The 72,089-nt window shown below is 40.3% G+C and overlaps 1 protein-coding gene across 2 annotated transcripts; it reads left to right on the top strand.

The window, feature by feature from the left end:
• The first annotated feature begins 18,498 nt into the window (after positions 1-18,498).
• On the top strand, positions 18,499-48,601 carry ZNF326 (zinc finger protein 326). Of its 2 annotated transcripts, XM_082483774.1 has the most exons (13): positions 18,499-18,642; positions 19,146-19,220; positions 25,358-25,478; positions 27,537-27,942; positions 30,618-30,816; positions 33,067-33,101; positions 34,046-34,133; positions 36,483-36,597; positions 37,633-37,780; positions 38,099-38,198; positions 39,533-39,663; positions 40,721-40,816; positions 47,542-48,601. In XM_082483774.1, the coding sequence occupies exons 1-13, from the start codon at positions 18,627-18,629 to the stop codon at positions 47,704-47,706; spliced, it is 1,695 nt and encodes a 564-aa protein (XP_082339900.1). In that variant the 5' UTR covers positions 18,499-18,626; the 3' UTR covers positions 47,707-48,601. The 2 variants fall into 2 exon arrangements, with proteins under 2 accessions (XP_082339900.1, XP_082339901.1); XM_082483775.1 differs by lacking the exon at positions 19,146-19,220 and having other exon boundaries at positions 18,515-18,642; positions 47,542-48,600.
• Positions 48,602-72,089: the final 23,488 nt, after the last annotated feature.

Below are 72,089 nucleotides of genomic sequence, written 5' to 3'. Positions count from 1 at the left end.
CTTACTCTTGCAGAGCCTGGGTGGTCTGTTTGTTCAGAAAGACATTTTGCGAAGGCATTTAAATAAAATGTTTTTCAAGCAAGTTTTCTGTTAGAAAGTGCGAGGTGATCCTTAAGGTTGCCAGGACTGAAAGAATCGGGACAAATTCTGTAGTGTTTGTAACCTTGGCATTAACTCCTTGCCTCCCACTGTGAATTGATAAAATTGCTGCACAAACTACTGATTAGCTTCCAGGGTTCCCCGAACGATTGGCAATTTTAGCATTGCAGAAGAGTTCTCGGTTCAGGCTGTCCACTTGTGCTTGTACAGTGTGTTCAGCACTTAAACCAAAGGCATCAAACACTGATGTTGCAAAACCCTGCAGGGTTATACTGTGACCAATTTCCCAGGACAGCAAATCATTTCCCATGTTGCTGAAGGGAGGGAAAGCTGTGTTACTGAGTACAGTTGTTTCTGTAACAAAGATGAGGCCTTAGAATTAAGCTCAGAAACAGATTTTCCAAGCTGATTACAAACACGCACCCCTTCCACGATAAAAGTCATGAGAGATGTCATTTCTGGCAGAGAGATGCTGAAAATAGTTCCTGTAACTTGGCCAGGCATGGCTGCAGAAGTGGCAGCTCTTTAACGCTGCACATCAACACAATACAACTCAAGTGAGGATCTTTAAAACCACACGCACTGGAGTTGGGCCAGGCTGCATCTCTCTCCCTTCCCTGAAGAGAACAGCCCCTAAGCCCTTTTGCAATTACTACAGCCAGGACCTTTGTTCTGTCTTGCCTCCAACAGCACGTTGCCCCTTGATGCTGGAGGTAATGTAGGGTTACTGGTTTAATAATGACTTTTTGGGAAGAATGCCATCTTCTAAATTAACACCACGGTCCCTTGCAGGAAGTCTTCCAGCACAGAGCAGGTCTGTTCCCATAAAATGAACATGTTGTGCCCATAAACAACAAAATCTTGAATTGGGATTGGGTTGTGTAGACCATTAGGAATAAATGCATGAACATGTTGCTGTTCTGCTAACCAGTTCTGGGTAGTTTTGCTGCTTCAGGTGGTTTGTAAAAGTAGATTTCAAGATCTTTACCCCAACACCATCCTGCAGCGTCACTGGAGCCAACGCTGCTGGGCTGGGGGCAGGCTGGCTTGTCCCAGATGGTGCTGCTGGAGCTGCCCCAGCAAAGCTGGGGTGGGAGAAGGCCTGGGTATCATGGCCACTGCCAGCACCCTGCAGAGGCTCCCCTCTGCTGGAGCGGACAGATTAATCTCGCTCCTCCTGAGGTGTCGTGGATGGAAGATGCCACATGAGATTGTGTCCTTAGTTACAAAATAAAGGGAACACTGTTGAATGCAACCTATTGCTACGCGACGTGTCTGAAAGATGGCGATCATGATAACAGGAGGAAAAGCAGAATAAGGGAAAAAAAAAAGGAATAAATAGACCTGAGAGGAGGTAGAGCCCCCACCCCCAGCTTGAAATTTCAGTTTTAGGACAGTGTAAAATCTGTAGTGCAACTTACAGCTCCTCCTGCCTTGAGTCAAGCTCAAAACCTCAGGACTCTGCCTTTTTTTTTTTTTTTTCCTTCCCTTTGCTTCTGTCCTCCCTGTCTCTCAGACAGGGCCATGGGTGCCTGTACAGCTGCTACTTGCAGGCTCTCCTTCCCCTCCTGCTCCCGTGCAAGTATCCGCGATAAGCTCATCCCCGCAAAGCTGTTAAGGCTTATCCCAGCACAGCCGTAGCCAGGGCTGCCCTCTGCCCTGGCCGTGTGCTGGGCAGCCCTCTGCAGGGAAAGCCCGAGCCCTATCGAGGGCCAGAGTCTAATCTTGGAGCTGCAGCTTCCCCTCGTGAAGGGATTCTCCCTCCTCTGGCTGGCAGGCGATACCCGCGCGGGGCAGAGCCCTGCCAGCACAGGGAGGCTGAAGCTCCCTCCCGGCTCCAGGGCTGCCAGGTGGAAGTGGTGTGGAGTAGGTGGTGTTGGGGCTGGTAGGAGCCCCGTGGGGTCCTGTCCACCTCCAGCTCTCACAAAGTCCAGTGGAACCGTGCTCTTCCTGCCGCCCTCTGAGGAAAGGGCTTCCATACTGACTTCAAATTGTGATTTCTGTAGCAATACCCACAGCTCCTGCGGTTCTGTGTGTTGACAGCCTTCCCTATCTTTGTTGGAAATGAGGTTGTGTGTTTCTTACCCTGTTTGTAAAGGATGCACCTGATGGTTGTCACAGCCTCCTCTGCAGTGAGTGCTTCCTCATCATCCCTTCAATTTTTTCCTCTGCCCCAGGTTAAACCCCTTCCTTCAGCCTTTCTACGTGTGGTGGTTGGGTGTGTTTGTTTTGTAACTACTGTTGGTCTCTCCTCAATCCTCTCAGTTTATCGAGTTTGGTAAGATTAGTGGTGCCTGCAATGGCATGTGGGACCTCAGCTGAGACCTCCCAGCGTAGAGCCGCTGACCCCTGGGGACAGGCAGCCAGAACAAGACTCCTCAGGAGCAATGTCTTCACATTGGGTGCCTGGGTTGCCCAACCTGCTTATGCCTGAGCAGGTGGCCCTGCAGAAAGCCTTGCCACACTGACTTCCCGGCATTCTCCACAGGAAGGGCATTCGGGTGCACTTTTGCAAGGTGGCTTCGGTCTGCTGGCTGAGCAGGGGAGAGCGGCAGGGTGTTGCATAGCCTCAGAGTGCCTCTGCTCAGGGGCAGGTAACTGCTGCTCTCGTTTGCTGTTTGGCTTCTCTGAAGTCCATAGGATATATCTGAAGGTGGTGGTTGGTCTCCAAGCTCTCCGGGCTCGTACCTATCACGAGAGTTTTATTGCGGACTTCTTCCCATGCAGTAGCTGCAAGGGTGTCCTATGGATGTAAAATGCCGGGCAAGTGGAGACTCCGGCTACGTACCCAGGTCTGTAGGGCTGTAATGCATAACAGAGCTGGAAACCAGATGCCTCTCAGGACTTCAAGTATTAACCTATTAAAATTGGGAAACGTGCTTAACGAAAGGCAAAGGCCGGCTGGGTTGTAAATTGATCCCTATCAGTATCGATGTTTATGTGTATTTGAGACCTAAGGAAATGCCAGCATGCTCTGACCCAAGAGAATCAGATACGTTTCCAGGCTGTCTTTGTACCAAAATCTAGTTAAGTAAATTGGCTTTAAAATTGAGTGTGTTAAATGGCTGAGAGGCAGCACTGTCCCTGTGAGCCAGCACTAGTGTGGACGAACAATTCACACACTTAGTACTCGGGAAAGCTCCTCACACCTTCAAAGCTATTTTTGCGTATGTGATGGCCGAGTCGGTGTGTCCCTCTCACTGCACATTTCAGCCTGCAAACAGAGCATGGGTGTTTTCCGCAGGTACTGGTGGTCTGAAACCACAGTGATCCAGTACCATTGCTGCTAGACAGAGGTGAATTCCAGGACTCCACACAGGCATTGCGTAAGGATCCTTGGTGCATCTTCTCAGGGACCACTCTTCTTTCAGTTTAGAACCAGTAAAGCAGACAGGCTGCAGTTTGGAACTAGAACTGTACAGAAGAGGTCTTAATTAAATCATTTTTCTGAATTAATTAAAAGACTGCAAAATGATCATGTAGACAGCAGTGCCACATCATGGTTTGAAACCTGCCTTTCTCCCCCCCCCGCCAGGTGGTCAAGCTAAGTTTGGCCACCTCTTCCCCAGCGGAGCAGGTATGCTCCCAGCTGGGGTGTCTCTGCAGGAGTTACCCCACAGAAGAAGCACACCCACAGTGGAAGGTAAGTGCATCTTCAGAGGAAGGCATTCCAGGTTACCACCTCAGGTAGACAAGGTCCTTGTGCCTGTGGGGCTTTGTTTATCTTTGTGCTTGTGTTCATCAGCCTCAGCAACATGTTTAACTCTGAATATATTCGTTTAATTAAATGCTTTTAACATTCATTACGGGGCTGCTAATTGCTGACTCCCCCAGAGGAGCTCAGCAGCAGACGGCATGGGGTGTGAAGCACCGGTGAACAGCCTGGGTGAGACCACTCAGTGGGTCCCAAAATGAACGTTTTAGCCTTACAATCTGCTGCTCTCGCCTCACCAGACTGAGAAAGGGCTGGCTTGGAGGAGACCTCCGAGATCCAGCATTGCTGTACTTTTGTTAAGCTGCAATCAGCGCTCCTGAAAGCCTGAAGGGCTGCTGCTATTATTAGCAAAATGTTGGCAGTGTGATTAGCTCTGTGCAAGACTCAAGTTCAAAGAAGCTTAAAGGATGAACAGACAGATGCAGACTGGGCTTAGGCACTGCATATTGTAAAACCATGGCAGTCCTATGTGTGCACATCTCAGAAAGGTGCGTAGATGCTGGTTCTCCATTTGTTATCCTGCTGGCCACAGCACTTGCCATCTAACGGGCCTCGGTGTGAGCTGCTGCTCCACGGTCTATGAGAGTGGAGCGGGCCAGGGTGGCCAGGAGGGATTCCTGGTCCCGGGATGTGCAGCGGGGCTGGGCAGGTTTATGAGGACTTGGGGTAAAAACGCCCTGAGCCCCAAGGCCACGGGCCGTCAGCAGCCCCACTGCCTGCAGGGCTGGCTCTGCTCCTGGTAGCAGCTGTGAATTATACATCTTGAGAAAGAAAAATAACCCTAAAGACTCAGTTTAGTACAAACATATTTTGGTGTGGTGCTGTTTTGGAGGTTTGCAGCTGTGAACCTCCTCGCCACAGGATATTGGGGATGCTATGAGTTTTCATAGTCTCAAGGGGATGTGTTGTGGTTTGAGCTGTTAATTTCAGAGAGTTCAGTTAGTTAGAAGCAGCTTAGCTGAAAAGTAAAATTACTGAAAAGAAAATTGGTTGTTTTACCTCAAAGCAGGACAGGATGCAAAGGAAGTTCATGGAAGAGAACTCCAGGGAGGATTAGTGAATACATGGAAACCACCTCTGCCATGGCACTGCCCCGGCTTTTGCCCTGATTTTCCTATTATCTGTAGCACCTCCTTTGGCTGCTGTCAGAACGGGAGGCTCTCCGACGACATGCCCTGGTGGAGCGCAAACAGCAGCTGTCTGCTGCACAAGACTCCTTCCTCCCCACTGGATGCACCACAACTACAGCATCTGCTCATGCCCTGGAGCACGGCAGCGTGACTGCTAGCCACGGGCATAGCTTTGATTCTTCCATCATGGCAGCTTAATTACAGGCTGCTTGGGACAACTTTTTTTGTGATAGAAAACCTAGTTTCTCTGTCCTTCTTTGCCTTGCTTTTGTCCATCCTCAACAGCACATACCCCTTTTGCTTTTTCCAGACCAGCCTGTGGTGGTGTCTGGGCACAGAGGCACCATCTGCTTGAAGGGAAGAGCTTACACCAAGAAGCTCCTTGGTTGATAGACGCTTCCTTGGTTGTGTCACCCAGACAGTGGTATGTGCTCCAGCTGCTCGCCTTTGTCCTTCCTGGAGGGCTCCTTGCTGGCAGCAGCCCCTCTCCTTCCTGCCCCATGCAAGATGCTCTGTTGTTTGCTACTGCCTGAGCGGTCTGAGCTTGTACAGCCTTCAGAGGCTGGCCACAGCATGGGCTCCTGTACAGGAGACGGGGAAGGAGCTTCAGGCACTGCTGGCAGAGGATATTTGTGTCCCACATGTGCTTGCACAGGGGAATGAGGGACTACCAGGTACCCCCCATCCTCCCCAATTTGTGCCAAAGACAGGGGTATGCCCTGGTCTGGCACCGGGAGGAGAGGAAGGGATGAACAGTCCATGCTTGGCTTTTGCTGATTTTATGTCTCTCCAGACCACAAAAGGACCCAGATGGGACTCCTCTACCTCGCCTGCGTGCTGGGGGGAGTGCTGCATTTCGGAGCAGGGCAAGCCAGGCATTTTGGAGCTCTTTGGACCTGGCTTTTAAATGCCAAGGTGCTTCCAGCCTGAGCAGAGCAGGGTGGCTCTCGCTCTCTCCTGGAGCAGTCGCCACGTTTGGAGACGGAGCTCTTGGTTCCTTCTACGAGCTCTCACACAAAGGCAGTGGCTAAATGGCTGTCAAAGGCCAGGATAGTGGAAATCTCCTGCCTGGAACATTGCAGGGTTGAACTCAGGCACAGCTTGTGAGATTAAAGCGATGATTACAAGGAGTTTGGAACTGGTCCCAACACATCACAAAAAGCAAAGCAATCCCGCAGTTCAGCGTGCTGACTGTTCGCAGGGCTGTTCTGCCTCTCCACTGCTCAGCATCCGAAGCTCTGTCATGTAAAGGGCAGGGTTAAATGAGCTCCAGTGAAACCATCCTCCAAAAAACCTGGGATGCTTCTCAGAGCTTGACCACTTGCTGGGATAGAGGTGAACTCTTTCTGCCCTGCCCCCTCTTAATGGACTTTTTTCTGTTCCCAAAACATTTATTCTCAATTCCCTTGGCTTCACATCCAAAACAATTCTAAGCTTGTTTTTTCTAGATGCCTCTTTTGAAAATTGCACACTCGAGCCATTGTGCACGGCAGCTCCAATTACAACCTGCTAAAAGTTTGACAACAATCTCTGCAGTCTTTATTTTCTCTTCCCTGTGGCTTGGGTTTTGTTTGGTTTTTGAGTTTTTTTTTCTGGCAGAAATTTCTTTGTCACAGTCAGGCTGACAGTGGCCTACAACATCATTGTTGGATTAAAGGACATAGGGCATTTGGAGTGGTGTTTTATATGTTTCTGAGTCCCAATTATTTCTCTGTAAGAAACTACGGGCTGTCCCGGAGCTGCTGAAATGAATCACTCGGGTGAACGCTTTTTCTTCTTTTTTGCTGCCAATTTGAAACAGTAAAAAGTCTGGCTAAATTCTTCCTCCCTAATAAAATCTGGTGCAAAACTTGCGCTGGTTTAGAAGAATTGTTCTACCGCAGCACCCTATCAGTATGTGGGGACCATTTTCTTCCTGAAAGGGTTTTACTGTACATTTATGCTAACTTTATCAGAAAAAGGCACCCTCTAAAATTGAGGGCTGAGACCTCAGCCGTTTTGGAGATGCTGCCGTCCTTCATTAACTAATTTGCTGGTTTGTTGAAACCACGGACTTGCCGGGAACATTTTGGTGCCAGACTTTCTCAATGGGCTGATTGTGCAGGTGAGTGCTCAGTGCTGTAAGGGTTGCACAATCCAGCCCTTCAGCTGCTGTAAGAATATCCTTTTACAAGCTCTAAGATCAGGAGAAGTACCTGCGATATTTTTACGTTGGTGCAGTCCTCTTTAGCAATGAAGGACTGTGTGTCTGGGATGTTTACTGGGCAAACACAGCTTTAAACTCCCGCAAGTAAAACTGCCTTTATGGATTTTCACTGTCCGGGGCATGTCAAGCGCAAATACAGATACAGTATAGAATGTGGATCTTCAAATGCCGTTTGGGGATAAATGTCTGCAATGACGTAACAGGCAAAGAAACGTGCTTGTGGCTGAAAAGTTTCCAAGCTTTATGTTGTCCCTGTCTTTGCCGATCTGGTTCATCCAGGGAAACAGCAGCGAGCGCCTGGCCAGTCAGCCGTGCCCTGGTGCCCGGACCCAGAACTCGGCGGGGAGCGGGCGTAAAGCTGAGAAAGCAGGTTGCTCCTCGTATCCGCTCTGCATGTTTTGCGGAAGCCTCAAGAGGAGAGCCAGCCAGTGCTATTCGTTCTGGTGGTGCTGAGAAGCGGACACTAGCCTGCTGGGAAAAGATCCAAGACCATCAATTAATTTTCATTTCCCATGCAGCAGTTAGATGGTGAGAGTATCGATTTAATCCGAGAGCCAGAATTGACAAACCATATCCATGGTTGCTGATACATAGCTTTGCTTTTCTTGTGACTTGGAGCATCTGGGAAGTGGCTTTAAATGGACAGCTTGTGTGTCTTCTTTGAGGAGGGAAATGGTGAAGGCCAACGTAGAGACAGTTGCTCTGGCACAGCCCTCGCGAAGCTGGATGGATCAGGGGCAGGAGGGTCACTACCTTGATTGTTGCAGTCAGTTTACAAGTTTCCTTAATTTGCTGAAGGAATCAGGCCTGCCTGGGCTACAGGACTTCATAAGTAGCTTTAATTTTCTTTTTCCCTATCCTTAGTCAGAACCTCAAGTGAACGTAATCTGAGGAAACGTGAAGCTCTCATTCAAAACCCCACATCCTACAGCCGACGTCCAAAGCGACCCTGTCCCACATTTAACAGCAGTCTAGTTTCGGTGTTTTAAATAAACACGTAGGGATCTCTGACCTTTTCACTTGAGGTACACATATATGCCAAGGGAGGGTATGATCACAGTGCAGGGCGATGTTCCAGTGCTGCCTTTAATTTGGCTGGTCTGACTAGCAGTGGCACAGATGTCAGCAAGTGGTGTTGAGACTCTACTTCAAGCGTCTGTAAACCTACCTTCCCTAATGTTGCTGGCACAGCCCTGACTGTGCACACAGGACCCCCACCTTCACTCGCTAGTAGGTGGCTCTGATTCCCCACGCTTCTGGTGCCAAAAAATTTTGCAATATTTTGTGTAACTTGGATAGAAAGTGATACTTTGGGGTTTTTTTTTCTGTGATTGCTGGTTTTGGTCTCCTTCCTCTGGTATATATCTTGGAGAGTTTATACATTTTAATGAAATTATGCAAAGGAGAGGCGTTGCCCAGAGGAAAGGAGAAAGTGGGGAAAAAATTATATAAGCTTCCAGAAATAACATGGAAACCATTTTCTCTTTCTGTAGTACCGAAAGCCTGTTCTAGATGAGTAAATTAAAATTCTTTGCAGTCATACATGGAAAAGACAATATAAGCATATGAGTGTCTGCTAGGAACGCCCTGCCTGAGTGGGACCCCCACCTGTACAAGCACTGCCACCAGAGAGTTTCGCTGGCGTAGCCAGGGGTTTTCCAGGGGACAAGCACTGGGATGGCCCCTTGCAAATGCCAGCTGATGAATCACGCTTTTCTGAGGCGGTTGTGGAGCAATCTTTGGCTCCGTATCCGAATTCCACTGAGCAAGCACAACAGAGGAAAAATTCCGTATACATAACAGGAGGAGAAAGCTAGAGCCTGTCTAGCCCATGTCAGTTCCTGGGGCAGCCGACTCACACGTGGTCTCTGAACCACACGGAGCTTGAGCCGGCCGTTGGACGTGGGTGTGAGCTGGGCAGCCGGAGCGCCTGGGGCCAGTTTCAGGCTTTACCCGCAGTCTATCAATTTCCAAAGCCCGGTATTTTGCGTGCAGGAATGCAGTAGGAGGCAAGGCAGACTGATTGCTTCATGGAGCGCTAATGCTGGCGCTGGGAAGCTGGCCCTGGCTATCTGGGCCTAACGTTATGCTAGACCTATATGTCTGCGCTTGATTTTTGCCTATCATCGAAAACCACATATGCACGCATCCCTCACACTGGTTGCTCTCTGCTACCTTGCTTGTAGTTGCTGGAGCCATAACTGGGAAAGGAGAGAGAGAGAAAGTCATACCTCAGCCACAGGAAAGATTTGGGTCAGAGCCCATAACAAAGCCAGTTCACCAGTGCGTGTGGCTGGAGGTGACTGGGCTGGGTGGTAGATGTCAGCAGGAAGGAGGAATGTATGTATTTCCTTTTTGTTTGAATCCTGATTTGACATTTCTGTCCCAGAATGCTTAACGAGAAGGGAAAAATACAAATCTTCAGAGCTCCCTCCCATAGCTCCCTCCCATAGCTCTCTAAGATACTTCTGGGCTTTGTGTGGGGAGTAATCTAGGTGCTGAAGGGGGTGAATCCATTAACCTGGCAGCAGGTGAGGTTACATGTACCTTAGTAGCAAAAATAAGTGAGAAAAACTCCATTTGAAGCCCCCGTCTCCCCCGAGTCCTCACTTCTGCCCTTCCTCAGAAGGTCCTTCCAGGAGACCTGAGTCAGCTGTTTGTGTGGCTGCACATAAATTGTAGGAAAGGATGAGATTTTAAAAAGCCCTCAAAAAGGGGGAGGTGTGCGCCTGTGCAGAAAACTCATGTTGTGCATCTGTATTAAGATCCATAATCATGGTTAGATGAGGTTATCTTCACTTAAAGTGCTGTTGGATTGGGACCACAGCTGATGAGGCTGGCGGGAACCATGTGCCCAAGAGGTATGACCCTGGAGCACAGAGTTGAGTGAAATCCACTTTTCACTGGGATTTTTGAGAGGCAGTCAGCACTGGTTTCAAAGTGCTGTCAAGTATCATGGAGGAAATCTTGACAAACACCACAATCCTTGCACTGATAAATGTGCTTAAGCTGCAGAGAGCATCTCTACATTCGTGCCAGAACTTGAGACCCAGAGTAACAAGTGCAAATGAAGAGGAGGAGGAGGAAGAGGAAGAGGAGGAGGAGGAGGAGAAAGAGGAGGAGGAGGAGGAGGAGGAAGCAAAAGCTGATACTGAGCAGATGCTTTCTATCCTTTTCAGGATGAGCTGCTTTGGGCTCAGCAGAATCAGCTGTCTCCCGGTGAGGCAGAGCCACGCTGCAGAGCAAAACAGGCAGAGTTACCGGGGCAGAAGTCATTTTTCAGACCTGAGTGAAGCTTCCCAGGGCACAGCTGGGGGGATGCGAGACATCCCTTGGTGCAGAGCCACACATCTCCCTGCCACGCTGGGAGCTGCTGCCCTGGCTGCTGACACGGGTGGGAGGGTGGCGGTGGGGGGCACAGCACCCACCTTTTGCAGTGAGCAAATCAACCCACTGTCTCCAGACCAAGGCTCCAGAGCAGGTTAAAAGCACAGTTATTAAGCTAACAGAGTGTGTAATCATCAGATGTTTCACATTAACCAGAATGTTTGGATGTGAGGCTCCTCGGTGCAGATTAATTCAAAGCACAACAAATGGAAAGCACAGAGAAGCATTATTTTCAGCATTAATTTTTTCAGATTGTACTAAACATGCACTACACGCACAAACCTGATCCAGAAATGTGTAGCATATGCAGGTTTTATGAGCCTTGAACGGTAAAATATTTGCTGAAATTTCTGTCATCCTTGAAGTGCATGGGAAGTAGCGTGCATGCAGTGTGAGAAAGAGGCTGTAGCTATTTTCTTTTCATACATTTTAAAGGATTCTGCATATGTTCCTTGTTTTCATGAAACTGTGCAGCAATTCCCCTATAAAATGTCAGTAACCTGGAAATAAACTGTTACATGAAAGTTTGACTGTGTGCCATGGTGTACAAACTATATCATAAATCCAGCAAAATATGATGGCAATTTTCCTTTCCTGTTCTATAGGAAAATACCTTCTGCAGACCAGCTCCTTTGGTATTGTTCACCAACATACCTCAATTTAAGGAAAAAAAATGCTGAGGACTCTCATGGCAAGATATATTGGGCCACGTGGAAATTGTTCCTGGAATAAGCTACTTTGGAAATGCAGGAAAAAAAATCTGAAATGTTATGGCAACCCGTATGTTGACATTCTGGTGACTTCATCACAAATCTTGTAACAGATAGTGTTTGCTGCACACCTCTGCAGTCTGACTCAAGACAGCATGGAAACCTGAGCTCTAAATAACAATACAAACAATCAATTAAAATGAAAAAATGTTGCTCAGGGTCACACTGAAAAGTTCAAGAATAAAGCCCAAGAGCTGAGAAAGTGGTATGCAAGTACATATAAATATACCCCCAAGCTTTTTTTTCATTCCTCTTTTTTTACTTATTTTTAAACTCTGTGTGAGTTCACGGCAGTTTTGAGGATGGAGGCACAGGCAGTCTCCTACCTCTGTGAACATTCTCTGTCGGAAGCCCACATCCTAAACTCTTCTAAGCTTACTGCAGCATGGAAGAAAAGGAGACGTGCCGTCTTCTCCCCATTTCCCTACAAAAGCAGTAACAAATATGCTATTATGTCCCACTAACTGTACAGAGAGAGAAGGCCAGCCGTCAGCGCAGACACAGCAGTCTGTTGTGCGTTTTCTTCTGCTCCTATGGCAGGGATGAGTTTTCTGTTTCTGAAGAGCGTCCTTCATGGGAGATTGCCTGGAGGAGGTCCCTTCCCAGCTGGGACTCTCTTCTTCAGGCTTCTCTTTCTGTAGCAAGCCCATGGATTTGTCTATATGAATCGTAGTCACACGGAGGACTAGAGACCAAGAGGACCAATCTTTGTCCTTAAAAGTTCTCGGCCACTTGAGCTGTATGAAAAAAAATCACTCAGTTATTTATTTTTTCCCTAGAAGATGACATGCTTTTTCACATCTCTGTTGTTCGGCATTCTTGTCTTCAGTCAGAGTAACAGTATCCTTGTTAATGATGACTTGTATTTTAAAGGGGCACGTACATAAACATGCCTTTATACTCCGAGATAAGTTGTCTGACTGCTAGTGTGCCGCAAGTGTTATTTATCTTCATGGTTTTTATCTTGGAACCTCACAGTTTCTCATACATGCTGCTTCTATCTAAGAAGTGTTTCCAATTTATATACACTGGCCAAACTTTCTAAGAAAACAGTGTGAATAAACCCTAGCTGTGAATGGCACATTGCTATTCCAGCTACTCTGTATGTGTGAGAGGGCATGTGCATAAAAGCTACTTAAATGCAAAGTTTCTTGTAAGGGAACTGGGTTTGTGCCCTTTCTGATACATAAGTACTTATACAGAAGGGTTGAAAAATACCGGCAATGAATATGTATGTTTGTGTTAGCTATATGTCTTGCTTGGCTTTTTTTTTTTGAAGGACAGGGAAAGTTAGACAGGGGGTACAGCACAGAGGCACAGATGTGTCTAACATGGAAGAAAATGGGCACATAATAGGCAACTGAAAGAAGAGCTCCAGGACATCAGTGGGCTGACTGACAGTGAAATGATCAATGACACATCCAGTTCTGTCTTTGTTTAGGGCATCTACACAGCTCTAACTTGCCCGGTGTATAGGCTATAGGGCAAACAGCCCAGCCAGTGTCCTACACACCTCCAGCGGCACTTTCCTGCAAGATTAGACAATAACTAGAGCTGGCCTCCAAGGACTGGAAAGTCAAAGTAAGTTGTAAATCTAAAAAGCATAAGCATAATTGCTCGTAAGTATTTGCATGCAAGAAGAGTAAGGCACTTCACTGTTAATTTGCCAATTACTAATAAGTTGCTCTGTAAAGATTCTTTTTCCTCTAGGGAGGCGTGATAATGAAGCTGATATCCTGTCTCTATTCCCAACCAAGCAGCAGTTGGAAATCATGCTAAACCAAACCAAAGCCTGAAATGGGTTCTGCTACCCTCACTTCTGTGTTCCACTGTGACCCAAAAGTTATAGCAATTACTCTTTCTGTTGAGCGCCCACTGCTGCTTGTGGGATGCTGATGGGGCTCCAGTGCAGCCATAGCAGCATGTGAGCTCCAGCAGGTCTGCGCTATGGCACATTAGAAAGCTTCTACTCTTTCCTGTAAAGGGGCTATATGAAGAAGTTTGTTAAGTTTGGTTGACTTTCAATCTATATTCAAAATGTTGTTTTATTTCCTGTAGGAAAGGATAACATAATTAGTATGTTTCTGCATTAGGATGTTTCCGCTCCCTTCTGCTGAATTTTAGGGCATTTTTTTATGCTTGTGTTGAACAATATATACATAGAGAGGCCATGATATTTCAGCTTTGGAAATACCGTGTTACGGCTCTGATTTATGCTGTGATGACAGACATAAGAGCCCACTGAAATCAGTGTGGCTCTGCATGGTTACCATGGTTCTTCTGCAAGGCTTAAATGGATGGATCTGCTTCTATGTTAGTATCTAAGAAAAAACAAAGGGAATTAAATTTCATATTCGAGAAAGAATCAATGCAATTTTCATGTTCCTGCCCCACACCCCATCATCCTAAAATGCAAAGAAAGCCACCTCTTGAAAATGTCAAGTGTCAGTGGAGATGTATGGTAAAAATTAAATATATATATATATTCCACTGCTGTGAACGTTGTTTTAACAGCACTGGAGAGGTGCGCTGTTGGAGAGATGTGCTTCTATAGATTTAAACATTATGTCAATCACACCTGCTCTAAACAGATTTAAGACACAGAGAGCTTTCAGCAAAGGCCAGAAGACAACCCCCTTATCGTTGATGAGATTTAGATCAACTCCACTGCAATGAACTACAGAGTTAGTGTTAGGCCGCCACAATTGCTAGTGGTTGCTAACCACTGTTAGCAGCGATTGATAGTGATTTTACAGAATTTCTTCAGGTTTTAGACAATGCTTTAAATGAAAGGGTAGAAGAAAACACAGCACTTGGAAAGAGGAGGAGAGGGTGTGGGTAGTTACAGCACTGAACTACAAAAGAGCTGTATTTCACAATAACTGTGCTCCTGTGTGTGCTTGGAGAAACCACTGATTGTTCTCTTATCCCTGTACTGCTGAAGAATTTACAAAAAACCCAAGAAAACAAACCCAAGGAAGCAGCAGAACACGAATTCAAGAGCAGAATGGGATTGTACAGGGAGAGTCTACACTGAACCGAATCATTCAAGTTTTGGATCATCGAGAATGAATGTACAATACCGGTCTGTTCCCTTTTTCTTCTTATGTCTCCATTTTGTTTTGCTTTGCTTAGCTTAGATTTTTCCCTTTTTGGAGTCCTGCAGGGAGGAAAGAAGGAGCCTTTGTTTTAAAAAGCCTGAAAACAACAGTGGCCCATTGATCATAATTAAGTCTAAAATAATACGCTTTTGCTGACCTGTTTGTATTGAATCCAAAAAATTGTATGTTATACCTGCTGTAGCCTTGGTCTGCCCTCAGATCCAGTTTCTTCTCCCTTAGCTTCTGATTCTGGGACAATAACTTTAAAAGCCCAAAGATATCTGTGTGTTTGCACGGCTGCATGTGAAAGCACCTCCTCTTCTGTCTCGTGCCTGAAGTGCTTGTTGGTATGAGAACAAATTTTTCATAATCAGATATTCTCTTTGTCACGTACCCTCTTTTCTTTGTCAGACTGCTGTCCCCATAACAACCACCTCTGTTGTCAGTAACTTCCTCAGATGGTGAAATGACACACAGGATAGCAGTAATTCTCATAGTAACACTGGGGGTTGCATAAGAATTAAAAGTAACCTTGCCATAACGTGCATGGACCCAATTCAGAGCTTCCTGAAGTCTGTATGAATCTCTCTGATTATTTTAATGATCATTGGTTTCTTCAGAGGCTGTTTCTAACCTTTTGAAGTCAGATTTTTAACATGACAAAATATAGAGGCATAACCCTGTGACTCTTAGTAGTCTAGTATGCTCTAATGAGTAAATATGCTGATGGATTAGTCACAGAACATATGTGCTTTAGCAGAATAGTGGAGAGATTCACAAAAAAAAAATGTGTTTTTTTGGCATTAAGTCCTTTATCCTACAAATAGTTAGGTGCCTTGGTCCTCCTTCTGCCCATTCTCAGTCTGGGTCTTTGCAGAGACCCACACCGCACATGCAGGCAGCATGCATAGCCCGATCCTGGTTCTCAGGATGTGTGCTCAGGTAAACCTCCCTTCACGGGACTCCGCAGTACCTGTCTCCCAGACTGCTCATTCGACTCACCAACTAGTCTGGCTTGGAGTTCATGAGCAGATCACATGCACAGACACAAAACAGAGAACACGATCACATGGAAAATAGTTAGAAACACAACTGAAAAATAAGATAGGATGGATAGTGGCAATCAGTCACAGGATTCAGCCACGTAAACATACCAGCATCCTGCTTACATGCAAACGGTCCTTTTTATTCCCCTTCTCCACCTCAGTCTTTTTTGTTCTTCCCCGATCTACCTTTGTTCCTCCCTTTCTGGACTTTGGCCTTTTCCCCAGACATCTCATAATAATCCTGTCTCATTTTAACAGTTTCCTGTTCAATCCCAGTGTTCTCCTCTCAGACATCTCATTATAAATCCTGTTCTCCTTTATGCAATAGTCCCCTTAAGGTTGCATAGCATACTAGAGAATTTCATTTGTTGAATCCCTCAGTAGGTTTTGTACCAGGGAAACAGCTAAATCATTCACCTTTGCTAGTCTTAGAAGTAGCTGATTCAGACGTTTTGCACCAGGGCAACAGCTAAAACATTCACCTTTGATAGTCTTAGGGGCAGCTGATTCAGATGAATCAGGTTTTCTGGATCCTTGTGTTTATTTTGAATAATCATGAGCCAAATATTCTTACAGTGATGACAAATCTATCTATTCTACATGATTTCCTCCCTTCAGAGCTGTTTATTCAATAGCATTTTCATTAGACATCTCATTTGGCCCAGTCAGATGCATTGGAAGGGGTGAGAATCCACTTAGTGCATTCCTCAGCAACTCATCCTGCAGCATTCATTGAATTCCTCATGCAGAGATGCTATTTTACAATTTTGACTGCTGCATGTTTCAGGCCTCCTGGGAAAATCAATTTATTCCCACCACATTTGTATTGAATTGTTACCTAAGATAGTCTTTGGATTCTCTGCACATATATGCTATTTTTTATTTTGCATACAGCAAAATGCGTAGAGCTGTGCCTATGTATTTTCTTGTACGGGAAAAAAAATCTTCAAATGTGTTTTTTTTTTTTCTTGAGGAAAGACAACAGCTGTGCCAGGTTGCGGTGAAGTGGCTGGCAGGCCCTCGGCAGGCTCGCCGAGGCAGCCGGCCCATGACACTCATGATGGTTGCCTTCTAGCAGGAGGCCCTGTGACTGTACAGCCCACACACCGGTCTGCTCCCATCTGCAGGGCAGCGCAATGCTGCTGCTTCCTCCTGTTCACAAGCACAAGAGTACAGATCAGGGTGAGCAGCGCTGCACCCAACAGTGCAAAAAAAGGCTGCAGAAAAGCAGCTGCTACAGTGCAAACACGAGGCATACAGCCCTGAACGTATAGGAAAACGCCTATCGTATAAAGCTCATGTTCAATGCAAAAAACTTGTCTGGTCTGCACAAGGGTGCATGTGTAAGGGGATGGGTGCACAAACAAGTCTGTATGCAGACTATTTGGACCTTGAAATCACCGCTCTGCCCAAGCATAACATACCTTTGGCTGAGAAGTCAGTGGTGAAACCGAAGGAAAGCTTCCCTTTGGCGGGGAATAACACTTTTCTCTGCATGTATTTCTCCTGCCATGCTGGGGAGAGAAGGGAGCTGAGAGCTACCAGAGGAGGGAAAAGCTTTCAATCGGGGAAAGCTGCCGGCTGCGGTCCTCTTCCCTCGGCTGGAGCCGAACTCTACGGCTCAAGTACATTCGCATCTGCTGCCATCCAGAGCTCGGGGAGGGAAACTGTCTGACTGCGCTGCCAGGATTAGCTTTTAGTTTGGTACAAGACTTGGACTCTGGACATAGGTGAGTCAAATCTTCCTTTCCTGCAATGGGGCTTTTATTACTTTCCCGATGGGGAGAAATTGAAAGTTTTTGATGCCATCCTGTCAGCTGCCCAAGCCCCTAAGAGCCCAAGCCCTGTTTGCCCAACAAAATCAAACCCCGGGGGACAGTGGCTTTGCCTGCCCTTACAGCCTGAAGGTTCACCCACAGCTCGTCCTCAGAGACACATTCCCAGGTGTCCTATACCAGACCTACTCATCACCATCTCACTCATATGCTTTGCTTGCTTTTTCTTCTCTTTCTTTCTTTCTTTCTTTTCTTTCTTTCTTTCTTCCTTCCTTCCTTCTTTTCTTTCCTTTCTTTCTTTCTTTCCTTCCTTCCTTTTCTTTCCTTTCTTTCTTTCTTTCTTTCCTTCCTTCCTTTCTTTCTTTTTCTTTCTCCTTCCTTCCTTCCTTTCTTCTTTTCCATTCTTTCTTTTCTCTTTTTCCCTTCCTTCCTTCCTTGCTTGCTTCCTTCCTTCCTTTCTTTCTTGTATAAAACATCAAGAAACTATAAGGAATGGAATACTCCACATGTGATCTTCACACAGGACTTTTTTTTTTTTTTTTGCATGATGATCTGTCTGGGGTGAAGTCTGTTTCTTCCTCCGATCTTTGGCTGCACAGTGGTACCTCATAACTAGCTTAAAATGGAAGTTTGTGTTTCCTGTTAGCCTGTGTTTCAATGCAGTGTCTTAACAGATGCTGAAATACCTTGTCTTGGGATTAACAGATAAACTGGTGTTAATACATTAGGTTCCTAGAAGGGGGGCATGAAAGGGGTGACATTGCTGAAGTAAGCATTTTATTTTGCAAACCCATTTGGTTTGCACAACAGAGCAGCAGCCCCCGTTGGGCCACGGGACAGGGCCCCTCAGGGCCGGGCCTGTGGAGCTGCAGGGAAGCCACCTCGGGCTCGCTCCCACCAGGCACTGCCTGACTTCTAGCTCTGCATGAAGGCAGATTTTGGTACTAGTGCACCGAGGGGAGTGTTTTCTGCAGCGGCCGCTTCGCCACGGCCCAAGGGTGTGCGTGTGGGAGGGTAAACGTGCGGATGTTTCGCCACTGCTAATCCTGGAGCGGCTTCAAGCGTGACAGGGCCCGGCGCCAGAACGCAAAATGGCAGCTGCCAGGGCCCAACATGGCCGCCGCGCAGCCCCCCTCGTGACCCAGCCGATCCGGGCACCCCGCGCCAGCGCTTCATGCGGCCTCGCTGCCGGTCCCGGGCCCTTTCTCCTTGCAGGTCGGCCTGCTCACGTGACGCAGCGCCCGGGCCAATCGCCGCGCGCCGTGGCCCCGCTGCCGCGCGTAGGTCCCGCCTCGCCTCGTTGTGGTGGAAGGCGCCATTGAGAGAAGCCGGAGCCGTCGCCGGGCTGCCGCGGCCGTCAGCCGTCCGGGGGAGCAGGGCCCGCCGCCACCGCCGCCATGGACTACGGGGAAGGTGAGGGCGCACCCCCAGAGCAAGGGTAGGGCCCGGCCGCCGCCACCGCTACTGCCGCCGCGGGGCCCGGCCGCGTCTCAAAATGGCAGCGGCCGCTTTGTTCCGTGCAGGACGGAGCCCCCCTCACCCAGCTCCTCGTCCTCCTCCTCCTCGCCGCCCCTCCCGGGTCGGGGGAGCTGCGGCGGCGGCCGGCGGCGGGAGGGCTGCGCGGGAGAAGGGCCCTCCCGGGGGGCGGCGCGGGCGGGCGGGCGGCGCGGGCGGGGGCGGCCCTCCGCGGGGCGAGGCGCCCTGGGGCGCGGGGCGAGCGGGGGGCGAGGGGGAGGCGGCGGGCGGGGGCGGCGGGGGCAGAAACGGGGGGAGCTCGGGGCGAGCTCCGTGAGGGGGTCGTGTCAGGAGACTGGAGATCCGACAGGAGAGAGAGCCGCCTCTTGTTGCGGCTCCCTGTCTCTCCCCTCCGGCTCTTGCTAAGCACTAAGTCATTCTCACTGACCCATCCTCTCCAGCTGAAGACAGAGATTGGAGATTCCCAGATACCCCCATGCATTGTGGTGTGAACATGCCCAGTGGGTCAGTCTCAGGTATGAGCTATAAATACGTCTAACCTGTAAAAAGCGTTGGGGCTGAACAGTCAGTGTTGACAAAAACAAAAAACAAACGGGTTATTAAAAGTACGTAACATGGTTTGACTGCACATGTTGTTTTCTGGAAGAGTTATAATTGGCTGGGAGTGAGACTTGATTTTCATCTTGGGCATGTCAACATGAACTTCTGCACGTTCCAAATCAAAATTGTGAGCTCAAGGAGTGGGGATGGGGGAGAATGGGACTGCTGTATTTGATTCTTACTACTTCTGCTGAAAAGAAAGAGGATGTTTCCCCCCTTTTATACAGACGTGGAAAAAAACAGAACCTGGAAGTGCTTGATTTTTATTTTTGTTATTTTTTTTTTAAGTTTACTTTAAGAGTTTGGGAAGGAGTATAATAAGTGTATAAGTTAACATGATACAGCAAAAACTAGCTTGTTTTTTTTTTACACTATCAAAAATATCACATAAATACAACAAAGATGATTAAGGTTATGAGTTTGGTAAGACTCAAGAAATTATTTGACATCTCTTGCCAGCATGCAAACAAGTACTAAAAGGATGTTAATATAAAACTTTACCAAGCTTCATTTACAGATGTCATCAAATAAGTGTTTGCTGTTGGACATCTTGATACCCTTGCTGGCTTTTATATGGAAATAGCACGTTGGATTACAGATGCATCTTTGATTGCAGTATGATAATTTTTTTATGATACGTTCCTTGAGTCTTAGCTTTTTTGCCAGTGATATTATTTTGCATTTATCTTTCTTCATAGTAAAATAAATAAATTAAAGCTATGGCCCTGTTTTTTAATCTTCTGTATTGATTCCTAATTAAATGTAATGAAATTTAGATTTTTAGTAGAAAACATTCTTCTTAAGTAGCAGTTTAAGTATCTTATTGGAACATTCACTGTAGCCATTAACCAGAACCTGCTTTTCTGAGATCTGATGATAGTATTAAAGTGAATCCGTGGTCAACCTATGGGAAGTAACCAATCAAATATGTGTTGTACAGTTAGATTGTTCCTTTCATGCTCCTCTAATAATAGTGTTCATTGTGATAATTAAGCTTTTTATTATTCATAATTATAAAACAAGTTTAATTATGATGTATGCAGCTTGAAACATTTAAAATATAATGTTTATGCATTGTATGTACATTAGTAAGACGTGAATAAAGCTTTGTCTTACCCTGGTTCTGTACAGTAGGCTAAAGGCTATTTTATAGGGGTCCAGTAGATGGCAACAGAGGATGGATGTTGAGAGTGTTCATATTTGCTCAGTTTTTGTTTGAGTTCTTGGCAAGGTTACTCCTGTTGAAAACTTTTAGCCAGTGAGAAGCACTTTTCATTGCATGGCTGACAACCACTGTAATTCCACCATTGTCCCTTGCTGATGACTTGGTTTGAGACAGAAATGACATGACCTGTAGAATAAATTCTGTTAATATTATTAACAGAAATGTTATTAACAATTCATGTTAATATTTTAAGTACTGTAACTATTGTCCTTTTAATCTGGAAGGGGAAATGGCTTTTGCTTGTATTCCAAATATTCATTGACATTATTGGATTGGATCCTTGTTTTGCATGAGATTCATTGATTTGTTAAAACATCTGTATTTGATGACAAGGTTGTGATCTTAAAGCAGGCATGGTGTTAAGAAAAATGTAACATATGTGGAAGAAGTGTTGCTTACTATGGCGCAATGGATCCTTAAGCTTGTTGTAGTCATTGTGGATTACAAATTTAAAATATAGGGAAATTTAGCTTGTTTCAAGCCAATACTTCTGGGTATTTTTATTGTTTAAAGATTATTTTTATTTTACTTAAGTTTATTTTTTTCATTTATTATTGATTACTGCAATATCTTTCTCCTTTTTCTAATCTTCCTAGCCTTTTCTTATGCTCCACACCGAGAACACTATTGAAAATGTTTTTATTTCTTTGTGCTGTGAATATTACTCCAACGTTCTTTGATCTCAAGCTTTTTATTTTAAATCAAGTCCTTTGTATCAAGGGATTCTCAGTTTTATCTAGTACATGTTTAACTTTCTAGTTACCTTCCTAAGGAAGATTTGTTTTGCTTTGTTGGCTATTGAGATTTATATAGCTATGTTTGGTTTTTTGTTTTCATTTTTTTTAATCTGAAGGAACGCATACATTAACATTTTAATTTGTAAATTGAACTTGTCTCTTAGTGTCCCATTCTTTTTTTATTTTAGAAGTAATATATTTTTCCCCTCTCCTCTACCCCAGTAGACTTTAAGTATGATCCAGAAATGAAAAGTGAGATTGTTCTTTGCAATGCTATTTCTGTACTTTAGTTCAACAGCTCATTCATGCACATTGTATTTATGCAAGAGGCTGCAGATGCCAAAATCTGATTTATTCCTTCAACAAACTCTTTGTTTCAGATGCTTTGCCAGAGCCTTCATCAGTTCAGAGATTTACTCTTTCACTTTTAAACTTCAGAAGCAAATATGAACCACTTTTCTTTTTTTCCAGTTTCTCTTTTTCATGTGTAGTATTCATAGATATACAGTATTTCTTCAAAGGTTTCTTTGATAAACAGTTACTATTTAAACTTAAATGAAGTACTACACTTTTGAATTTTCAGTTTAAGACATTGCAATATAATTCCTGGTGTTTTTTCTGTACTGCTTAAGCACGTGTTCTCTTAGCATGTGGAACAATTTCACGTTCAGTCTGAGTAGTTTTCACAGACAGGCAACTTCTGCATATCTCCACTGGTGGTGACAGCCGGAGCCAGCATAACAGTGAGTGAGGAGTAGGCTTCAGGCAGAGGAAATTTCTTTGCACAGATACAGTTTGTTTTTTTTAATGCTCCATGTCCATCTGTCTTGCTTTAGTTAGTAGAAAAAGAATCAAAAGTGTGAAAGAGGCCGGTGCGAATGGATTTTGGCGTCTGTGGTTATGAGGTTTGTCAATTAATAAGCTATTTATCTAGATATTGTAATAGTTATAGCCATGCAAGTGATTGTTATTCTGCTACTACATTCAAAAATTGAAATAGTTTTATTTTAGTTCGCCTAAGTGAGTATTTATTGGCTTCTTAGATGCTTTCCCACTTTTTAGGATAAAGCCTATCTGGAGAACAGACTTTCAGAGTAAAGAAAAGCTTAATGCCTGAAGACATACTGCACTTCTTAATTTGAATGCAGTATTTCTGTCAAGCTCTGGGCATGAAATGTAAAATGTATAAATCTTTGGTAAACTTTGCAGCTGACAAAATGACTGAACCAAGGGGTCAGGGGTTGAAATTATGGGTTAAGTGCTCACCAATCTGGAACTGTTAATAGTCAGAAGAAGATCATAAGGTCACCTTCGTTAGGTCAGGTCAAAGATATGTCTGTCCCACCTCACTGATATCCTGTATGTCACTGTCCATTTGGAGATGTGGAAGGAATAGTACAAGTACTCTTTTGGTATATTTGCGTGCCTTCAGTGGTTTGCAGCTTGGGGACTTTAAGAACCAGAGACATAGTCTTTGTGTTTGACATCCTCTGAATTTCTTGTCAGTAGGTTTAACCAACTTATTTCTTAAATCCATGTGAATTTTTAGTAACTTCTTGTCACAGAGCAATTCCAGGACTTAAGTATCTGTTTTGTGAAAAAGGCTCAAATTAATTTTGTAGCTTCTGTTTCTTGTAGCAGAAAATCATGCAAGTGATCATCCCTCTTCAATTCTTTGCACCTTTTGTATCCTCTGTTAAACCTTTTCAAACGTTAGTGTATTATAATGTAGGTAAATGCAGTGCAGGGAGTCTGGAAAGTATGAGTAAATTGTTTACTGTTAGGGAGGAGGTGGTGATGTCCTAGAGGCAGTGATTTGAGGATTTAGGGACTGGCATAGCTCTACACCAAGACTGCTGATATTAGATAACATGAACCTTGGATGAGTAAGGAGAGTATTGAGCAGATGTGGATGTTAGAAGTTATCCTGTGATTGTAAGACATAATTCAGTATTTTCTTCCATGCTGAAGATGTGAGACTAAAAATTTATATCAAAAACATGCTTCAAATCATTTTTAGAAGTGTTCTTTTGCATGTGAATGATTTTGTGTTTTTCCCACTAGCAGATTTCTGGTATATGGACAACACTGGTTGATACTTACTGCACTGTAATAGAACTGAATTGCAGTGGCAGGCATCTTGACAGTATGTTATGTTCTTCCCTGTTGAATGATTTGATTCACCTCTTCAACTCTTAATCTAATGACTTTTGTGCCATCTCAGGGTCTGTAGATAATAGGGAACAGGTGAAACTTAAGGAAAATTATTGGGCGCTTTCAGGTCAGATGTTTCAGTTTTCACAATGTCATTGTCTTTTGATTAGATATACTGTATTAAAAAAAAAACCCCAAACCCTTGTGTCTCAGCTTGACCATGGGATCACCTAACCTTTATCTCTGTGAAACTGGAATTATTTTATTGACTACCTTACTCTTGTTATTGGCCTGCATCTGTATGTTGACAGTCTTGAGGTTATTCCACTGCGTTAGATGGTAGATCATTCAGTCACACCAGAGAGGAATACTAGATGCTTCTATTAGAAGGCTCAGCTGTTTGTTTAAAGAGTAACTTTTTGCAGTTTAAGTTGATGCTGTGTGATGCTACATGATTAGTATTTTGAAAAGCTATTTTTCTGGTTTGCTGCAGAATCTTTATTATATGTTTGGAATATGGAAAGGTGCAGTGTGACTTCCGTGTTCAAAGTTTTTTGTTTCAGAAGTATCCTCTAATTTTTTTGAAAGGTTCCTATGATAATGAAAAGAAAAAAATCTGCAGGAAATCTTTATTTGTTGGAATCTATTCAGACATGTTAAGAACATATGTGTAAAAGTGATACAGTCAGCTCAATACCATTTGCAGAAGTCTTGTTGACAGATGTTAGAAAGTAAATTACCATGGCTGCCTGGTGCTAACAAGAAGCAAGTACAAACAGGAAATAGTATGTATATTTATTTTCATCACTACAGTTACTTTCATGAAATGATATGCACGCAGAACTGCTGTGTTTCTTTAAACAGGAAGATTTCTTATGACTTCACGTGAGCTTATTGACCTATTATCTTCTGGAAAAGTCTTACACTTGGAGATTTTGAAGTGCAAAAATACTTTCTCTTGTCAGAGAGGTGAAGCCTCTGTGTGGTTTTATTTTTATTGTTCCTGTGCTCACTGTGTTTTCCTTCTCCATGTTACCTTTTCTGTGAGACTTGATTTGCCAGGCTTTCTTTGTATTATCCAAAAGTTAGTGTTGGTTAGTACTGGGAAGCAGTTTTGGTCACTAGAGTGCCAGTGGAGTGCAAATTGTGTATGCTACAGGAAGACAGTGGATCATACTTGTTATGCAGATCTACAACACTCTTTCAGTGCTTTGACTTTATAAGTGTTTATATAACCAGAACTTCTACATATGATTTCCAGTGTTAAGGAAGAAGTTGGTTCTTTTGCCAGATAGAAATATATCTTTTGCAAGATATAAAGATGTCATGAAGTGATAACAGTTCCATGAAATGCCAGCATCTTAGTGTAGTTAGTGAATTGCAGCTCTGCTGATTAGGTTGGATTTTTTTGTGCTTGATTGGAGAAAATTCTTTTGTTTGACTGTAGCCTATATGCAGAGTCTGCACTGCAGCGTGACGGCTTGTAACCTTGACCTGAGGTCTCTGTCAATGTCAGTGAAGGTTTCTTGTGGTGTTGGATAGAGAAAGCAGATGCTTGTGAGCTGTGTGTGTTATTAAAGGGTGGGAAGTGGTCTAATTCTCCAGTAACTTCTGACATATTCCACAGTGGGCTTCTCCATTTAATTTTCCATTTAATTTAACTTGTGTCTTAATTCCACCTGATGGAACAATAATCCTGAGTTATCTGCTACTGGGGAAAAAAATACGAACTTGATTTCAATTAAGAGGTGCTCAGAAGATGACAGACACATGGCTTCCCTAAGCACAGTGTTGAAATTGGTTTGCAACTGGCAGTTTTGCATTTTGTTTGTGAGCACTGTGGCAAAGAATAAACTTTTAACTTAATTTAAGATAGATTACTTAATAAGATTTCTTGCTTGCTTTCTTTATAAACATTTTTCTGCTCTTTTTTTAGACATGGACCGTGATTATGGGCATGGAGGCTATGGTGGCCCACGATCCATGGACTCTTACCTTAACCAATCCTATGGGATGGAGAGTCATGGAGGTGGAGGAGGTGGTGGTGGTGGTAACAGGTAAAATAATCCTTCAATTGTCCCAAGAATTGATGAGATCAAATTTGTTTAAATTGTTCTGTCTTCTAACTTAAGTGTTCCTGAGGCATGTTGTTATGATTTTGTATGAACACTTTCGTTCTGAGTCTTCATGTTTGGTAAATACTGGCAAATACTAAACTGTAAGAGCGAGATTCTTGTAATAATCAGCATTTTTGTGAAAAGTTTGACAGCGAAACCATGCGCCTTTGAATGAAAATGGAAAAAGTTTTATTTTTTGGTAATAGCTAGCAATTTGTAGCCGATTGGCCTGACATACCATTTCTGACATAGCAGACTAGACCTAACTGGTTTAGTGCCTTAGACTGAATCTATCAACATTCCGTTTTCAAGGAACATTTAGGGTATGTGTTCTTTGGTTTGAATGTGCAGTGCTCAAATGATCTTGGTATTGAATCTGAAAGTCATGTCCAGATTATTTCATTGGCAGGTACTGATTACACTCAAAACTGTGTGCATGTTCTGGGGTGCTTTGTAAGATGGATTGGTCTAAAAATAAAAATTCTGATGCAGTGGTCTTAAAGTTGTGTATTTAATGCTAGGATACTATTACTGTTGCTCTTTCAGATAAAAACAGTAGGGATCAGCTGATTTGATTTAGGTCTTACTATCGTATTCAAAGAAGCATGCTTTTCAGACTAGTGATTCTATCTTGGAGGAAATAAAATGTGAAGAAAACTTAGATAATCTGATGGTTTTCTTGTGTGCGCCCTTGAATTCTTGTCTGGCTGTAGCCAGACTACTGTATGATTCTTGTCTGTAGTCACTGTGGTGCCACTGGGCAACGACAGTAGTAAGTAGGGAGGCTGGACAAGTGTTGTGTTTTGCTGCACGGTTCTGTTAAACATTTTAGTGAAGTACAATTTGTTTAATGATGAACACTAAGATTGACTTAAAAGTCTGAGCAGAGATTCAGGAATAAGCTGTACCTACCATATAGTAATCTGCATATGATTAAGGTTGAATGACTACTTGAACATGGAAATGTCTCTTGCCATGTAATGTTAATATTGTGCATGGACTCTTTCTGTAGATAGTGTCATTTTCTGTGTATGTAGCTTTGGGTCTTCTGAGACTAACGTATTTTAAAATGAAGGCATTCAGTTTACTACAGATACTGTTAGTAATTTGAGTCTGTTATAGTTTATATTTTAGCAGTCAAGGGGTTGTCTTTCCCAACTCCTGCTGAATCACCCTATTATAAACCTCCAGGGACACTAATGTGTTTCCTTTCCAAATGGTTACAAATAGCCTGACTTCCCCCTCCCCAAGACAAAGCAACCTCTTGGTAAATAACTAAAGTTTTCAGTTCCTTGTTACTCTACTCTGAAATTCCAAGGACTGTTTTTGTGTCCGCTGTACATGCACTGGGATAGACTTTCAAAATCCTGAGTTGCTAGACTTTATCGTCTGCAAGTGAAAGATGGATATACTGAAGATGATGAACTCCGATTGGGAGACTGAGTTTTACAGGGAAGAAAATTTCCAAAAAGTACAAATATTAATGGAAGAGCACGTGTATCTTTCTTTTAAAATTAGATCAATGGGGTGTCTAAAACTCACAACTGTGCCACTAAAAAAAAAATACGTATTTTTTTTCCTCAGTTCAGAACTAAGCTGCCTTTTAACTGCTGTTTAACTGTTAGAATATGAGGGCATGATTTTGAAGAAAGGAGAGTTTGACTAGCCTATGAATGTCTGCAGGTGATTATTTTTTGTGAGACTAGGGCTGGGCTCTAATGTTTTAGTAAATAAATGTTGCTGAAAATTTTAAGTTAACAAAGTTCAGACTTACTGAACTTTAGAATTGTTTGTAGCAAAAATGGCTCAGATAGCTTTCTATCTGGTCATAGTGTGATTTGCCCAGCCCTAATCAAGATTAAACAATAACGCAACTGTACAGACCAGTATAGTAATAAATTGATTTTAGTTGATAAATGTCAACTGATAACTTGTCTTTTGAAATGTATAACATTAGTAAGCTTACTTTTTTTTCTCCTCACTGTGCAACTTTTCCAGGTTTGGACCTTATGAGTCTTACGACTCCGGGTCTTCTCTGGGTGGGCGAGATCTGTACAGATCTGGCTATGGTTATAATGAACCCGAACAAAGCCGCTTCGGAGGTAGTTATGGTGGTCGATTTGACAACTCCTACCGGAATAGCCTTGACTCTTTCGGAGGTAGAAACCAGGGCGGGTCTAGCTGGGAAGCACCTTACTCCCGTTCAAAATTGAGGCCTGGGTTTATGGAGGACAGAGGAAGAGAGAGTTACTCTTCCTACAGCAGTTTTTCTTCACCCCATATGAAGCCTGCACCTGTAGGCTCTCGGGGGAGAGGAACGCCTGCTTATCCTGAAAGTGGATTTGGAAGCAGAAACTATGATGCTTTTGGAGGACCATCAACAGGCAGAGGCCGAGGCCGAGGAGTAAGTACAGAATCTTTTCAGATTCTTTTCACTAGACACTCTTTTAAACCCTTTCAAGACCACTGCTTTAAAACGAATGCACTGTTCGGTACAGTGTGGGTTTTTTGTCCAAGCAAACTGTCGTGGTTGACAATGTTGTTTACCCCCTTGAAGCTGTCTTCAAGTAGAACCCAGTCCCTCTTTCTTTTGAAAGTAATGAGTAATAGAAGACTAGTTGATAAGGTTTGTTAAATCTCTCCTTTTGTTTGAAAGGTGAAGATAAAAGTAATAGGTTTGGTCTAAAAGGGATTAAAAGGACTTGCATTTTTCCTTGTAAACACTAGCATCTTTGCTGCTGGTGGGGAAATTCTTGAATATTGTAAAAGTTTAATTCAAAGCCTTTTGAAGTTTTGAGTAGGTTAAAGGTGCAATGTATAAGTAAAACATAAAACCCAGGTTGTGAATGCTAGAGTAGTTTGTTACCTGTAAAGGTAAAAGTTTAGCTAATTCTTTAATATGTTGAACACATGCTTTATCAAATATCAAGTCTTCTTTTAAACCTAATTCTTACTCTGACTTGTGTATTGGAAGGGTGATGGGGAGGAAGTGGCAAAGGTGGGTGGTTAGCAGTTAGTGATTCTTTTCCAAAATTAAAGCATGGTTAAAGGGGCATCATCAACTTGAAATCAGGTCCTTTCACAGAATTAAGATTAATTTCCAGATAGTGTGCCTAATTCTGTTGCTTGTATTTATTTTGTTTTGAAGACTTATGTTCTAACTGCTTTTCAGTGGATTCCTTTCCAGTGTAGGATGTAAAAACTGTATGTCCAAGAAATGGCAAGATTAACGGTACACAAAATAGTGGGTCATAGTTTGGAGAAGTAATGCTTGATGTTAAATGAGCTAGGGAAAAAAATACATCAGAAGAGAATAATAAAAAAAAAAAAAGTCCTGACAGAAGTACTAACTTTGAGTTGATGGTGTCCCTTTATCTTGGTTTTAAAATCCCAGTTCTGATTATGGTCTTTTTTAAGCATGAAGAGTTCGGTGAACACTTCTCTGCCTGTGCCTCTAGGTGTAACTTATCTTTTAAAATTTTAAAGTGTGCCATATTTCTTTGGAAAGCAATTCTTTAATATTAAGCCATACAACTTGTTTGTAGCTTGAAGTGTAGAGGAAGATTATTTTCTACTGGGTCTTTTAAATGCCTAATTGTGTTGTGGTTTTGTTTCAGAAAGTCTACTTTGCAGCATTCTTGAGTACTATAATTGCCATATTAAAATTTTAGCTCAGATTTGCACATGGCTGCTAACTAGCATGTAGCATGGTATGAGAAATAGATTCTACTTTTTTATGTTTCTCTGCTTGTGAAGCTGAAAATGTTAAGTTCTTAAGCTTGGATGCCATCCTTTTAGAACTCACTTAGATCTGAAAGTTTTGTGCAGAATTACAACCAAGTAGCCTCTTTTCTTTTTTGTTTTGCTTTTGAAATTAATCTTTTTAGTCTTTTATGTAATAAAGGATGATGTAAAGGCTAAACTACTTAACATACATAAAATGCATTGCACCTTTAATAGATAGACTGTTTAAAAAAAGAGAAGTACTTAAAATTGTCCAAGTGCATACTTCACGTCAAATTTATGTATACAGTGTAAATGTACATGCTAGGTAGTTCTATAACTATCTCAACTAAATAAATTAACATGGAGATCTTGTGCATGGAATTCTGACTTAGAAAAGTGCTGGTTTTGGTAAATTCTGTCTCCTTTAAAATTTGCTTTAAAAAAGTCATACTTTTCACGAAGTATGTTTAAGTTTTTTAATGTTCTTTTAACTTTGATAGTGTAATACTAATTCTCATGGCAATACAAATATTTCTGCTTATCCAAGTCACCTATCCAGTCAGTGTGCTCTCTTCTGCCCTTTATTAATCAGAAAATTGAGTTAATATTAAGTATGTTTAGCTCTTTTGAAAATATAGCAGCTACCTAAATTCTCCCTCTTCAGATTACTCATTTATTCCATGCCTTCGGAGAGATAACTTTCATAAACAAGTGTCCAGAAATTACAGCATTTTATAAATAATAGAAAGGTTTAATCTTTCAACTGAGTTTTCATTCCTGTTGCTGTCATGTTTTTGTATCCCTTCAAGCCCAACTTTTAAATTCTGAATTTATTGAATTCAGTGGAAAGAAAAGTAAAAGAAAGAATAAGCTTCCTTCAATTAAGCACTGTTCCACACTGGACAACCTTCTCTGCTCAATTTTCAAATCACTGCTAATCATTTGGCATAAAGAAGCTTTTATCTTTTTTTTTTCTTTTTATTAAAATGACTGCCAACTATAGTGTTGAGAACTGGGTTGGTTAGCTCTGTTTTTTCCCCAGAGGGAGAAGTCATTTATCATCTAGAGAATCTGAAGAGGGGAGCCAAGATGTTAGGCTGAGATATGAACTCTGATGGACATGTTCATTGTCTGGACAATGGTTCTGAATAAGCAGAAACACAATTTATACATATGTATTAGTTCTACTGGCCAAACACCCACAAAGCCATTGCACAACACGTCATCAAACCAGGAGCTTAAATTTCCCCTGCAGAAAGAATGCAGATTTTATATAGTTCACAGTTAAGTAATTGTTTTATTTCTATTGATTTTGTATACTAATACCTTTCTCTTGATTTCACAAATTTTCAGCATATGGGAGACTTTGGAGGAATGCACAGACCTGGAATTGTTGTTGACTATCATAACAAACCCAGTCCTGCAGCAGTTGCTGCAAGAGGAATAAAAAGAAAGATGATACCACAGCCATATAACAAACCTGGTGGGACATTTATCAAGAAACCCAAAATGACAAAACCTATTTTGAAGCTGAGTCAGAAAAAATCTCCTAGTAAGTAACAAGTGCCAAAATTCTTCAGTTAAAATTGCTATTTTTTTTTAATTCATTAGGAGTTATTTACTTGTAATATTCTGAAAGAAGGCTGTACGTGCTGTTTTGTAACACTTCATTTTCTACTTTTGAAGTAGTCTACGTTTTATGAATTTAGTCTTCTAGTTCTTGTACTGCAAAGATAATTTTCTGAATGTAATTGCATGTTTTGATGTGAATAAATATGTATTGCTGAAGACTATTTCATTTAGACTTTATAATGATACTTCCTGGAGGCAAATTTTCACCACTAAAAATAATTTCAGATTTCTGGTTGCCTGAAGTGACAATGCCTGACAAATATTAAAATGTGCCCTTGTATGAGCCTGGGCACTGCTGCCCAAACCTTAAAATGTGCCCTTGCACGAGCCTGGGCCCTGCTGTCCAAATACTTCGGATATAAAAAGTAGTGCATCAGCTGCAATGCAGCTAATATAAAGGCATAAGATGTGGATGAAGAGGAGAGGGAAAGGGAGGCAAACTGAGGAAACAGTGAAAATTATTACAGAATAATTTGTGAAAGTCAGAGAGAGATTGCTCCTTGTAAATGAAATTCCATAATGAGTAGAAGAACTGGAAATATGATAGATAACCTGGAAACATAAATTGCAAAGTGTTAGTGCTTGGTTTGTTTAGCTTCCCTAAAGACGTCCTACAACTCTGTTGTGGTTTAACCCCAGCCAGCAACTAGAATCGCGCAGGCACTCGCTCTCACTCCCCCCAGTTGGGATGTAGGAGAGAATTGGAAGAGTAAAAGTGAGAAAAAACTCATGGTTGAGATAGAGACAGTTTAATAAGTAAAGCAAAAGCAGCACATGCAAGCAAAGCAAAACAAAGAATTAATTCAGTGCTTCCCATCGGCAAGGAGGTGTTCATCGCCTGTAACACTTGGTAAGAAACATGCCATCACTCTAAATGTCCCTTCCTTCTTCCCCTGGCTTTATAAATGTTTCTCCTCCCAACTTCTTGTGTGCTTGGCCTCCGTGCTGGTGGGGCAGTGTGAGGAGCAGAAAAGGCCTTGACTGCTTAGCAACAATCAATAACATTAGTGCGCTACCAACACTATTCTCAGCCGAAATCCAAAACATAGCATCACACCAGCTGCTAGCAAGAAAGTCAACCCCATCCCAGCCAAAGCATGACAAACTCATAATTTTGATACTCTAGGCAAAGCTGAATAAAAAAATTCACTAATGAGGTTTGAATAAATTACTTGCTTTGAGGGAATGTAAACTTGAGTATTAAATATTACAAATGGCATGTACGGCAGTCAAATTTTAGTTTTTTGTGCTTGTAATTTCCTCAGTAATTTGAATCTGCAGTGTTTTATATGGTTAGGTTTCAAATCACCCCTGAAAAATGTTTAAGATTACTTAAGCTCAAAGCTTGCAGGGTAAATGCACAGACTTGGCAGAAACTTCCACATGAAAATTTTATTTTTGATTTTGTAATTCTAGTTACACTAGTGTGTATTACTGAACTGTTCCCTTAAATTTAACTTCAAGACTACTGTAAAAATTTCAGGCGCTGGATGTATAGAACACGTTCGTTTCCCTTTTGCGTAGGGAACGTTATTGCTGGACTTACCAGCTTTGTTGTGATGAAATGGGTCTGTAGCATATGCATCCAGGTATATGAAAGACTTGCATCCCAGCAGTCTTGCTCTTCACTCATCTTCTTTCAGTTCTTTTGTAGGTTCTCCTTTTCTAAACTACCTTCAGACACAGCGCTTCTAGTTTATTATCTGTGACCCCTCACTGACTTCCAGAATCCAAGGGCCAGTGTACTAGATAATACTGAAGTTGCGTTAAGAAGTGGAGTAGACAGTGCCTACTAGAATGCACTTTTAAGCAATCTGTCCTGTGCCTTTGAGACCGGGGGGGGAGGGGGGGGGGGGGGAACCACAATTTTCTGAAACTTTGACTGAAAGATGCTCTAAGCAGTATTATGTAGTTGAAACCTAAAAAGTGGGTGACAACCGAAAATTGGCTGCAATCAGTATACAACATATAAAGACTGTTTTAGTTTATATTCCTAAGGATAACTGATTTTTACATTTAGTATTATTACTAAAATATGGTAAACTGTAGATGTAGACTATCCTAGCTACATAACAAGATGAATATTTTCCTAAATATCTTACTGCCTTAAAATGAATTGAGAGTGACAGCGCTTTTGCATTACTTATTTCTTCTCGTTTTATGTTTATAGACATGAAGACATCTTTCCAGGATTCTACTATAGAGGTAAAGATGCCCAGAATTGGAAAATGTGATTCTTTCAGAAGTTTGCACAGTATACCTTAAGACGAGTATTAAGTTAGAGTTACGCACTTACATAGTTAAGTTTAGATAAGTTTTTCTAAACTTAATTTTTTTCTTCACTTTATCTGAAACTGTCTTACGTTGGTGGGAGTCTGAAATCCTTACTGATTCAAATGAAAGGTATTGCTTGTGCAGATAGCCTAGAAAATGAATTTTAAAGTGTATTTGTAGACCCTACCTATTCTTGTAATGCACAGACAGCTGTCATATGAACACTTCTCATGTTGTCATAGCTTGAATTCATACACCTATGACCTGCTTGAATGGGTTCACAAATTAAGTACAAAATGACAGGGAGATTACTAAACAGCATTGAGGAAGAATGAATAAGACATAAGACACATCAAGGAGAGAGGGTAAATAAATAAATAATAATAAAAAAAAGAAACAGTGTTAACAGGTTCTCTCTGGTAGGGTAGAAAGATTAGTTCCCAGCTACAGAAAGATCAGTTGCAACAACATGTAAGAATGTGATTAGTGAACTAAGTGTGTATGTATATGCTGGTTCCATGTTGAAAGACTGGAATGTTATTTTCCTTCTTTTTGAGTGGAGGAATTAACGTCTTTTCAACTAAGTAAAAGTCTGAACTGGAAGTCAGAATATTTGTGTAGAAGACAGTGAAAATTTTGATTGTGAAACTAATTCACAAAGACTTCAAGGCATTCAGGAGAAATGGATAGCTTGAAGTGTTTGTACGCTGAGTCTAACTAGATACTTAATTCTCTTTCTTCCATTGTTGTATTTGATAAAGATAGCAAGTAACAGATTATTGGAAATAAAGTAATTTTTACTGGCTTTTTCTGGATTTAGAATGGCGTTTTGTTGGGTTTTTTTCTTATAAAATTAATGGATTTGCCTTTATTAGGAAATTGAAGTGGACACAAGTGGTGCAGTTGTTATATATGAAGACTTTACAAGAGATGCTTATGATCTTGGATATCAAACGTTTGGAGGTAAGTCAGTTTGCTTTGTCAGGTAAGGTATTGTAGGTATTGTATTTGTGTGACTTTGAGTGAATAGATTTAGTAAGTGTGTATGTATGACCTCTAATAGTTATTGAGTAGCATGACTTTTTTTAAAAGATTTGATTAATTTAAGCCATGGAGAAGGTTGTTTGTAACATCCATCCATCACATGCTTATTGTCTCTGTGCTTTAGGATCATCTCTGTATGTTGTTATTGTTTGACTTGTTTTATTTTTGTGAAATTAATCTAAATGGTCTTCTATATTTACTGCCATTCCATTGCTTAAATGTTGTTTATCCCACCAGTTCCTCACCCATATCCTATTATTTATCCCACTAGCTGATCAACCTTACCCTTAAATCCTAGGTGAGTCAATTTATAAAACTGGATTTAGTGAACTCAGAGAGCTGCTCTCAAGAACATGGGTTCTACTTCATGTGCAGTCTTAATGAAACAGATTAATTATTAGTTTACATAAAATCAGTTAATGTGTATATTAACTGTAGTGATTTCAAACACATAAACAAAGAAATCCAGTGTTAAGGCTGAAACTCTTCAGTCCCCTTTCCCTCGTGTGCTGCCCTATTGTGTATGTAGTCTAATCTGATGCTAAGGAGTGCTGGAAATTTGCATCCAACTGATTAGAATTTCTTTTCTTGAAGTAGTAGAATTTTTTGTTTAATTGGGTGGTTTGTTTGGGTTTGGTGTTTTTTTTTTTTTTGTTTTGTTTGTTTTTTTTTTATTTTAAGTGCACTGAAGGAAAGTGGGAGCCCTGCTGGGGAATCCCAGTTTATGTGTAGATTCAGGTTTCCATTCTCCAGCTTTTAACAGGGTGGGCACTTGAATTTCTGAGCTTGAGGGGTGAGATAAGGGCCATTTCACTCCACAGAATGTCATACCAGGTGATTTTTACAGCAGTAAAACAAGTGATCTTTTGCACGTTTCCAGGGTTGCACTGGTGAAAACCAGTGAAAGGCACTAAGTGAAATTTAAATCCTGAGGTCAGTAATGGGAATTGCCTCTGTTGGTGAGGGGTTGTTTTTTGTTTTCAAATTGAATTAAAAGAAAATATCTTTTGGATAGGGGTTTTTCTCCTCTCCAGATTGGAGCAGTTTTTGAAACTCTTTGCTATAAAATGAAAAACCTTTGGATAATCAGGAATGAAGTGTAAGCTGTTCGTTGGTGGAAGTGTTTTCAGTACTTAGTGACACTTTTGGTGCCACGGAGCTCTTTGCAAGTTTTTTGGGTTGGTTTTTTTTTTTGTGGGTTTTGTTTTGTTTTGTTTTTCCGTTATGCTGCTGTATGTTCCTTTCTGTTGCTGTTTGGATGGAGGCAGATTTCACGGAGGCTGACCTCTCTCCTAAGGTTGAACTGCAGAGGAAAACTAAGTGATCATATTCTCGTGCTCTAAAACTACTTGCTGAATAATATTGTAATTGTTTCACTTTGTCCATAGGCTTTTAAAGCAGACATAAGAAAGGCAAACATCAGTATACTTATGCAAAAATTCAGTGTCCTTAGAAGCCTTTAATGTTGCAAAAGTAATTTTTAGTCATCTGTTTGTTTGTGCTCTTACCTGCTTCCAAGCTGATAATTTAATGGAGTTCTTTGAAGGTGCGGTTAGGTTTTTGGTGTGTGGGTTTTTTTTTGTATGCCTCTCCCCCCTGCCTCCCCCAGCTGGCTCTTCCTTGACTGATTTATTTCTTCAGCTGAAAATCTTTGGAACATTTTTATGTGAAATCAAGCAGAGTCTAGTGGGGAAAAATAATAAAGTTGTTGAAGTTCAAGTTGGGTACCATACCTTAATGAAACACTGCCTTGTGTTCCTTATGAGAACCTTTGCTTTTGGTTTTGGAAACTGCCTTCTCAGCAGAAGAGAATCACTTCAGATAGCTTCTTTTTATGTAAGCAATGGTGCTCTAAAACCATGAAGAGTTTTAAATAATGTGTTTCTCCCCATGCACCCCCAGTACCCTTTCCTGGTCACTTGAAGAGGAAGACTTTAATACCTAGGCACAACAGGGTAGGGTTTGCTTTAACTCTGAATTTCCTTACTTTTATGAGTATAACCTAGAGTGTAACCCATTAACTACTAAGTCTGCATTGTTGGAAGCAAATGTTGAAATTTGTTGTCTTTAGAGGAGGAAAACAAAGCAAAATTTCTGTGGTGTTTAAATAAACCATTGAACCAATTTGGTATAGGGTCTTTCTGTGCATTTTGAGGTATTTGTGGAGGAGACGGGGAAGACAGATACTTTTACTGGGTTGTTTTTTGTTGGTGTGGGGTTTTTTTATATGGAATGTAACATTTTGAAGTGCTTCTACTGTATGTTAAGATGGCAAAGGAGAAGCTAAAAGTGAAGAAGAAGAAAAGCGGCGAATTGAGGCCAGAAGAGAGAAGCAAAGGCGTAGAAGGGAAAAAAACAGTGAAAAATACGGTGATGGATACAGGTTTGCGCTATAATTTCTCTCTTGCATGCGGCGTTTTTCTTCCTCTTTATCCTTTTGTAAGAATGTCTTCTTTCCTGAAAGCCTCTTTGGAGCAATATTAGGAAAATAAAATGCGATGAGGAAATGAGCAAAAAACCCTACCTCCTCAATCCCCAAAACAAACCCCAAAAATTTAACCCAAACAAACAAAACCTCAACCCAAAACCCAGCATGCAAATTATGTGGCTTAAAAGACTGGATGTTTCACTGGACCTCTGCTGTATCAGAAAATACACAGTTTCCTGACCCCTTCTCCCCCACAAGTGCATCAGTGCACACTTGAGAAGCAGCTTAGAATGGCACTGTTGTTGAAGTATATATTTGAGAATATATATTCATGCTGACTTAGTGAGCTGTTAGAAATTGACTTTATTCTGATTTTATATGTATGGTGAGCTATTTTGTAGCAAAAATAAGTAGATAGTTCTGTAACTTTTCTTAGTCTTGCCACAGCCAAGCAGGCTAATGGCCAGCACTGTACAAGACTATTCTATGTCAGTGCAGTATATGATCATACTGTTAGTCCCTTTTTCTCATTGTACTGAGGAGGACATATTTCCTTATAAAGATTATATAATTTTTGTAAGGAAAATGAGCTTTAAATCAATTCTTTTGACTATTTGTGGTTAGGAAATCATGGACTGGCTTGACTATGAGAAATACTGCAAAAGGTGACACAAACTAATGAGTTGTGATAGATACTCTCACAGAATAATGTGGCTTTTAAATGGATAGCTTCTGATTTCTGCAGTGTTCATTTTTTTGCATAGATAATTAATTACTCTGAGATTGGCCTGGTTTATATTTGATTCTTGTAGCAGTTACCCTTTATAATGGTAAAATACTGGATTTCTTTTTCCTTTTCACTTAGGTTTCTTTAAAGAATGCTTTTGCTATGGGTTTTCTGATAACATTTGTCAAGTCCTCATAGTTTTGAGGGGAGAGGGGATAATGTTTCTGTAATAGTAATATTATTTAATATATTTCTCTTGGTAGAATGGCATTTACTTGCTCATTTTGCAAATTTCGAACATTTGAAGAAAAAGAAATTGAGTCACATCTGGAGAGTGCAGCTCACCAGGAAACATTGGATCATATCCAGAAGCAAACCAAATTTGACAAAGTAGTGATGGAATTTCTTCACGTAAGACAACTGGTTTTTGATCTTTGTAATACTGTTAGATTAGAATGTAATTGCAATTTACCATTTATCTTCATAATGTGCTTAACTTATCGTTATTCCTTTTGCTGACAACTTTTGGCACAGCACACATTACTAAGTTGAAGGAAATTCAGAGTCTGCAAGATATTGTTACTTTTACAATTAAAAGTAATGCCTTAAATAGCAATGCTGTTACTTCTTATTACAGAGCTATTCTGAGTAATATTTTTAAGTACAGCTTCCCACTGGAATATAAACAATCATACATCAAATGTGTTACAATTTTTTTTTTCTCTGTAGGAGTGTATGGTGAATAAATTCAAGAAGACAGCTATGCGTAAGCAACAGACTAGTAACCAAACAGAAAATGCTCAAGCTGCTGAAAAAGATATAATGGAAGGTGAGTAATGCTTCTTATGTCAGAGTGTGTACTGTGGAGCTCTGGTTGTCCTCTTCTCCTTTCATTCTTCTTTGAATTTGATAAAATATTTGGATTAAAATGATTAGTTTTCACACCTTTTCTGTACCTGGTTGGGATTCCTTGCTTCATTTCTGATATCATGTGGAATGTAAGCACAGTGGGAGATAGCAGACCTTATTTATGTTTGCTGTCCAGACAGCCTTGTCAGAAAGTAAGATAACATTGGGCTAGGTACTTGACAAACAGAATTATGTGGTCTTTGCTACAGTCTTACTCAGTATAATGCATTAGGAGTAGCAACAGGTGGATGCTGATAGATTGAAAGAGAGCACGTAATAAAGCAGTAAAATGATACGAAGGCAAGGATCTGGATAACGTAAGCGGTATTGTTGTAGTTTTGAGGGACACTGACACAATGGAGGAGTTTGAGCACTCTCTTGGCTATCCAAGATGCATCTCGGCCTAAATATTTCTCCCGTTGGCTGCCCTACAGGCAGTTTTCTAGAGCATGTTGTGTTCCTGCCTTCCTGCACCACATCCTTTCATTTTTTCCTTTGCTGGAGGGCTTTCAAAAGATATACTAGAGCCAGAGAGGACATCTTTTGAGTACTTTAACTGTATTTGAATATTACCTTAATTTGAATTAAATGCTGAAAGCTACTTAAAACCAGATATAGTCAGCATCTTAATTGCCCAAATTCTTTTTGCATGCTTTCCTTAAGTACTGGAGAGCTTGTTTGCCTTTATGATCAGAACGTTCTGTTGGCAAGCTAATATTTAAATTTGAAAGAGGAATTGGATTCATGTGATTCTTTCCGGTGGTGCAGGGAGGCAAGGAAATAAATTAGTTATTCTTGTGAGTGATAAAGTAAATTCAGCTTTGGTGAAACTTTGTTTTTTGTATCAAAATGTGTATAATGTAAGAATATTAGTTACAGTTGATTTTAAATAGCATTTTTGTACATTAAATAGTTCAATTTGATTGTTGTATCATTTTTATTTACCTCTATTTAGGTAGGTAGGTGTTCATATATTATAACCTCAGGCAGCAAACATAATTGCCTGGGTCTTGTATATAGGCTGTGGAGAAGGAGGAGTTACATTATCCAAGTGGAAAAACTTCCTCCTTCAACATTGCCTTCAGAGAGCCTAATTTTGATGCCTGAATTTTTGTGAATATTCCCCTGGGGTTCAGTGTGACATGTTTAATGGCTGAGAGCTCTTATTTTCTGGTATAAAACAGTCAATCCCCTCTTCCACTTCCCTAGAATAACACATTTTGTGTTAATGATTTGTTGTATCTTCTTTGGCAGGGGTTACTGCCGATGACCACATGATGAAAGTTGAGACTGTTCACTGCAGTGCTTGCAGCGTGTATGTTCCAGCATTACACAGTTCTGTTCAGCAACACTTAAAATCTCCTGATCACACAAAAGGAAAACAAGTAAGATATAACATATTATTAAAAAAAAAAAGCAAGTATAATCTAATAAACTCAGTGCAAGTAATTTCTTAGTTCTTGTTGATATTTCTTGTTCTCTAGAAAGTTAGAATCTCCTTGTTACCCTTTGTAAACATAATGTCTCATTAAGTAGCCAGTGCTTAAGCACCCCCCAGGTAATGAGGTGTTGGTGTGCTTAATAGCTGACAGTAGTAAGTCCTGAGAAGGTTACTGGGAATGACTTTTTTATTTTATGGGAATTTTTTTTTTTACAGCCATTAAGTGTTGGAAGGATTTTGTTATTCAAATTGCCAAACATAATACATATGTTTCCAGCAACATAACAAACCTAGTGGCTTTTTTTTACTTGGCTATTATTGCCTTTTTAATTTGAAGGAGAATGAGAGCAGTTTAGAATTGGCAGTAGAGCAGTTTAGAGTTGGTCCCTGTTAAAATTTATAGTGATACATTTTTAAGGCTGATAAAGCGGGGGGGCGGGTGTTGGGGGTTGGACTAGATTATCTCCAGAGGTCCCTTCCAACCCTGACCATTCTGTGATCTGTGAGAGAAAGGGTGGAAAAAGTAGCATGTGTGGAAAAAATCACTGTTATCATAGTAAGGAAGACTGCCAAAGTAGTGAGCTTCTGTGATTATGGAATATCATAAAATGTTTTGGGTTGGAAGGGACCTTTTAAAGGTCATCTAGTCCAATCCCCTGCAGTGAGCAGGGGCATCTTCAACGATATTAGGGTGTGATGGAAAAGTATACATGTTATCTGTAGATGAGAACAGGTAACTGTGGTTGTAGGCAGGTGCATGGTTGTAGTTAATTGTGTAAGCGAGATGTGAATATATCTTTTGATAAACCTAGGCAACAAACTATAAACACTACCAAACTTAACTGAGCTTATTATGTGGTTTGGACTTAAATGCTAAGAATGAGCATTTCATGCATGCAATAGGTTCATTATTTTCCTTACAGAAACTAATTGTTAATTCAAATTTGTGTGACAGTGTAATAGGTGTATGATAATTATTCACTGTAAAATTTGTTTCCTAGGCTTACAGAGAACAAATAAAAAGGGAGAGTGTTCTTACTGCCACCAGTATCTTGAATAATCCTATAGTCAAGGCACGATATGAGCTGTATGTGAAGGTAAGATGCAAATAGGAAAGAAAAGTTACCTGTAACATTTGCTATTTCCTCCATGCTGATGGAGTTTAACCTCAGTGCTCTGTCTTCTGGTTCTGCCTTCTGGGTAGCACACAGATTGTGTATACTTGTAATGTATTTTGCCAGTCTCAGATCATTGTCTCAGATAACTTCATTTGCAAAAAAATTACCATCTTCAGATTTGCCAGCTTTTGGGTTTGTTTTACCATTTATATGTATATCTAGTCAATTTTTAATTAGATCCTCTTATAAGAAAAATAATCAAGCTTCAGCAAAGCATCAGCAGTGTCTTAATATGTAATACTAACTGTAGAGCACAAAGTACTTTACAAATGAATCAGTCTTTATGTTTAGAAGCAAAGGCTCCAGCATGTGCTGGAGCTACTTTTTGTTGCATAGAATTTCTGGGATTTCTGGCAGTGTACAAAAAAGGAAAGCTTACAACAGTAGTTGTTGTGATCAGAGAATTGAAAAGGCATGGCAGCCTGTGTTGCAGATACATGGCCTGAGAAACGTGAATTAATTTTAGCAAAATGTGGTGTGTTTTCCTTCTGGACCAGCGAAATGAATTTTTTTTGTGTCGTTAGCTGTTTCTGGTAGTTACTGTTAATTGGTTTATAACTTTGTCTGTGCCCAAACAATAGGCTCTTTCAGACAAAGCAGTATTGCGTTGCAGAAATATGACAAGGTACGAGCCAATGCAGAAATTAATTGTGGTTTAAAATGTCAAATTAGTTGTGTCCTGCAAAATTATATATGGTTGGGTGCATGAATCTGCTTCAGGCAACCGTTTTATATCTGTCAAGAAAAGGTAGCAAATGACCAGATATCACAGCCTGAAATACCTGCATATATTTCCAGCCCTCTCTTCTGGTGCTCCTTACGGGCTGGTATGTGTGTGCGTTGTCTCCTGCAGCCCCCTAGTGGGGGATTGGTAAAAGTTTGCCCTTTATCAGCTGGAAAACTGAGGAAGATAAAATTTGTGATTGTCATCACAAGGAGACCACTGATATTTTCAGAATGCCTAGCACTGGTATTTTCTGGGATGGAATGATGGATAGAATTTAATACACTTGCTCAGTAAGATGTATCTGGCTTGTGGTTGCACAAGTCTCTCTCATCCTTATCTAAATGTACAACCAACTGCAGATTGAAGCAGTTCAGTTTTGTTTTACAGCATGTGATGAATTGGAGCATGCTATGCATGCATTTGGTGTCCGTGGTCTTCCAGGAGAGTAGGAAATCCTTGTTACAGCCAAAAATAACTTGCTTTGAGATGAAGGGCAGCCTGTCTTTGGGAAACACCCCTCCCCATCCCCAACCAAAAAACCCTATGCACCAAAAAAAAACCACCAACCCCAAAACAAACAAAAAAAAACCCCAAAGAAACAAGAAACCCAACAAAAACTGCAAACCCAACATTGTTCTGGAAAGTGTTGTCTCCTGTGTATGCAGTGTGGAAGGAGGAAATTCAGAGCAGGGAAGACCTGCAAAGCTGTTGCACAGATTTGTATCAAGTCCCAAAGGCAGGTTATCAACATCACAAATGCCTTTGAAAAAAGGAGAACAAAACTGCAGGTCAGTAGCTCCTGATTTTTACGCATTCCTGTTGATACAGTTTGACATGAGCAAAAAGATAAAATTGAATTAGGGTAAGTTCTTTTTCCGTTGAGGCCAGTAGGAGAACCGCACCCTGCTGAAAGTAGTAGTCATCCATCTCTTCACCACCATCGGTATTTGGGATCCACCTTCCCCCATTGTTTTGTGTGGAAAAATTCTGCTTAAGCCCCATGGAGCTACTGAGTAACTGCTTGGAGGGTGACAATTTGATGTGATTTGGGTTGATTGGCTGGCTGGCTGACACTTGGCAGCAGGTGATAAATTTCGAGGACAATGCAACACAGCAAATGTCCAAGACTTTTCAGGGTTGAAGGCTCTGGCTAATGTTTGACTGAAAATGAGGGGGTGGATCATGACTTCTGGTCTGGAGTAAGCTAAATGACAAGCAATAACAACTGCTGTCTTACTTGGGACACCTTGGCCTCTTCTTTTGAGTAAAATGTCATTCTATCTGTGACTTATTCCTCTTCCCAGTACTTAATGGAAAATCTCTTCTGCCCTTTGATTTAATCTTCTCTCCAGCTAGAGACTGCTCCACATGTTGTTTGCTGTGTGTGCAAAAGGAAAGAAAGCAAATAGATGCATCCATTTTAAACAAACTTAAAGCTTCAAATGTGTCATTCTACAAACACTTGACTTCCATTTTTCTTTAATCGTATGTTTCTAATTTGGACTGTGGAAAGGAAGGCAGAAAATTTTTTTGGCTGTAAACGTTTTCAAGTAGTTTAATTAACCATTTAATTATGTAGTCAGTTGAAGATTTTCAGATTTCACCACAAAAATCTTATTTTTGAGAAATAAATGCACACTTGGTAGTATTTACCTGTACATGCTAAATAAGTATGCATACTTGAACTTGAATCTTTGAGCTAGTTCTGTAAGCTTGGACACATCAGCTGTAGCAAAGATATAAAGGTTAAATCGCCCCTCATAACTTTCACTGAGTTAAGCTATTTTTTTAATTTTTAATTTTTTTTTTTAACATGGTAAAGGTACCTGTAGTGTCCACTGAAAATGGAAGTATCTTTATGGAGTTGGCCGAAGGCAATCCGTCATGTGTTGTGTGTGTGGTTTTTGTTTGTTTCAAGCCATTTGCGATTGATGTCCCAGCTCCGTGGAAGACGGCTTCAGTAAATTAGATGATGTGGCTTTAGAAGAGCTCATGGTGTTTATTATAAAGGCTCTTATCTTTGTTATGCTTGTGGTCAGTGACTAGAGTTATGAATGGAAAGGGGAAAAAAAAAAAAACAGAGTTCCAGGTAGGGCTTGGCAGTGGTTGTTCGTGTCACAGCCAATGATGTGAGCAACAAGAATTATAATGGTGGAGAATAACCTTTTCTTAAAGGTGGCCTTCTTAATTTACTGATGCATCTTCCTTGGGTGTATTAGTATTGGAATAACTCTCTCATGTGTACTGTTCTTCGTCTTTTACTGGACCCCCCCTTTAAGACTGTCATTTTCTGTATTGTGTCTTCTGGCACAAAATGCTGCTTCTGTTCCCTGTGCTGCTATTGCTTTGGAGCTGGTGTCTGCATTATTGGAAGTTTCTCTATTCAGGTTCCAGAAAACTGCTGTACCACAACTGAGGTTTGCAGTTGTCAAAACTTGCATGTGATCTTTATGGTCCTAATGGTGCTGCTGACCGTCTTTTACACTATCGTATTGCATGATCTTTTTTCCATTCCTATACTTGAAAATCCAATTCAGGGCTTAAATTAACAGCATATTGTTTGCAAGCTGTCCTTTGCATGCAAGGAACCTTTCCTCTTAATTTCTTGTTTGATACCTTCATCATAAATATTTTAATCAAAGAACCTTGAAAGGATTGTTTCTTACCTTGGCCGTTCTTTTGAAGAGCCCTCTTTCCCCAGTGTTAGTCTTGTGTGGTACCCTGTTATGCTTCCGATGTACTCTCTGTATACTTTTCTAAAGTTCTTAATGTCTCCTTATTCTCTTACGTCCATATTGTAAAGAGAAGGGCAGGGAGGGAAATCCACCAAAACCCACCTGGTGGCCACTCTAAAACAATCATCTTAGAAGTTCTATGAACCTGTAGCAAGTCCCTTTATTATAAGGAGGAAAAAAAGACCATCTTGTTTCTCAGGCAAAAGTTACCACTTGATGAAGTCACGACTATCTCTAATTTTAGACCGTTTAGAACTTCCCAGATAGAATGATGTCTGATTAAAAGCAGCTTGGATGTTGCTCAAGAGAGGCATCACAGAGGTTGATGTTTTTCTATCACTATATCCCAGGACTGTTCAGTCCTCTGTATTAGTGAAGGCACTCTAAAGTTTACCAGTTAGGTAGGTGGACTTTGGTATCTTTTTGGGTCAGGTTTGTGAGACCTGTTATAAATAGATATAGAGAGTGGATTCTGGGGACACTTGAATCCCGAAGCTTTGATTGTAAATACGAGTTCACAGTCTTAAACTTTATCTGTAATTTAAATATTCTAGAGACAAGGAACCCAAAGAATGCATCTCTTGGGAATAAACTACTTACCTTCTTGTGTTTTTATGCTCTGTAGGCATCACAAAGTCATTCTGCAGGGGTTCAGTGGTGTGCCTGTGTTTTTGTTTTCTGTGGGGTTTTTTTTGTTTTGTTTTTTTTAAAGCTGTCCGGGAAGATGGGACCAGTGTGGCTGTCAAAATCAACTAGCATCAAAATTGGCTCTGCATGCTGTCCTGGATGCCTCTGATGCAACATCACTGGAAAAGAGTGCAGTTAGGATCTTCCCCTTGAGAGCAGTAACTTTTTCCTTAGCTTGAGAACTTGAAAAGTGCATTTTTCTTTGGGAAAAGCAAAGTTGGGGAAAGCAACTTTTGTTGTTGTTTTTGTTTGTTTGTTGTATAGAGATCTGTTCAACCAGAAACAGTGTGCTGAATCCAGTTCTGCTAGGTTAGCCAGAAGCAACATACTGTCCCTGCAGGAATGAAATGTAACAATTTTCTGTAGCTTGTCCCCGAGAGTTGGGGATGGTCAGACGTTGTCTGCAGGACTGTGGGAAGTAGTCCCTTTTAGAAGTGCATTCTTTAGCTACAATTATGCCTAGCCTAGACATGAGGGGATTTTAATCTTTCCTTTTGTATCAGACCTATAAAAGGGCTTCTGATGTCCTTGTGTACCATTTACAGAGGAAGGCCACCTGTTGTTTTCTTTTGCTAGGAAACAATGCCATATAAAACTCTTAATATACCTGTCTTCCCTTTGTAATATCTACTGAGGAGCATGTATTTAGGTGGAATATTCTTAACTCAGTAATTAGCTTATTTCTGCCTGTCTTTGAAAAAATCTTTGTTCCTGTACCCAAACGTGGTTGAAGATATTTGGGTGAATGCAAGGAAAATGGCACTAGAAGCTTTGGAGTCAGGATGTCTTTTGCACTTCTTTCCAAAAAGGAAAGTAGATGAGTACAATTTTGGGGAGTTGTAGTAATCCTTTTGAATTAAGGCTTGGATGCTCAGTCTTTTATTTCACAGTGCTTTCGATTGATGTTGGAATTGAATTGGTTTGGGCACTTGCTTTTCTGTATTTTTTTTTTATGAAACAGTTTACTGTGTTAATAAATATTTTTGGTTTATCAGTGTTGGACACTGTTACCTATTCAGTGAAATACTCCTTTGTGTTTTGTAGCCCCATGATGCTTGGCAGTAATAATGGACTATCTAAAAGGGGCATGTTTTAACCAAGATATGGAATTTTCTTGTTTTCATAGGGCTCAGATAAGTAACCATACCATCTTTTTATGTACTTGACCCTTACCTATGAGAATCTACTTCTAAAACAGCCAAACTTAGTATCTTAAGTTAAAATACTACCTTATTCATGGGGTTTAGACGTGGCATCTATGTCTTTGATTAGGATATGAGCTGATTGCTCTCAACAGGTACTTCTGTCTTAACTGTTGTAGGTTGGCCATTACAAAGCGAGTGCATAAAAAATTATCCTGGGACTTGGAATAACATGGTCTTGAAGGATTCTGCTTTCTTTGGATTACTCTTTAAATCTGAATTTATGCTTTTTCTTGATTTAACAATGAAGCCAAGCTTTGTTTAGTGGCATTTGCTAAATGTTTTTGTAGCTTTCTAATTTTACAGTGATTCGGTGACCCTACCTGAAAAATGTAACTGAATTAAAAATATTGACATTTCTTCTTATAAGTAAGCAAGAAAGGACAAGGGGCCTTAGTACTCAATTTTTCTTTTTGATCATGTTTTAAATAATATTCTTGAAATCTCAATTCTAGTGTAGTTAGTGATTGTTGTCATATGTTCAGATCAGATTTGCTCTGTCAGATGTTTGAACATGAAAGGAGCTTTAACGAAGAAACTCCAAATACTTTATGTTGTTATTCTTTATTGTTTATTGATTATTAATAGTTCTTAAATATCTGAAACAAGCAAAAGCTGAGGTATGTCTTGTACTGAATTATTGTGTGAAATAGAAAATGTGAAACTAGAATGCCAACGTATTTAAAATACTGTCTGAGAAATCTGCTTGCTAATTTTTCTAGATCAGCAATAGAATGAATTTCAGGCTAGTCAGTGTAATTAATTCTAGATTTTTTTATTCATTTACTGAAGAGTTTGCTTTGTCTATAGAATTATTCACAGTGAATAGAGACTGTAAATAAGGAAAAGCAGAAGGAAACTCTTCAGATTCAGTTTTAATTGGGGAGAAAGAGGAAGCAGCCGTAGTTCTTAAAAAAAAAAAAAAAAAAAAAACCAAAAAACAAAACAAAAAAACATGTTGAAACTTAACTAACTTTAATTTACTGAATGTTGAAGTAAAACTGACGTTTGTGTGTAGCATACTTTGGCTTTTTCTCAATGCTGTTTCTACTTTCATTAAAACAGTTTATTGGGATCCCAGTTTCCAGTGTGCATAAAAATGAGATGTTGCTAATTTTAAATCAAATGTTTTGATTTTCTTGGGCGGGGGGAACCCCAGCCTATTAAAAAGCTGTATAAAATACCATAGCATTTTTTAGTGGCTGCCCTTTTCATTCACTGAAATGGTAACTATTATTTTATTTTCTGTTTGAAATGAGTATCAAAGTGTTTGTTTTCAATCTTCTGTTTCAGGGTGAAAATCCTTTTGAAATTAATGATCAGGCTCAGGAGCAGCAGGCAGAAGAAGAGGACAAAGCTGATGAGCCGGTTGAGGGGGAGGAAGAAGAGGAGGAAGAGGAGGAGGAAGAAACTGAAGAACAAACTGACTTCACTTTAGACCATACTGAAGATAACTAAGTGAAAGAAAATGAAAATATATTGGAGGGGGGGGGGGGAGGGAAGAGCTTTTTATTTCTGCTCTAAAGTGGCTAAGACTTTTTAATAGTCTCAGATGAAGTTGTTGAAGATTCCCCACCGTATGCATGCATTCCATTCCGTGGAGAACTTGTTTATATAATTCCTCAGTGTTTCTGATTTTGTTTAAAATGAAATTAAGACTATTTTAGTTGAGCTTTTTATAGCAAACTGACTGTTAAAGCTGATTAAAACATTGTGTTGTATATTTTTTTAAGCATCCTATTTTTTTGACGTGTGTATTGAAAGTTGGATATAATAATAATTTTGGTCTAATCAGTTGAAAAGAAAGGCGGGTCTGTGGGGTAAATATATTAAATGCTGTATGGCATAAGCTTATATTTACCTCTTAGTACAGAATGAGTAACTTCAAAAATTGTGCTGTTGAGTGTGGCTGTTTTGGGGACTGCATTGCACTCTGTATAATAGAGTATGTGTTATAATATGCCTTGTAGCTTTTTGTGATAAGATGTACCAGTTTGTAGCAATAAAACACTTAAGAAATGTTACTGTTTAAAGTGTCCATAGTTAAGTATTTCAAGTGTTTCCTCATGCTGACTGCCAGATTGGTTTCGTATCAAATCGTGATTGATATTATGATTGAAATTATCTAAAATTTGTAGTTGCATCTTAGTGACTCATGTTATTTATTGCTGATTTTTGATGTATTCAGACTCTACATACCAGAACAGATGAGCACTTTAGCCTTAATAGGGTGCCTAGGGGAAGCATGCTTTCAGTATACATACGTGCTGTGCACTGCTGTCTATCTTAGAAATTGTATATAAGTATGCTTGGTTTTTTCCCCACAGTTCCTTCTAATCCAGCTTTTGACTAATGAGAACTGGAAATGTCTGATTTAACTATTCCTAAGTACAGCTAAGTAATTTGCATCATTTTTCCTTAAATGTGGTAACTTAACATAAGTAACTGTACGATCTGTTGTGGTCATTATGGGGAATTTTTTCCGAATCTCATCATATATGTAATTTGTGTACCTTTCTGTTGGAGAACCTTTGTGCTAATTTGTAGCCATTGCTGTATACAGGTTGTATAAGCAGAGAGTGGACAGAGGTTAGATAGAATTAAAATACTTCTAACCTCAGATGTGGACCAATTTGCGTTTTCAGTGATCTTTTGTAGAATTGGGGAAAGCATGCAAGTATTATGGGGGAATACTTGATTTGGATACTAGGCCACCAGAAAGTCTAGTAGCGGTCAACTCCAAAGAATGCTGTGTATTGTAGTCACTTAGCTGTTGCCTTTTAATATAGGAAATACAATGTTGTGAGGAAAGAGAGAGGAAACTGAGTTTCATGCCTTGACCTATATGGCTTATATTTTTCCATTAAAAAAAAAAAAATAAATCAGCATAACATAGACTTGATTGTTGTACCTGTAAGTGGGTTAGGTTGGAACTACAAGTTAGCATGGGTTGGTTGAAAGATGTGTTAAGCCTGCAGCTGATTGAGCGGTTTCTCTTTTGGGTGTGTAAGCTTAAAATAACCAAGTACTTCCTAGATCTTGAAACACTTTCTGCTGTTCTCCGTCTTAAGGCTAGGATTAAGATTCATATTTGCATTACTTTTAAGGTGTAATCTCCCCTTCTGCATATTGCAAGCTTGTCATTCAACTATTTGTGTTCTGTTTGTAGATCTTTTGCCCTACAAGAGGAAGACACTGATCTCTTCCCAGTCAACTTAACAGGAACTGTGTCGGTGTTCTAGAAACTGGCGAGAGCTTTAGCATGAGAACTTGTTTGCAATAGTTAAAAAAACATGAGATGCTGGCCAAATTTCTGTAAGTGGTGGGGTTTTTGTCTATGGCTCCTTTACTAGTTGGAGAGAATTCAGTTGCTTCTAAGCAGCCACAATAAGCCCTTGTATCTAAGGTCTCAATACTTAATTTCCATTGCTGTAGTAATTTTATCCACTGTGACCTCAAGATCTTTGAACTCTAAGCATCCTTGCCTTCACTGGTAATCTAAAATATGTAATTAATTTCTTATGTATACTGACAGTTCTCACCTATAAAGTGTGTTAAGTGATAGTTTAAACTTAAATGACAGGTTTTTTTGATAGGAGCAACTGTTATTATGGTTATAATGGACAAAACTACCCTTTTCTATAGGCTTAGCAGGAACTTTTAATGGAGTCCCTGAGTCCCTTTTGTAGCTAATGTTTAATTAATTTCCTACATCAGTAACAAAGTGTGGAAATAATTTCAGAGGGAGTGATGGCTGCCTATTCCAGATGACACAGATTCCTGGTAAACTGTCCTCCCTCCCCTTCCCGAGTTATTCCAGAATGAGTGGAGAATGCATTTGTTTCAGAGTCTCAGAAATAAAGTCAACAGGTTTAGGCAGTTCTGGATGAAGGTGCATGTGGGAGTATACAAGTTTATTTATTTACACATCCCTGCTCAGACATCATTCGAGTTTACTGTGTGTTCACCAAAGGACAAATATGTGCTGTCAGCTTCCTGACTGTAAGTGTTGGTTGCAGTAATATATGCCTTTCCTTAGATCTTTTTCTAAAGAACCTTCTGGGAACGTTAACTACCCCAAGTGATACACTTTATAAAACTGCAGACAATTTGGGATGATAGTTGTATTCCCTGTCCCTGTCTTTAGACAAGGTTAACTAAATGAAAGATCAGTGGAAAACTGGACTTGAAATGTAGTTGTTGATGATTCACGCTCCAGGTGATGACTGGTTACTAATGGTGTTTCTTGGAGAGTCAGTAGATTAAGGAAAAGCAGTTGGATGCAGTTTAGGCAGCTGGTCCTATCCTGGAACCAATATTGAGAGGTTTGATAAGGAATTTTGTGGGTGGTAAAAAATGGCATCAGGTGATGTTAAGTATTTAAGGATGTTTAAAAACATCTGTTGGGGAATAAAAAAGGCTGTCCTACATTACAGGGAAGATCTTTCTCTAATCCTATTCCAGTGCATGAGCTGTAGAACTCTTTAGTGTCTTGAGTGGAATCAACAGAGAAGGTGTGGTACCTCTGATCTGAGTAGCCAAAGCGGCATGGAATATTTCAGGTGAGGATTTACTTTGCATAAGAATTGCAAGGATTTGATTTGCACAGTGATACTAATGCTGTTTTATTTCTGTTGGAAACACCTTGTTGCATTCTAAATCTTTACAGGACACTGCTTAATGGTGTCTTGGTTCATAGTTGTGCTGAAGAAATACATACAACTTGTCTCATGCTTTAACTACCCCTTTCTGGAGCTGGAATTTAAGTCTTGCTCTGGGAAATATTGACAAAATATTCTGTGGTGTTTTGTTTGTGTTTTTTGTTTTCTTTGTTTAGGGTTGAACTTGCAAGGTAGCAAGTACAGTAGAAAGAAATATGGTCCTTGCAACTTACACATAGTGAATAACTACCATATGTGTGTGTTCTGACATGTATTGCAGCCCAAATGCACTAGAATTTTGTATACATTTGTATACAATTAGTTTTTGCTACACAGTATAACCATAGAACAACTAGCATCACACCCATATAATATTTGGCTTGTTTTTGTGCTGTGCAAGTGATTGAAGTCTTGAAATGAGCTTGTAGATTCTCTTGCTTTGGCTTTTCCTGTATTGCTTACAGTTAAGAATAAATTACATCAGTTTTCAGCTTGCTGAAATATTAGTTATAGATTTTCTTGTATTCTGCCAACAGACTTCTAAAAAAAAAAAAAAATCAAGCTTCATTTTAAATGCCGATCTAATCTTCCAATATTTTTCAGATGCTGGAATGCTCCCTGCTCTTTTTAAGCAGCACTAAAATAGAGGATCCAGAGCTTTTCCTCAGTTGGTTATCCCTCACTAAATGAAGTCCTCACCCACTTGGTTTTAGGATGGTAGGAAGAAACTTTATTGTAAGGAATGCCTGTAACCATCAGAGTTGAGTCTCTACTAGATGCTTCCTCCCAACTTAAAGCAAGGGAAGGCTTGGTAAGTCCCACGTGCTCTTGGGTCTAAAGCCTGCAGTGAAGTCCCTCAAATCACGTGAAAGGACTGAAATTTTACATCAGGTTTCTTAGCGATGAAGGTTTGTTCTGAGTTAAGTATAAAAATTAATATAACATGTAATGTATCTATTTGATTTGTTTTTAAGTTAATTTCTAAAATTGTCCTAAGTTTTTAAGCTTACAATATTGTACTTGCTTTTAAAATAACTATAACTGTAGTAAGTCCTGCAGCTCAATTCAGCTGTATAAACAGATTTGACTGGTTTTAAATACAGCTAGCCAATGAGTAAGCCTTTCTGTATAAATAAAAATGTGTATAAACCGAAGTCCAACATCTAAAACCAAAGAGCTTCTGATCTGTTCTACAAATCTAAGCCTTCCTCATCCCATCCTTTGGTACTTCAAAGCTGATGCCCACAGGAAAAGAAATAAATACCTAGAGGGTGAAGTGGAGCATCAAAATCTGCTGAGGCAAAAACATAAAAGAGAAGGCTTCTTAACAAGACCCCCAAGACCTCCTACTATCCTGTGATTCTGATATAAAACGAAGTTTTCTGGTTGTATTTTTTTTTTTTTTTTTGGATTGAAGAATACCAAGTGTTATGGGAGAACAAGGAATAAATAACCTGCTTGCTTTTGTGGTCCCCTGCAGGTCAAACATTTGAGTCTTCACACCAAATGTGCCTGCTCTTTTATGGAGACTTGCCATTTGCACTCCTCTTTACCCCATACATCTTCCTTATGGACTCTAGAACATGAGTATTCCAAACTGTTTCTGTGTTTGTAGGGTTATCTATTATACCCAAAGGCATGAAGATAAGTCAAGAATGTTGGGAGCTTTTGCAGGGTACCAAAAAAGTGAAGAATGGATAATGTGGCAGGAAGAGTGCATATATTGTGAATAAGCACAACCTACTGCATATCTAAGTGAATATTTGTCAAAGATTAAGAGTGGAACAGCTGTATGGACTTAAGAAAAGAGCTGCAAGTGTCGATGAGCTCCATTTAAAAAAGAGCATCTTCGTCAATGTGCAACCCTTTTCAATCTTCTCACTTCAGAAAGGTCATAAGATAGGTGTCCTTCATCACCAGCTAATAATGTTGTGGTCCAGATCCTTTTATTTAATTTGTTATCAGTCTGTAAGGTTGCTGTACCATTAAACCATCAATCAGCAAGGTTCCCTCAAGAGTTCCTGTAAATCAGTCGTCATCTTTTCACACTGAGATGACTGAAATGCGTTGGAGCCTCTCTGAATTTCCCGGAGCATAGCTAAGATAAGTGTGTAGTTACTACACATGTGGCAGTGGACAATTTACAGTTGCCTTAGGATCTAAATGTTCTGTATATTGTCTGAATATTTTGCTCTGTGTTGCAGGCATCCATCTGGAAGCTAATTACTCTGAGGGAGGGGACCGTGGTGGCAGATCAGCAATTTGTTTAGCATGCAGTCACTGGTTACCTGGAGTACAGGGGCATACTCTGTTAAGGCCATGGATTTATAAGGCTGGAGAAGACCACTATTGTGTAGCCATCGTGGCTAATGTCAGCTGTGTTTTGCTTGCTCTGATCAAAAGCCTTTTAAATAGGGCTAGAATATGTATTTTGGAAAGCTAACTTATTTTGGTAAAATGCGACTGTCATGTGAAATGGGTGTGTATAAAGGATGTTAGCCTTACTACTTGTGTGCCCAGTCCTGAAATACTACATTAGAAATGTTTTTCAGTGAAGGGTTTATTTCTGCCACTGAAATTCCTTTGCACCTTTTGAAGACTGTCAATAGAATAATGTTAAATAATGTCATAAGTGTTTATGTATGGTGATTATCATTTAAAAAATATACCTCATTCCATCTACTGCTTGTCTGAAGGTAAAACCTTCTGTAGGCTGTACTGTTACAGTGTGCAGCAGTCCCAACGCTGGAGTTCTCAAGCCATCGTATACCAAGGGGTTAATTTGTTTCCATCGCTGGGGATTTGAATTGCTCGTCAGTGCTGAGGTCACTGTCACTGTTAAATGACAGATGTCTTTCCGAAAATCCCTTGCATCTTTCCTTGTGATGTAAAGTTCAGTGACTGCAATAACAGGGTGTTGTTCTTTAATAACTGTTAAATTTATTCTTTAGAGAATTTACAAAGATGTCCTATTGCTCTGGGAGAGCTCCCTTGATGCCGAACTCTGCATTTTCTTTTTGCATAATGCCTACAGATTTAGAGCCACTGTACTCCCAGTTGTATAGCTTCTGTATCCCTGGTTCAGTGCTGCTGAAATACTCGTAAATCTCCTTTCTTCTAGTGGCTTTGTGCAGCAGCTGGGGTATGACAATAAGGTCCCTGATCTATAATTCCAGACAGCCCCTGAGGGCGAACAGATCGACCAATCCTCATCCCCAACGTAAGCCCGGGGAACTCGCTGTCCCCGGGAGGTGGTCGTCTAATGCTTTCTATTTGTATTCTGCATGAAACTCTTCTTGATGCTGGACTGTTGTTCACTTAGAGAATTAGCTGGCGCACAGTATATAAACTCCCACTAGAGATTGAATGCATGTAAATAAAGCATGCCTTAAGTCTAGTATAATGTAACTTTAAGTGAGAAGGAATAGACTCCATCTAAGCACCTTGTAAGGCTGCATTCACTGCTCAGATCTGCACAATGCAGTCACAATCTGCATTTCTATGTCACATGGATAAGAGGTAAGGAGGACAGCTGTATAGGTTTTCTAATTCCAGGGATTTCCTGGCTTTTTATTGAATTTGATGAGAATACAACACTGACTTTTTAAAATAACAGCTGTTTTTGAAATAGTCTTGTGAAATAGCAACATTCATGTTGTAACGGAAAGAGACATGGTTTGAAAAATGCGATTGATCGATTGACCTTTATGCTACACATGCCTCAAGAAAATGTTACTTTTATACTGAGTGTTTTCACACCACCCAAAAGCCTGGCAGGCATTTCGGAGTACAGACAGAAGATGATCCCTGCCCTACAGACTTTGCAGTCTCCTTCTAATCTCCAGCTATATTCACTTCAGCTGTATTATTTTCTGCAACTTTCATGTCTGTACAGCAGCACTGACGTGTATTTTAACTATAAATTATTTAGAAGTGATCTGCTTCGAAGCTACTACTCATTTTCTGATAAATCTCCGTCATCTATTTTAAACCTTGAGATTAATGAAGTGTAAAGGGTTGTTTTTAAATGCAAGGTGTTACGCATATGCTATCAGCCTTTGATTACACTTGGCTTATCCAAGCAGTTTTAATGCTGACACAATTGTCAGACTAACTTTATGTTCTGCAGCAGCTTTAAAGGAGTTTAAACCGCTTCAGTTTAGCGATTTGCTATTTCCCAGAAAAATATATTCAGGATACAGAAAACAGTAGTCGCATGTTTGATAGAGGTAGTACGCTCCGGTGCAAAGTCCCCAGTGCATCAAGGCCAATGGCAAAGTTTCCACCGACAGCAGCTCAGCCAGGGCAGCAGCCAGCCTGTTCTAGCAAGATCAGGTGTTGGACACTTTATCAACACTACTCTTACGAAACTGAGAAAACTGAGGTCTTCTGATAGTATAGAAATACAATTCCATACGTGCTCTGTGAAAGCCAATCCATAAAGAAAAGATGGAACCTTAATGGAACAAAACACTCTAATCTATAACTTCACATTAGTTTCTGGACCATACTTTTAAGAACTGATAGTCGTCTTTCCAGCTCCTCCAGAAAGGTAACAGGACACTGGTCTGTCAGGAGAAACAAGAGTAGCTTAGTAGCAGAGAAAAAAACAATGGAAATTCAACATCATACTTGACTTGTATTTCATATATACATATTCATATATACATATTTTCAAAATATGAATTTCATTATAAAGTTACCTATGTTTATGGCCTTTAGCCTATCCTTCCTCAGATGGGAATTCAGGAAGGCAGAGAGAAAATCCCGTTTAAAGCTTACGTATTTGTGTCCGTAGAGACTCTGTTATTTAAAAATTTTAAACAAAGGATTCAGTTGCCCAAATTGGATATGGAAGTATATAAATTCATCTCTAATAAACCTGGATTTGTACCGAAAGAGTCAGATTATTAAACTGTAGTAGGCAGTTCAAATTAAGGTGGGTTTTGTTATCAAATGATTTAAATAAGGGATATTTCAAGCTCTGAAAGCAAACATAAAGTAATAATTGTCTCTTTAGTTTTGCTTAATTGCAGCAAAACTTGGTAAGCACAAAGTCCTAGTGAATGTAAGAATGTGTATGTAAAGTAATGTTCAGAGCATGCAATGTTTTGTGCCAGAACACTGCGGTTTGCTAATTACTTTTACATGAGGGCCAAGCAATTTGCTTGTTGAAAAGATGGACATCAGTAGGTTTACAATATTATGTAAGTGTGTGATGTCATAATGTAGTCTTGGTTAGTTAAAATGAACTTTGTGCCAACGTTGATTTGTATTTGTTTTATCCTTATTGCTCTTGAAAGGTTTCTTTTAGCTGGAGATTCATGACAACATGATTTTTGGGACATTAAATGTGGCCAAAATAAGGAAAGACTTTCTGCAAACAGAACTAGGTTGCTTCCATTTCACAGATTTTTCAAACAATCAGATTTTCATTTTGTGCTTCTTACAAAAAATGCTCACAAAGACTGTATCAAACTAGTTTAATAATGTTCTGAACATTTTCTTTAGGGTTCAGAATGGTTTTCAAAAAAGTCAACAAGCATTTCAAAATGAGAAGATGTTTAAAATGTAAAAGATACCAGTTAATGTAGGAAGTTTTAAATGCAGCAGGATTTTTTGTGAAGGCTTTATTCTTGCAAAGAGGTGTTAATTCAAGGAGAAACCAGCAAGTTCCTGCTTTACAGAAGTTGTGGCTGTCAGAATATGCATTTTGCCTGATACTTTTCTGGATGCTGTAGCCTTTACTTCTTTCTCTCCTCTGTATCATAAATATTTACTTAATTTCCCTGTGAGTACACTGAGGGAACATGGCAAAATCGGTGTCAGCTGAATTCTACATCCTTGATAGGATATTATCTTCTACTTCCTCTATTTGAGTCCCTTCTGTTCTATTCTGAATCTTTTGTGTCTCAAGCCTGTGGAAGGTGCTATAATGGTACTCCTATTGTGGTAATCGTTCCTTATACATATTAGCTGTGTTAACCAAATGTTAGTTTTTAGGGTGATGTCAGTATTGTAAGTCAAGATCGACTTATTTTCCCTCCTGCCTCTCCGATTCCTTCTTCCCCTATCACATTTGTTTTACTATTCATGATCTCTGATTTCTCATGAAAGTGGCAGAGTTACTTGATACAGCACTGATTTCTTCTCCCTCTCTCCTCCTCAGTTCATTCACTATTTTTTCCAACCTTTGAATCAATGATAAATGTTGCTGGAAGCGTAAGTATAAACAGAGAGGCAAGTATGAGTCTTTGAAAGAACATACAAAAGGAGTTATCCATTCTTCAGCTCCTCAGACTTTTAAACTTTTTTCCTAGTATATTTTAACATAGAAACTATATTTAATATAGTTAATACTTAATATACTTTAATATAATGAATACTTAAGTCTGGACAGACCCAACTTCAGTGTATCTTTCTTGTTACAGAAACTAAAAGTGTCTGAGATTAAGTGACTAAAATAAGATACTCAAAATGCAAAACAAGAATGCAAGGTTGTGTGAACACTTTTGTTTTATTTCAGACCTCTACTCACTCCCTGTAAGAGGTTTTTAACTGTTTAGTTCCTGGGACCCGTGTTGGCTTTCCAAATGGAGCTTGGCCATGTCTCCCCCCCCCCCCCAAGATTATTGTGGAGTTCTTCTTACTAACATAATAAAAATAATCCTAATTATAAGGGGCTTGATTTTTATTTTTTCCCAAGTTTAAGTCAATGTCTATCTTTTTTTAAAGTTCTTTTGGACTTTATTGGCAGACTGTCATAAAACTAAGCTGATTAGCCTTTTCTGATATTGCAGTTAAGAGTATACAAATGCAGAATGTTTGTAAGGTTTTTCTCCAGTGATATTCCCTAGCAATATTATATGTTTACTTTTAGTTTTGTTGAACTTTTCTACTTTAGTTTTGTTGGCGTGGTGGAGTTAAGTTGTAATGATATCACTACGAAATCTGTAACTGTGCTCATAAAACTTGTATTTGTTCCTTTCCTCTGAGTGGGTCAGAAAACATAAGCCCTTCACAGGACAACAGGGTTCAGTTTGCTCCGATTCTATCAGTGAAGATAAAATACTTAAAATCACAGAGGTTGGGTCCTTTATGTGGACCTCCCAGTTTGGAGAGCATCTATGGGTTGGGAAAGGATTGCTTCGAAGAGTGTTGGTTGTGGTGCTTCTAGTTTCTTATTTGTTTGACCGCTGTTTGGGAGCACTGGTAGTTAACAAAAAAACAAACAACAAAAAAAAAAACAAACCCAAAAACCTCCTTGAATATGTCTTGGTATGAGAGGGAAGTATTGCTTTAAAAGTAACTGAATAGGGGTCAAAGTTTCTCTGCCTCTATTTAGCTCTTCCAGAGACTTCTGATGTCTTGCAGAAATTCATTTAGTAATGGTTAAACTCTCACGTGGATAGGGGAATTATAAAAATTCATAAAACAGACGTAAGTATTCTGAGATTCCAGGAGAGAGAGCCTACCACAGAATCACATCTTTTGTTGCTACCGTGACTTAATAACACCAAGACTTCTGTTTGAATAAAATGACTACTTTGTACCTGTGTTCTTTTGTTGAAGAAGATGCTTTCATTTAAGTCCTTTTCCATGAGCGAAAGAGGTGCTCCTTCAGTGTTTCAGTCCTTGTATTTCCAAAGTGGGTCTCTGTGGTTTCCACTCAAAAATTGTTATTTCGTGGCATGTGAAACTTGTCTGATTTTCAGTTCCTCTTGAAAGCCTTGTGGTTCCCCCCCTCCCCTGGGAAGTTCACAAAAAAGGAATTATTTTGTTGTTGTTTAAAACAAACTCAAGATTAAAACAAAAACAAAACCAAAACCAAACTAAACCAACAAAGTCTGAATTGCTGAGCCTGTCTGGCTGTCTTAAGGTTTTATAAAGAGCCCACTGGTTGAGTTTCTGTGCAGCAGTGTGGTTAATAAAATGAGATCCCAAGTGAACTTCTTGGAGGCTCTTTATCCTCTGTGGTGGTAGGCAGCAGAGCTTGGTGTAATCCTGAGATGATCAGTGTTGATTTGTTAGCTTTGCCAGAGAGTGGAACCTAGACCGTGACCATGAAAAGGTCTCCTCACTCCCTCTCGCTGTCTGGATAGTGTGTGCTCTTCTTACATCTTCGTAAGCTGTCCAGAGCAGGGGCTGTCTCTCTTCCTCCCAAGCTTCTCGGAAGTTCTGCTGTTAGCCCTAGTGAAAGATAACTTTTTCTCTCTGTGCAGATTCCTTGATTTTAGTAACAGTCGGATCCGAAGGGTTGTTAATGTTACTGGAATAAAACATGTTGGAACAACTGTCAATGGAATCTCCTCTTGTGTGAAGGAGGGCTTTTCTCAGAAGAGAGGAGTAAATCAAGGGTATACGTTAAAGGTATACTTGCCTTGTTTTCTTCATACTGGCTTTCGAAGTCAGAGTAGAATTAACAAAGTGGATCTTGCTTATGTGTTTATATTCCCTAGCTGCAAACGCTTCATAACGTTCTAAAGTTAATGACACACTCCAGATGTTTGACCTGGTGTGCTATAGTGTGTGGTACAAGTAGCCTGAGTAATCTGTCTTTCTTTGGGACTTCATTAAAATGCCACGGACCTTCATGGTGTTCCATGTATGCCGACTTTTGGCTGATGGCTTCAGTTACCAAAAGGTGAGGTGGCAGGGAGTGGAAAATGTCTCCTTAGCTTTTAATTCCATATAAGGAAAAGTTGGTTTATCCTATCTGTTTTTAACCATCATGATATTAAGGACATTGTCTGGTCTCCATATTTTGTAGAACTAATTGAGCATATGGGAAGTATTCATTGGAAGCTCTTCCCACCATTGAGGGTAAGACGGAGAGGGTAAGACAGATAGGCTATTGGGGTTTAAAAGAGGGTGGTTTTTTTGTCTTATTTTTTTAATGAAGTAGGCATTAAGAGAAACCAATGAACAAACTACAGTTTTAAAATGAGGGGTACATCATCTAAATGATGGTGTTGGACTTGAGTGCTGTAATGACTGCGCTGAACCTGTAGTCACCACAAGCGTTTAGCACAAACGCGACTTGAGCGTCTGATGGAAGAAGGAAAGTAAGGAAGAGAGGTCATTGTCTTTTGTTTCAGTGACTGCAGTTGTGGATGTTCAGCACTGTTAAGTGCAACAGAAAGAATGCCAGCTGAAGCAGAGGCTCAGACTGATTCCTTCTAATTTATTTTGTAGGTCTTGCCTTTCGTAACAGAGGAAAACAAATGCAGAGTGTCTGAAGAATATAGACCTTAAAGGGAAAGGGGCTGTTGTACCCCTGTGAGAGAAAGCAGAGGTAGAAACATGGCTGTTGTCTTGTCCTGCGTGCGCTGAACACTAAACAGAAAAGAAACAAAGTGGCTTTAGCCCAAGGGAAGCCATACTGGTAGCCCCGGTAATGGGTGATTAAATCAGTGATTTTGGGGAAGTGACTTCCAAATGAATATAATCAAAAGGCTGTAGAAATCATTCTTCCCATGGTGGTTGTGCACTCTGTGTTTAACCATAGGCATAGGTTGGCTGGGTTGTTTGTGGTTTTTTTTTTTTTTTTTTTTTTCATTTTCCAAATAGTTTTATAGCATTCCCTCATTTAAACTCAATAAATGGGGAAAATAATTGTGACTTCGATTTTCTGCTTGATCAAGACAGATCATGTAACTGTAGCTGAATTCTGAGCTCTTTTTAGTATTCTGTGAAAAGTCTGGGACTTTGGACAGAGTTCTGATTTTTCTCTCTTCTCCCACAGTCTGGGAACTGACAGGTAGAGGGCAGCAAAGTTCTATTTTTTTTAAGTGAAGTTCAAACCATTTTTTATTAGAGTGGTTTTTATCAAGCTAAATAACGATTATGTCAGTTTGATGCATCGGTTGATGCTCTTTCTGAATTACTCAAAATTAATATAAAATTTTCAATTAAGAAAAAAATACTTACTGAAAGACAAATAAATTTAAAAGAACCTCGCCTGCAGTCTGGTTAAACTGGTTGTGATGTAGCTGCAATACAGTGAAAAAAAAAAAAAAAAAAAAAAAACAAACAAACCCAAACAAAACCAATTTAAGGACAGCTTTTCAACATCAATAGTGAGAAACTTGTGCTGGTTTGTGCCAAAATCTATAATTACAGACTGCATGCTGAATTGTATAAATTGAAACAAAATGAAATCACACACAGATCTCTCCCATTTTGCTTAAGGAAGAAAAAATGAAAGGGAGTCTTGCCTGCGGCTCTGGATTGATTTTTGGATAAATGCCCCATCTTTGCCTCATTTATCTCGCAATGTGAAATTATTCATATTACTCAGTGGTGACACTCTATTCCCCTGTGATTCCTTAAGTGTAGTTATGAAATGATGGCATTGAGTTTGTAATCAGTTACTCCTCTAGCATCAGTGCATGAGCTGTAAACATTTCACAAGAGGAACACAAAAAGCATTAATAAAATGCGGGAGAAAGTTTACAAAATGAAAAAAAAAATCAGGTGTATGTTTGAAGGTAGTAAACACAAAGATGCTGTCTGTCCTTTGACTGCTTAATTCAGAGATGGAAAAAAGCTTTAAATTGGGAGACAATATTAAGATTTTTTTTGTTGTTATTTTTGTAGGTTTCTGTCAAAGTACTAATACCATTTCAAACATATTGCATTAATTTTATTTTATCCCATATGTACTAGGGTGTTCACTGCTGTCAACAGGTGCCCTTTTGGAGTGCCACGGAAAGCATATTTTGGCTTCCATGTTCTTAGTCTTACTGTGCTTTAGCATTTGGATTGTGTTTTGTTTTCCCTTTTGTTATTCATTCATTCATTACATTAGATTTTCATTGTCCTGCCTTTGTATATCATTCCTCTTGTATCTCTCCCAGACAAAAATCTTGAAATGCTTATTCTGGCTGAAGCCCAAATTATTGCAGGCACTTTGAAATATCTCCTGCTTTATCTAAATCAAGTTTTTAGGCATGTTACTTTGAATCCCATCACATCTGGATAAATGAGTCTTAAGTTCTGTCTAGGTAAGATTTTTATTTTATGTTTTAAAGTCTCATTGTTTATTTATGGGAACAATTCCTTATAAGTTTTGAGCATTATCAAAAATAACTACAAATTTGTAGATGTTGTTTTGTGAACTGATGATTTTAGTGTTAGAGTAGTAAGTATTTAAGTATTGGAGTAGGGATAGTGAGTATTTAAGTATTAAAATACCTACTGGATGTTAGTTCCTCATATAAGAGACAAATATTTAGATCTGCAAAAGAAATAAGAAATGTAGTAATTTTGTACATAATGCAGTTATTTAAAAAAACCCCAATCCATAAATCAGTAAAATAACAGTACCTAATGTGTTTCATTGTAGTGTGAAGTTACAGATATACAAAACTGTAACAGCATAAAGCAGCTCTAAGCCAAATAGGCCGTTTTAATTTCTGCATGGCTAATGTTTAGGAAATATGATTAATGAATTTTTAATGCATGTTTTGGTTTTGAGGTTTTTTTGGTGTTTTTGGTTTTGTTTGGTGGTTGTTTTTTTTTTTGAGAAGAGAGCAAGGAGGTTAAAGCAAGACTTTAAGCACTGCTGCTTTAAATCTAAGGTAGGTCTGACACATTTTTTGTGATCAAATTGTATCATCTAAAAATAAGCTGAATTGAAAGACTGAAATGCTCTTTAGTATGTAACATCACAAAAGCATAGCTACTATAACGTGCAAAATATTGCATTTTTCATTGGCAAGCTAAGTCTGTAGCGCTGCTGGTAAAAACCAGATTGACGTTTGGTCATTATTTCTTATCAAGGGTGTTTTACTTGTAATGCTATTTGACAGCTATATTCTAGGTCTGACAGCATTGAACCAGCTTAATTCCCACTGAACTGCTCTAAATACGTGGTATTGCAATCAGTTTAACAACCCCTGGAGGCAATAAAATCTCTCCTTTGAACACACACAAGGGGAAGAAATCTAAGATTTATAAAGGGCAGCAAGTATTCAAGATAGGGGCAAAGTTTATGTGTGAGCCTATAATTGATGTTTCCTTTGTTGGAAAAGAAAGCTTGAAGATACTTTAAGAATTAATCTTTAACAAGTTCTAATCTGCACTAACAAGATCTGCTCAAGATGAGTGAGAGAGAGGTATGATACCAAGAGTTTTGTCAGATTCAGCCAACGACGAAAATTCAAAGGTGCTGTGTAGTTCAGGAACATTTTTGAGCGGATAAGGAAACTTCACAATTAGATGTGAAATCTGGTAGAGCTGTCTGCTGCAGGTGGATGAGTGCAGAACTTGTAACCTAGGCTGCTTGTTCTCTACCATATATCCACGTGAGTGTTCCTATGGCTGCAAGCGCTTCCCGTTATCTACTGAACATACAGGGTAGGTGGGAAGGTACTTGACGTTTGTACGCTCCTTTCATTCTTGCAGCATGTAATTTGGCAGATCAGGCAGTGACAAAACAAGGGTAGATGCTGATGAGCTTATTAAATAGTATCTTACCTTCCAAGGGATACCTAGTGCTTTAAAAAATATTGTATTGGGTATCGCCCATTAATAAAATGTAGCTGCCTATAGGATGAGAGATGGTGTATCTCTAAGAGGATATACTGACAGTCAGGATTTAGGAATATAAAAACGTTTTATTTAACTGCATTTGGCAAATTTATATCTTGATGTTCTGCTTTATGTCGAAAAGTCAGCATGAGAAATTTCTTAAAAGGCAAGTTGCGGCATTGTTGCAGAAGGATGATGGCCCATGCGTTAACCGATACTTCTTTCACTGTTCCCTGGGACAGAGGTCTCGCATGTGGTCATTGTTCCCCTTGGTCTGCTTAATTTATAAGATGTGAAGCAAGTTGTCAGGGTGAAGCCCTGGTTGTGGTCCTTACGTAAAGGGAAGGAGAGATCGGGCCAGCAGAGGATGCTGACAGGGCAAGAGTGTGGATTACTGTACTTCAGTAACTCTCACAGTCCGTCCAGAGGAGTACGCAAAAACGTAAACCCTGCCATCGTTGTATAATTTTAATGAGATACTATTATTACCGTAAGAACACCTGATCAAAATGCATATAAGAATGTTTTCCTTGCGTGTGGAGAAAGAGTGTCACGGAAAAGGTTTTCAGATCATTCCTGGCTTCCACTTGCAGAGCTGTACAGTGCAGGGTTAAAGCATAACTGTCTAAGAGAAGACTTTGTGTTCCAGGCTACCACCTGACCACTACTTTTGTATCTGTAAAGCATCAGTCGATATGGGGAGCTCGGGGATAGTCTCCCTAGTGAGGGGGTGAAATAGCCGTGTTATTGAAAAGGGCAGGAAATCTCACGTTAATCCCAGCTTGTGAGAAGAGCTCTAAATACGGAGAAAACGAGCAAATTTTCTCTGGTACCAGAAAGAGCGGATGCTGTCATAACACTGGACTGTGGAATTGTACGTTAGGTGGTACCCGCTGTTGCTGTGACAGGCAGGGGAAACGTGGACGGGCGGGTGGCTGTCAGGTTTCCCAGGCGAAGATTCAAGCAGTGTGCAGTGGTACGGTGGGTGGTGTTCCAGCAGGAACAGCTGGTTCCTGAACGTGCCGTTTTCCTTGATGCAGACAAGAGGGGGTTCTAGTAATTTTCCATCTGTTTTCTCCTCCTCCCCCCCCCGAGGTTACAGAAAACTTATTTGAAGTAATTTGTCTGTCAAAAGTATTTCCTTCTAGCTCTGGTGTAGAGATTGTCTTGTTTAAGTAGTCATGTCCTGTAGCATTTTTTTGTTGCAATAGTTGAGATTTGGGGCTGTCAGTCTGCCTCAGTATGGATTTGTTTTCCTCCAGAAATGAAGGCGGCCTTCTTTTTAAGAGTTATATTAGCTGGCGCTTGCATTCCTATACAAATTCAGTTAAGCATTTGTAATGGCAGGATAGATGGTTGCAGATCTGATGCTGTAATTGTTTGCATTTAATTTTTCTTAATCAACTATGAATCTGACAGCCCAGAGAAAGGGGCGTTACAGTATTATAGGAGGGGGCCGCTTCAGTATGTGAGCAGTAGCTTCTGTTTTAATGGGGAAAAGGGGAAGCGGCAAAATCCCTCTTGCCTGTGGTGAATAGGTAATTACGAGGCAGTGTTTCTCTACAATTAAACAATGTAACGAAGTACCAGTAAGATGCTGCAAACAGCTGGACATATCTTCTAGGAATATGAAAATTATCATTGCTCCAGCTGATTTTTGAGAACTTTCGTCAGGCGAGAAACTATCAGGTGGTGATATCTCTTCATGTTTGGTTACATTTAACAGATATTGTCAGGAAATACTGTAGTCAAAGGTTTGACTGCATTCCAGCATGCCCTTAGCCACCGTACTGCTTCCATTTGAAAACCTTCTCTTCCTCTACTGTAATTTTTTGGTTGTGCAAACCTTTAAGTTAGTTAGGGAAGTGTTTCCATTTAGCTTGTGTGCCTGTTGCCGGGCGTAGGGCTCCCATGTTAAGTCCAGCTGTAAAACAGTCTTGATCAAATCATTACCACGATTATCAAATACAGCCTGTAACGCAGTTGATTTCATTTGGCAAAACAGGCTATTTACTTGTTTTTCTGACTCCTTTTTTTAGTGCTGGTATTCTACTTGCTGTGAATAACTTAGCAGTGTAGTTCTATTCATAAGGCCATTCACTATTATAAAATTCGTTAGATTATTTTCCTCTCTTTCTCTTTGTGAAGCGTTGCAGATAATAAATAATTGAGACCTAGGTGAATCTGTCTTCAATCAAGAGCAGTGCCTTTGCTTTTCAAGCTGTTTCTCTAGTAAAAAAACCAAAGGCCTTTTAAAATCGATTGATTCAGTGTTTATTGCCAATAGAGACAAACTTTAAAACTCCTGCCAATACAGGCTAGTTGTAAAGAAAGAAACTTCGCTGCCCCCTTCTCTAATATTACAGTAGAAGTACAGTTGTCCCTTTCGTGCCCAGGAGTTTTGCTTTATCCACACAGCCTACAGGAACAGACTGTCCCTTTCTGCTTGACAGTAAACTGTGTGAGCGAAGAGCAACGGTGATGCTGATATAAAATTTATGGTAAGGTACTTATTTTTATAATGCAATACTTGTGTTATGCCAAAAAGATTTTGTAATCTCTTCCTTCTTACTACTTACATAGTCAAAAGATGGGGAGGGGGGAAGCCAGTAGATTTTGAACCGGCTCTCTAATTAATGTGAATGAGGAAGGTTCTATCCTAAGTAATTAAAAACAAATTAGGTAGAGGCAATAAGTCTTTGTCTCATAAATGAAGGTTTCAGTAGGGTGAAATTGCATCTCATTGGTCATAGAATGAATTATAAATAAGACAGTGAATCTAGTGGATCATTTCAAATGACTAATCTTAGTCAGCCAGGTAAGCGAAGATGGCTGTAAATTGGGTTAATTACTGTAGCTTGAGTTTTAGCTCAACAGCTCTTAATTTCAACTTTCAAAGGCTACACAAACCAATTTTGTACTCTTAGATTATAATGAGCAGTCTTTATTCTTTAATCAGTTCATCCAGTATCTGGCTGTCTACTGTAACATTCCTTTGAAGTCTAGAAAGATCTAACATAATTGAAGAAATGTCGAACTACTTGACTCTCTCTTTTTTAATATAAAGGAATTAAACATTAATCAGACTTGTGCATCTCAATTAAGGCAATTAAAATTATCACAGAATGTAGTGCACAGAGCAATAGGTAGCTTTAATGTTTGAATACATTATCAACTTTTACCTAATGTTCCTTATTTAAGATATTTGTTACTCGAAAAGGAAACGCATGCAACCCATTACAGAACGCCACCATTGTCTAAAAAGTTTGACTAACTTCATTCGCTTAGTGTAATTGCCTACACTTATGCACAAGATATGTTAAAATTTGTTGCACTTAGTTAAAAGTAATACCGTGGATTACTTTAGGTCTTCCTACGCCAATCTGATTTCCATATTTTTTTTTGTGCTGATTGGGTTTGTTGTAAGAAAAATATTATACACGGTATCTGAATTAATTTCTGTCACCGGTAAGTATGGCTAAGTCTTTACTGGCTGAAGTATATACGCAAAGTCCATATAATTACTAATAATTTGTAACAAGTGTTAATTGATAAACAACTCCCTCTGGTAGCTTAATTAAAGCTGTAGGATAGCAAGGCGATTTACAACTGGGATTGATCTCAATTAGTCAACAAAATCTGTGTAGTCTGTTCAAAGAAGAAGGAGGAAATTTAGCCTAGCGAGGCTTTGGGGATTTTGTCTTGTAGTCTTTTTTTTTTTTTTTTTTTTTCTAACAAGAGAAATAAAAATCACGAAGTATAGTAATGTTTTCTGCAGTGATCTATCTACTTTATACTATGCTTATCTCTTACGCTACCCAGCATTTGTTCTTTCGTTTGTTTGTTCATTGTCAGGTTACAGAACAATATTCAAACATTTCTTTTCATTATACACAATGCGATAAAAAAGTAATTTCATACAGAGATGTACACTTTAGAATAACACCCCCAGGAGACCACAAACTAGAGAATGAGAAACATTTAAAATATGTCAGTTTTTGATCTTACTTAGAGATTTGTTTATAAACTGGCATTATGCAGCCTTAATTAAAAGATAACACGGGAAAGATGGCATTAGGGAATAACTGGATATGTGGAAGCACACTGATCTTATAAAGTCAGCTATGCTGTTTCAGGATTCGCTACTCTTTTATCATTTGGACTGATAGTAAGAATATAATCTATGAGTACTTGAAATTGCCCCTGTGGAATAAAAAAAGTGTCATCTCTGTTTAAACTAGATCACAGACTGGCTGCAAACAGCTGCTGAAACATTAATTAATTTGTTTGCAAATAAATCATGGATATGTACTAGCTGAAAATACTGATATAAACAAGCATGAGTGTTGTGCTGCTTAGATTACCTATGGATCCCTGGCTTGCCTTCACTTTTTAAGATAACTTCATATGCACCAGCAAAACCAACACAGAGACCAAATAATCTGGAAGAGCTGAGCCTTCTTATTGAAGTTGTTCTATAGATATATCAACGTGCTGAAATGCAAATCAGTTTCAGTGCTTTAAAAAAACACACATCCATTTTACATTTGTGTAGGACTGAACCTCATTTAAGAAAGATTTGTTAATCAAAGAGAATGAGATATTTTGGTGGAGGCAAATGAATGTGGGTTTAACAAGTTTGCAGCTAAAAATACGGCTTGATGATTTCAGCTGTGTAACTTATGTTCCTCTGTGTCTTGAATGCTCTTTTGTAGCTGTGTAGCGTTCCTCTATCAATTCTGCATTACTTGGTATGAAAAACAACTGCTTTTCGTATACCATCAAGGATGCTGTTTGATGTCTGTGGATTGTCTAAAGAAACAGGCTAAATGCTGGCCTTGTGGCTTCACTGACCTAGAGCCCGGGCACATGTGCCCAAACTTCCACTCGTGACAACACACGCGCATCCTTGGGGCTACCCCTGGAGCAGTTACGGTGCTTCTCATTGTAAGGGCAAATCCTCGACTCTTTCCAGTGCTGCCCTAGGCTCTGCGTATGGTAGGCAGAGAGGAGGAAGATGACACCGCAGGCCTTGCCCCCTTGACATGAGCTTTATTTTCAAGAGTGGAAAAAATAAAGGCTAGATTCTGCCAAAAGATGAGACTTGCATACGTAATATTAACAATACAGGGGGGCCTTTGGATACTAATAACTAACCTTCAAGTGGCAGGCGGCTCCGTACAAAACGGACATGGGTTTTGGAGGTTGGAAGACATGGCCAGGGAAGGTTTCATGGCCTGAATTCTGCATTCTCAGAGAGTGTTGTTTGCATTACAGAGCTGCTGGGGCTGGCTGTCCTACATACATAGTTCTTTCTCTGCTTTTTTTAAAAGTTCTGGTTTGAATCTTTTCTAACATGGCGGGTATCCTTTTTAGTCTTTGGAAAATTAAGTGTTTGCTAACAAGAAAAACCACATTCTAACATGAAAAAATAAAGCCAAAACCCTGAGGAAAAAACAAAGCTCTTTTATAGAGGAGCTAATGCTGTGACTTGATGATGTGAATTTGATTTCACTCCTCCATCTGGGGTCTGTATTTTTTGTACACTAGCTGAGTCGTCATACAAAAGATTCTATTCTGAGGCAGATCCCACTATCCAGTTGTTCTTCTCAGTGGAGAGATAAGTTGTCCTAAGTTTGGTCGTTAATTGTTTGAGCAGTATTGATCTTTGGGTAATGACACTGCATCATGCCTTAAGATCACCTCTTCTGTAGATAGTGCAAGCTCTAGCGCTGGTTCCAAGAGCAGTCTTTGACTTCAGAGAAAGTGTTCCTCCAAAGCACTCGGGACATACCGTTAGCACCCAGATACCTGCATCACACCTACTTTCACCCGAACAGAGAAAGCTTCAGATTATTTAGTCGTTGTAGTTAAGTTAGCCAAGTTCTTGCCCTTTGCTTGGGCTCTCGGGAGGCACTGGCTAGAGCATGAGTTCTTGCCAGATTTGAAGCCTGTTAGGGTTTTTTGGAGGTTAATGTGACCACTCCAGAAAGTGTCACAGTCATGTTTGTTTACTGCCCTGCCCCAAGGTTCACCCACCAGCTGCTCCTAGTTAAGCTATTCAGCTTCTTGTGGCATAGTATTTCCACCAGCCTGACTCTTCAGTGGTAGGATCTGTCTAGAAGCTTGACTTTCATATGTTTCAGGAAAGAAGGAGAAACTTTTTACTTTAACTCCTCCAATAATACCAGCTTAGCTCTCTTTTTGTGGAAGATCTGAACTGTTCAATTTTCTTCTGTGGAGTGAAGGAGGAAGCATTCGTCTGAACGTGCCGGCAGTAACTGCATTACCTGCAGGCCAGTTACCTGAGGGTGTCTGCGTGCTCTTACAAGTTACATTTTTACATGGAAGATGGTGATGGCTTCAGGAAGCCAATTTGTGATCCCTGGCCAAACTGCTCTGTTAGAGCATGCATACAGTCTGGAGAAAAAGGTTTCACTGATGGTGCTGTTAGGAGAGATTCTATTAATGCCTCCATATTTCTAACTGGAAACTCCAATTAAAGTTGTAACCGTCATACTTTCTGATCATGTTAGGGAGGCATGGATTTTGAGAAAGGTCTTTCTTTCTGTATTCTTCAAGAAAGAGGACCGGGTCAGAGACCACTTGGCCAAGCTGGACATTCATAAGTTCATGGGCCCTGATGGCATGCACCCGCGAGTGCTGAGAGAGCTGGCGGATGTTATTGCTAGACCACTCTCCATCGTCTTTGAACGGTCATGGAGAACAGGAGAGGTGCCTGAGGACTGGAGGAAGGCTGACATCACTCCGATCTTCAAAAAAGGCAAGAAGGAGGACCCAGGGAACTACAGACCGGTTAGTCTCACCTCTGTCCATGGGAAGGTAATGGAGCGACTCATTCTGGATGTCATCTCCAAACACGTTGAGGAACAGGAAGTTATTGGAAGTGGTCAAATGGATTTACCAAGGGTAAATCGTGCTTGACCAATCTGATAGCTTTCTATGATGTTATAACTGGTTGGCTGGATGAGAGGAGAGTCATAGATGTCATCTACCTTGACTTTAGCAAGGCTTTTGACACTGTCTCCCATGCCATCCTCATTAGGAAGCTGAGGAAGTATGGGCTAGATGAGGTGACAGTGAGGCGGATTGAGAGTTGGCTGCGGGACAGAACTCAGAGGGTTGTGATCAGCGGCACAGAGTCTAGTTGGAGGCCTGTAACCAGTGGTGTCCCCCAGGGGTCAATACTGGGTCCAATTTTGTTTAATATATTCATTAATGACCTGGATGAGGGGGCAGAGTGTATCCTCAGCAAGTTTGCTGATGATACCAAATTGGGTGGGGTGGCTGACACCCCAGAGGGCCGTGCTGCCATCCAGTGTGACCTGGACAGGCTGTAGAGCTGGGCAGAGAAGAACCTAATGAGGTTCAACAAAAGCAAGTGCAAGGTCCTGCACCTGGGGAGGAAGAATGTAAAGCACCAGTATAGGTTAGGGGCGGACCTGCTGGGAAGTAGTTCTGAGGAGAAGGATCTGGGGGTCCTAGTAGACAGTAAATTATCCATGGCCCAGCAATGTCCCCTTGTTGCCAAAAAGGCCAATGGAATCCTGGGCTGCATAGGGAAGAGTGTGGCCAGTAGGTCGAGGGAGGTCATTCTCCCCCTCTACTCTGCACTGGTGAGGCCACAACTGGAGTACTGTGTCCAGTTTTGGGCTCCCCAGTTCAAGAGGGACAGGGAACTGCTGGAGCGAGTCCAGCGAAGAGCAACTAAGATGATTAAGGGATTGGAGCATCTCCCTTATGAGGAAAGGCTGAGAGAGCTGGGACTCTTTAGCCTGGAGAAGAGAAGGCTGAGGGGAGACCTTATTATGGCGTACAAGTATCTAAAGGGTGGGTTGAAGGAGGATGGAGCCAGGCTCTTCTCAATGGTTCCCAGTGACAGGACGAGGGGTAATGGGCACAAGTTAGAACATAGGAAGTTCCGTTCAAATACACGGAAACACTTCTTTACGGTGAGGGTGACAGAGCACTGGAACAGGCTGCCCAGGGAGGTTATGGAGTCCCCTTCTCTGGAGATTTTCAAGACCCTCCTGGATGCAGTCCTGAGTAATGTGCTCTGGCAATCCTGCTTTGGCAGGGGAGTTGGACTAGATGATCTCTAGAGGTCCCTTCCAACTCTGAAAATTCCGTGATTCCGTGAAAGCTGAATTTTCTTTTTTTTTTTTTTTTTTGTGGTCTACTTTTGAACTTCTATGTATATACAATCTTTTCAGATAAACCTTAAGACCATTTGTGCTCATAACAGATAATAAAGTCAATGGGATGAGTAGGGTCTTCAGCACCAGCAGGACAGAGAATTTTGACTTGCTTGTCTGGTGTTCCTTTTTACTGTACACCATCTTACTGTTTGTGTGGTGCAAACTGTTGTGGGGGTGGAATTTCACCATGTTCTTCCATTTGAACTCTCCAAGATGTCAGCCCACTTATAGGGTGGGGTCAAACTTCAGTTTACCACATTATCTTGCCACAGCCCTGAATAAGGGTCCAATGTATAGGTTACAGGAAGGAGGCTCTGTTTTTACTGTCTCACATCTTAGCATTTAATGTAACCAAGAAACAGAAACAAGCTACAATAATTTAGGAAAGGGTGATACCAGAGTAATAACCAAGCGAAAATCCTGCTCA

Source organism: Vanellus vanellus (genome assembly GCF_965231255.1).
Source record: "Vanellus vanellus genome assembly, chromosome: 5".
NCBI classification, from domain to species: Eukaryota; Metazoa; Chordata; class Aves; order Charadriiformes; family Charadriidae; genus Vanellus; species Vanellus vanellus.
The sequence above is the reverse complement of the archived record's forward strand: the minus strand, read 5'-3'. Positions and strand labels throughout refer to the sequence as shown.

Bases quoted from the DNA above. Each gene is read 5' to 3' on its own strand.
- ZNF326 (XM_082483774.1), top strand. The intron at 37,781-38,098 runs GTAAGACAACTG...TTTTCTCTGTAG, and splicing joins TAGTGATGGAATTTCTTCAC to GAGTGTATGGTGAATAAATT. The intron at 39,664-40,720 runs GTAAGATATAAC...TTTGTTTCCTAG, and splicing joins ATCACACAAAAGGAAAACAA to GCTTACAGAGAACAAATAAA.